The sequence below is a fragment of the Marmota monax genome, unplaced genomic scaffold, assembly GCF_021218885.2.
Source record: "Marmota monax isolate L192 unplaced genomic scaffold, Marmota_monax_Labrador192_F-V1.1 WCK01_AAM20220418_F8-fsc00049, whole genome shotgun sequence".
NCBI lineage: Eukaryota > Metazoa > Chordata > Mammalia > Rodentia > Sciuridae > Marmota > Marmota monax.
In genome coordinates this window covers 76,727-148,815 of record NW_026694221.1, presented here as the reverse complement: position 1 = coordinate 148,815, position 72,089 = coordinate 76,727, and positions in this window count along the sequence as shown.

Genomic DNA, 72,089 nt, shown 5'->3' with positions numbered 1-72,089 from the left:
GCATTCAGTACAACTTCAAATTTTTCCTTCTTCATTTTGAATCTAGATTTGTGAATATCTGGGAGAACATGAGTGAATCAAAGGAAATATTACCTTTATTTATAAGCAGAGATTAAGGGGGAAATGGAATTTTGTGCCAAATTTGATGTCTCCACAGCTAGCCAAGTTTCAAAGCAATGCCTTGATAGGGACCAGGTCCTGAAACCAGGCACCATTTGGCATCAGAAACTAATTAGTTCTATCCAGACTTTCTGTCACCTGTGTTAGTCAGTCTTTCTGCTGCAACAAAAATACCTGACAAGGACAACTTGGAGAAATATTTATTTGGGCACACAGTTTCCAAGGTTCAGTCCATGTTTGGTTAACTCCATTGCTCTGGGCCTAAGAGGAGGCAGAACATCACGGTAGAAGGGTGTGGCAGATACAAGCTGCTCAGCTCTTGGCAGCAGAGAAGCAGAGACAGCCAGCAAGAATCCAAGGACACAATGACCCAAGGTCATGTCCCCAGCGATACTTCATCCAATCACACCCCACCTTCTTGCAGTTACCACCCAATAATGCATTCAAATTATTAAGCCACCAAATGGATGAACCCACAGATTAGGTCACAGCTCCCATAATCTAAGCATTCGCTTCTGTGTGGCCACATGAGCTTTTCAGGGGATATCACATCATCTAAGATCTACCCAAATGTGGAAACCCCTCCCCCCACACACAAGCACCCATCTTTCCGACTCCCAATCCTACTCTGATGGGCTCTTCCTCCGTACTGTACTTATTGTACTTAAGCAATTCATTCACTGTTGCCTCTAGAAGTCTCCTACATCCTAAGCATCTTCTTTCAAAATAGTGCTTCAGCTTCTTTCATATGAAATTTGCCCAGGCCTTTGACTATGTGCAGTACCAACCTCTCTCTCTCTCTCTCTCTCTCTCTCTCTCTCTCTCTCTTTTTTTTTTTGGTATGGATTTATAGGCACTCAGTGATGGTCTTCAAACACACAGTCAGCTCACTATCTTCCCTTCCACTCTCTGTCTGTTATCATCTCGAGGAATTTCTAGATTCCTGTATAACAAAACTGATGCCATAGTCTCAGTACTTTTTGATCCTCCAAAGACCCTCAGTGCCACTCCTTGTGATCACATTTCTGAATCTGACCACAGGGGAAATGGCTCCATTTCTAAAATCTTGAACCCTTTTGTTTTCTGTGCAGTTTTAAAAATATTTCACTTAAAATTGGTATGACTTAAATATTATCAGATTGTTATAATGAATGACACAGAATATGATAAAAAGACAAGAAAATTGAATAAAAAAATTGAGGAGAAAATACAAGAAAGCTGAAAGAAAGATTAAGATTCAAGTTGCCAGTGGTGAGCTGTTTCCCAAAACAAAGAGGGAAATTTGATCACAGTTCCTGTAAGGAAACACAATTCCTGTAAGGGAAACAGTGTTATGTGATCTCCTTTATGTGTGATAAAAGTGAAAATGTCCTCAGTATCCCTGGGGTTGGTCCTGCTAATGACTGTTGTTTCTTATAATGATTTTTATTATGTTCCCAAGTGATGTCAGTGTCATTCTCCCTAGAAAATGCAATAAAAGCCAACACTATTATTCCAAAACAATGTGTTATAAATATGTAGCTGACCTGATCCCAGAATCAAATTTAGAATACCTAGAATAATCTGTGGATCACATATATTCCATCAATATTGTTTCTTAATGAATCCTTGAGAAGATTTGAACATCAGAGAGTTCAAGGTTAATATTGATTGACAAAAATATGAAACAGTAGACTGTGAAAATAATTTGTTGTAATTTTAAAGTGAAGTTATAAAGTTTGACACTTGACTAGCACTAGGTTACAAATATATTTTTAAAAACAAACTATACCACCTTTGCTTGGGAATGAACGAAAGAAGTGATGAGAATGGGTGGGATTTTTTCAAAAACCTTATTTTTGCCTGTTTCAGCAAACAGATAAACAATCCAGATGATTTCTGAGAGTTATCATTATTCCTATCCACCCCCAGTCATAAAATACCTCACAGACTATACCTATAACACTTATTCCATTTTAAACAATTTAACTCCTGGTGAACCTTCAAAATAGATTAATTGGTAAAATGTATCCATAGATAACTGAATGATTTGACCTGTAACAGACTTGTTGGATAGAAGCCAATAACTGCTAGAGGACATCTGCCAAAACTTATGATTTGAGTTTTGAATAGTTGAACTTACGCCATTATTTCTGACAATAATTAAAAAGCATGATCAATTATATGTTGAGGTCATTTCTAGTACATGATAATCAAACTATCTCATCAATATGGAAAAGAATACCCCCCCATTTTCAATATCAGGGTGGCATGTAGATAGATACCTTATCCCAAAACACCTTCAGATCACTAAAATATAAAGCATAGAATCTAAAACATCATTACATTCATTTCATTTTTTTTAAATATTAAGAAACTGTGTCATAAGCTTTGTTGATTTAGGAATTTAGATGGAAATTTTGTATGAATAACAATAAACAGTTTTTCTATCATGAACTCTGTAGCTTAATTTGTCCACTCACTTCAAGATCCAGAAAACTCCATAAAAGCTGCAAAACTTTTCAGGTCATCGCAGGTCTCTGCAGTCTAGGCTACAAAAATCTGCAGTTACCACTATTCTATGGTAATTCCAGTGTCTTGCAAGGCATCTGACACATTAGATGCTCAATCTTTCTTTGTTGAATTAAAAGGTGTGTGTGGGGGGGTGTCTGTGATAAATTGTGGAATATAAGGTCTGCAATTCATTTATTCTTATATAGAATATTATCTTGAGAACTCTAACTTTGTAATTTATCAAAGAGAGTCCTGAACAAAATTTTAAAGGAATTTAATGCAAGCTGTTTTTCTTAATTTTAGAAAAATAGCATGTGATTGTGCTTTAAAGCATTTCTGAGATTATACATTAGGACCACCTACATGAGATATTAGACACAAAGTAAAAGAGAGAGAGAGAGAGAGAGAGAGAGAGAGAGAGAGATGATAAAAAGTCAAGGATATATAGCCTAACAATGAAAATGTGCCTTAAATAATTCTAAAGGCAAGATGAATTTACAAAGAAATGGTTTGAACCTGAGTTTTTAAATCAGATGTCCTATATAAAGATTGTACTCAATTAAAAAATAACCTAAGTCTAAAAGATAAAGGAAATACATTTATATTATTAAGCCAACCAAAACAGAGATTTCCTTTCTGAGAATTCAATATATATTTAACTTCCTTAGTTACATTCTCTGGAGTTATGTCATAAGAACAAAATCCCAGAATCTGTGTTGTTCCTCATCTAAATGATCAAATCTAGTTTCTTTTGCAAGGATTTATTATATTTAAGATTTCTGGTAAAATCTGAAGGAATTTTTGGTACAACTTAAACTGTATTAAATTTTGATTGCCTTTAATGAATTATAAATTTGCTTTCACTTCCTTAAGCAGCCTCTAACTGCATTACGCTGAAGTCATGCAAAGATTCTCTAAAGGGTACCCAACTGCCCATTGCTTTAAGAGAGTCAATTTCCACATCCTCATCTTTTACACACAGCCCATTCTACAATTCATTTGCTTGAAAATATGCTGATAAGGGAGTATAGGTTTCTCTTTTCCATCTCTCCTTTTATCATTCCCTTCCATGAGCCTCAGAAAGGTGGGTGTAAGTCTCCCTGGTCTTATATCTTACTAGGGTGCATTGCTCTAGGGAATCATGCAAATGGATAATTGGAAACACAGAATTGTGTGAGCTTCCAGAAAGGAAATGCTTTAATGAATGCTAGAATAAAGGTTTTGCAACCCAGGTAGTTTCCAATTCTTGTCTTCCAACAAAATTAAAGGTAGATTTTTCTGGAATAGTCTGTATAAAAATCATTTGAACTACTTACTGATGATGGCCACTGTGTGATTTTCCATGTGCACGTGTGTGTATGTTGTGTGTGTGTGTGTGTGTGTACCTCAAGAGGATTTCAGAGAATTAAGAAGTAATTGCCAAAGTCAGCTTCTGAGATGCAAAAATGGTGCAGTAGCACAGGGCCCATGCTCAGAAGGGCCCCTTGCTTGGTTTAATGCTCCGTTATCACTTAATAATTTTATCTTTGCACTTGGGTTTTGTAAGTAAAGTCCAATAGGGTAGTGGAGCATGTAAATGAACAGAGAACATATGCACAGAATAGAAGTTCTTGTCCTTTCACTTTCACACATTTCATACCTTTTCATATAGTGTTTGCTGTTCCCCATCAGCACAAAATTGTGGCAGATCCACAATGCAGGGGAGTTTGGCAAGACTAAAATCAAGTGCAGGGTGGGTGTGCTATATAAACAACTGAGAAAATGGGAGCAGTGATGTCTCTAGGTAATTATACCTGCAGTTTGTACCAGAACTTTCCTCAAATGCAGAAAGTCTGAACAAAACTTTAACAAACATGAAGGCCTAAGGAAATCTATAATTCTTTCGTATACATGATAGTTTCCTCTGCTGGCAACCAATTTTTGCTGAAAATGGTAAGTTTGAATGAAATGAAAAGATAGTTCCTTTTCCTTTCTCTCCTTCCTTACTCATTAGTAAGCCAAAGGTAGTAAATGTGTTCAGAGCCAAACAAAAACAGTGAAACTAACATTGAGTTAGCATTGTAAAGCTTTTCTACTTTACTGATAAGATCAAAATGTGTACACAAGCTATAAAGTAAGTTGCATAATTTTGGTGACTCAGTATATGACTTAAATGATTCTATATTGTAGTTAAAACTGTCATGACTTAATATAAAGATGAATGACAAAATTCATGCTAATAATTTAAAATTTCAATTCATCTTTATTTAGTATGATATGAAATAGCAAAAGGGAAACATCAAAATAAGTTGAGAGAGACTTGAACAAATGAAAAGTTTTATGTTTTAATATCTTTAATATTACTTTTTCCTGCCTTTTGAACCAGGGGCCCACATTTGTATTTTGCACTGGGCCTGACAAATTATTTACCTGGTCTTGAACATTAGTATGATAAGACATTCTTTTCCATATGCATACACATGATATTTGAGATTCAGAATTATCATATGATTGATAAAACCTGAAGAATGTTTTAAATCTTTCAGATAATAATATTGGCCAGATTTTAATCTCACAACATACATATTTTTATATTAAGGTGCAGTACAGCATAGTTGTGTCTGAATCTATATAGTGATAGATACTTGAATACTAAGTCGTTTCTCTGTTTGTAAGAACGTCCCATCAAAAAAATTAAGAAACCAAATGCCCAGTGCCAATTATTTCTGTATAGATATTATAGCATGACCTGTAGCTGAATTCAAGGGGTGTGTGTGTGTGTGTGTGTAAATGGAAAGAGACAGAAAGTTCTTCCTGTCTTGGTAAAGATATCTACCTCCTACGAGGTAGGTAGCTACATATAGATATTTGAAGGTTTGTTGCTTCCCTCTATGTACAGATGTTCCATCAAAAAATAAGAAGCAGAGTACCCAATAATCATGAGGTGATTTCATTATGTATGTACCTGTGTCTGAACTGTTATGGTTTGGATGTGAGGTGTCCCCAAAAAACTCACATGTGAGACAATGCAAGAAAGTTTAGAGACAAAATGATCGTGTTAGGAAATCCTTAACCCAATCAGTGAATTAATCACCTGATGGGATTAATTGAGTGTGACTGAAGGCAGGTGGAGTGTGACTGGAGGAGGTGGGACATTGGGGGCGAGGCTTTCGGTATATATTTTGTATCTGAAGAGGGGAGTCTTTTTCTGTGCTTTCTGATCACCATGTGAGCCACTTTCCTCTACCACACTCTTCCACTATGATGTTATGCATCACCTCAAGCCCCGAGAAATGGAACCTGCTGTCTGTGGATTGAGACCTCTGAAACTGTGAGCCCCCGAATAAACTTTTCCTTTTCTACAGTTGTTCTGGTTGGGTCTTTTAGTTGTAGCAGCGAAAAGCTGATGAAAACGTGAACGAAGATATGATCTTCCCAATTCCATCACCCTGTCTTCCCTCCTCCCTTCCACATCTCTCCTTCTATCCTCTGCCTCTCCCACGCCACCAGCTTACATGTTGACCCCATTAGTACCACTCTGTACCGGTGGCATCTTTATTCTGAATGCCTGGCATGAGAGACAGAGAACAGGAAGTCTGGAGACTCTGCACCTCTAACAGGGCCTCTGTGCACTTTGGATTCTGCTCTCCCCGTTTCTTCACAGGCTTTTACTGTATCTGCCATCAAGTGGTGGGATCCAAAACTACAGCATAACAAGAAGTCACATTGGACATGTGCTTGACTGACACACGTGGAGTTCATGTGAGATGTACTTGATTCCCGATGAATGATAAATAAAGTGCAATCTGAATGCTGAAAGGATGGTGACAAAATACCAAATTTTGGCAGTTCCTAGAACAGTGCACTACATTCATGTTAGTGCTTCTATTCTTTTCTCTTCTTTGGGGGAGGTGGGTGCTGGGGATTAAACATAGAGGTGCTTAGTCAATCAGCCACACACCCACCTGTTTTTATTTCGAGACAGGTTCTCACTAAGTTGCTTAGGGCCTTGCTACATTGCTGAGGCTGACTTTGCATTTACAATCCTCCTGCCTCAGTTTCCTGAGGCAATGGTATTACAGACATGCCACCACACCCAGCCCTAATGCTTCTATTCTAAAAATATATTTTACATAAAGATTTCAGTTTCATGGGTCTGATATATCTTAGCTGGTGATTGGTCTCAATCAGGATTTTAAGTTTCCAAGAGCTATAATTTCAGGAGAGACCCTTAAAAAGGACTTACCTTTGAATTCAATTCAATTATTTTTATAATTATCCTTTCCTTTATATACTAGCTAACTTTGTAACTTTAGATAACATACAAGATAATAAACGTGTGTAAAAAGAATCCAAAAGAACAGTTAGTACAGAACCATACTGTATTTTTATCTAAAAAAGAATCATGTAGTTAAAATGAGGGGAAGTTCATTACCCAAAAGTTATAAAAGATTATTTTAGATTATGTATAATAAGACTGATTTCTCAAAATATCCTACCTATGCATATACTTGCCAAGATACTAAATTTTATCTAATCCTTTTTCCATATACACATATACCTCTATTTTGCTGGTAAAGGTCTATTTAATTGAATTTCATTTCAAGAAGTATAAGAAGGAGCAAAGTCATTTACTATAAAGTATGATACCATGACTGATCACTTGACCTTGTTTATAAATACAATTTATTTCTATTTTTAATTTTTTATTGCATTTAAAGTACACAGCCTGATGATTCGATGTACATAACATTGTTACATGATCACCACATTCAAGCTAATTAGCATATTCATCCCCTTACATAGTTACCTTTGTAAGTGTATGCATATGTGCGTGTGTATGTGTGCGTATGCACAATGAGAACACTTGAGATCTACCTTCTTAGTGAATTTCAAGTATACAACATGGCATTATCACCTTTTGATATATTAGATCTCCTGACCTTGCATAGCTCAAACTTTATACACTTTGAGAAGTGTCTCCCCATCCCTCCTACCCCCACACTGCCCCTAGTAACTACCGTTCTACTCTCTTCCTCTATTAATTCAACAAATAAATGCAATTTAAACAGGATACATCTTGTTCAAATTATTGCTTTTTAAGACTTTTCATCTACAGAAAGGCTAAGAGCTTTGATTGACATGAAGTTTCATTATAAAGAAAAAACAATACTACATTAAGAACCACAAACCCTTATTTCAAATTGTCACTTGCCAGCTCCACATCCCTGGTTAGCTTTGATTTAATCATCTGTAAAATGGGAATGATGCTTGCCTGGTTCCTGCAATCCTATGTAGTATTATGTGAACCCCTACTCTGCCTTGGACTACGTGTAGGCAGCACATGGATAAACATGGCAGGCATAGTCTCTTCCTCACCCAACCCTATCTGTTAGAGATCCAAATAACTAATCTGATGACTGCTGGATTGTGGTAAGAACAAAATGAGATAATGGGTACAAACACACTTCACAATCTTAGAGTATTACACAAATGGAAATGTTCAGCATTTGGGAATTAATTCTTTAAAAATAAAGAAAAAGAAAAAAATAATCCTAGCTAAGTACAAAGAAGGGAACTAGTTAATCCCAAAGGGAAGAATGCCTTCATGTCTCAAATCAAATTTATTGGATTGTTTCATATCAACCCATTTATGAGGATTATGCTGTCAATGTCCATACCCTAAGTGATTGTGTCCATCTTTCCCTTTATTCAATAAAACCTTCCAGAAAAGGACAATGAAAAAAAAATTTAAAAAAGGAAAAATTGGAAAACAGTCGGTTTTATCAAAGTGACTAAACTCTAAAGAAGCAGAAGAAATTGAGTCACAGCACTATACTTTATCATGCTTTATTTTTTCCTATGTTACCTGCTTCTCAGGCTCCAGAGCCATGTAGTTTGGAATTCAATTGCTCAGTAGAATTTTCTGGATACCCCTTTAAAATGTATTCTGCAGTCCTTTTTTTCTTTGCCATTTAACTCTTGCTGAGAAATAAAATTCCCAGGAACTCTCATAGTTTGTTAGACAAGGAAATCATGATCAGAAACCATGATACTAATGATCAGTAATAAACAGTGGCTTTTCATTGGTATGAAATAAAGTGTATACACAAAAAGTGTATTTGTGAATAGCAAAATGCTATGCAAATCTAAATCACTATCTGGAGACAGGTTTTCCTCTACCTGCTAACCTCTGACGACTCTCACCTAGCCAAAGCTCGTAGACCTTTCTATTCCCTTCACCCTCCCAAGGTCAAGTGCTCTGGACAGCATTCTTAGGACTAGAATTTATGCCCATGGTGTCAAACTTTGATGAGAAAGTTGAAGAAATAAGAAGGAAACTTAAAATTTTTACCACATTAACCACCTACCAGCATCTGTGCCCAAAGTTTCTGCCTTCCTGCTTGTTATACAAGCAAAACTACCTGTACTTCCATCTAAGGCTAGCTCTCAACTTGTGCCTAGATCCCACCTCTTCTCATATTATCTAGAACACTAAAGTAATCCTAGTCTCTCTTCTTCAGCATTAATATTTCATTTCCTACTTGGATCTTCCCATCAGCAAATGAATATCCTGAAGTGCTTTTCTTTATTCTAAAAATATTATGTACTCTTGATCTTCCCTGACCCAAGAGGCCATCCATTTGTTTCTCTTCCTTTCTGATGTAATACTCTGAAAAGAGTTGTGTGTTTTTATTTCCTCTAATCTCTCTCCTTCCATCCCCCATTAAACTTTCTCCAATCTGAATTCCATATAGTAAAATGATCTGCGGAAAGACCATGATGCTAAATCCAGTGGTCAATCCAGACAGTCACTTTATCCCTCTGAACTTGTCAGAGCATGGGGCAGCACTCCCTCTATGTGGATACATTTTCTCTTGTTGGCTTGTTATGGTTAAACCTTCGTCCCAGGGTTTCATAAACTGACTTCCAGACCACTCACGTATAATCGAATCAAGCCTTTATTGAAGCACACCGGTGGCGGCTGACCAGAACATAAAGCTGTTCCCCAGATCAGCCCTGAACAATTGCAAGGGCGCTCCTTATAAGCCTGAAAACAACAAAAGGGATGTTCGGGGGTCCAGCCAATGCAAGCAAGCCAGGTTACAGAAGCAGGACAGTGCAGTCAAGTGGAGGGAAGCCTAACCAATCACAGCCCAATCACCCCAGTTGCAGAAACAATACCCCATTAGGTAGTTCCGTGTTCTTACAGATTTCTATAACAAGAGGAAAAGAACATCTTGCCCCAGTCATGACCCTTCTACTTGGCATGGTTGTTTTACAGGATAAAGTCATAAAACAAAGTGGAGTCACATTTGCTTCTACTACCACAGGCTTTCTGCACACTAACTGGCTTTCTTTCCACTCTGTTGGTCTCTTACCTTTTTGAACTTCCTTTGCCGGTTCTTTTCCTTTCCCAGGCCCCTTAAGGGGAGAGCACAGGGATTTGCATTCATCTCTTTTTCATCTTCATATACTCTTTTATTACCTCTAGTCTATGGCTTCAAAAATCAGCTATATGCCCGACTTCCTAGTTTCTTTTTATATTCTATATCTCCCCAAACTGATAGATCTAAAGACTTTCTTGACATTTCCACTTCACCATATAATAGAAACTACAAGCTCCATAGGTCCAATTCTGAACTCCTGATCACTTCTTGCCCCAAATTTGTTCCTTCAGCAGTTGAATCCACCTCTGGTGATGGAAAGTCCATTCTTCTAGTTGTTCAGGCCTAAAACCTTGGAGTTATTCTTCCCTTAATGTTTTATTTCTAATGATTCAGAAAATTGTCTCTAATCTATTGTCAGAATATTCTAGAATTCAAGGACTTTTCACCTCCTCCACTTGCACTGTTGTGATTTGAGTCACCATCTCTCTTGCCAGATTTTCTGTGACAGTCTTCTACCTGTCTTTGTCATGCACTGAATTGTGTCCCTGTCAATATCATATCTTGAAACCCGAATTCCCAAAGTGAAACACTTCAGATGGGACCTTTAATGAGGTAAATGAAATTGAATGAGGTGATCAAGATGTCCATAATCCAGTAGGTCTGGTGTCCTTTTAAGAAGAATACCCCACAAGTGAACACAAACAGAACAGGCCATGAGAGGACACAGTGCAGGCAGATATCAGCTAGCCAAGAAGAGAGGCTTCACCAGAAACCAACCCTGCCAGAATTTGATCTTGGACTTCTAGTCCTTGAATATATAAGAATACAAATTTCTGATTTAAACCACCCACTCTGTGATCTATGTGTGGCAACTGAGCAGATTAATATACATTTGATTTCCAACAGCAAATTCCCAATATGGAAGACAGAGTGATCCTATCAAGCTACCTGAGATCATATCTATCCACATTTGAAAACACTAGTACCCATTTCTTACAAAAACCAAATTCCTTACAATGGTCTATAAGGCCATAAAAGATCAGGCATCCCAGCTCCCGGCAGAATTCTCCTCTGACTTCACTTACTCTGTTCCAGCCACATTGGCTTCCTTACAGTTCCTCGAATGTGTCAGCATCCCAATTTTGGAACCATTTTGCCAGCTGTTTTATTGCTCTAACCCAAATATCCAATAAGAACAACTTAGAGGAAGAAAAGTTTTATTTGGGAGCTCACAGCTTCAAAAGTCTTAGTCCATACACAGTCAACTCTCTGGCCCAAGAGGAGTCAGCACATTATGGGGGAAAGCACCAACAGAAAAACACTGTTCAGTTCAGGGCCAGGTCAGGGAGAGGGGTGGGGAGGTGTAGGTGGGGGTGGGGGTGGGGATAGGGAGGAAGATTCTGTAGGAAGAACAGCCCTTCCAGGTCATGGCCCCATAACCCACCTGACTACAGTTACCACCCAGTCAGTCCATTCAAACAGGGATAGACTGAATAGGTTTCAGTTCTTACAACCAATTATCTCACCTCTGAATATTCCTGTATTAACAGGAGTTTGGGGGGATACCTCATATTCAAACCATAATAGAAACATACTGGTTGCTTATCTTGCCCAGTTTACATTCCTTACAGTTATGACTAACTCTCACCTACTTCAATGTTTACTCAAATGCCCTTTTCAATGAGGTCTACCCTGATAACCACTCTTACCAACATCCATCCCCACCCACTTTATTTTACCCTAATTACATGCCATATTACATATTTACTTTGTGTGTGTGTGTGTGTGTGTGCTGAGGATCACTGAACCCAGGGGCACTTACCCACTGAGACATATCCCCAGAACTTTTTTTTTTTACATTTTATTTTATTTAAAGACAGGGTCTCACTAAGTTGCTTAGGGCCTCCCCAAGTGGCTAAGGCTGGTTTTGAACTTGTGATCCTCCTGCCTTGGTTGAGGAGGCATGTTTATTGTTTATAGACTGTGTCCCACTGTGAGAATGTAAGAATGATGCGAGGCAGGTTCTTTGTTTTATTTACTTCTGTATAGTGAAGCTCCTAGAATAGGGCCTGATGCAAAATAAGAAAACAATAAATATTTTTAAATGAAAGTGAAGGAAGGACAAATCTCTTATAACAGCACACCCTATATTTTAAATGAACTTTAGCAGTTGTTAATACATCAATTGTTAATTCCTTCAAAGACTAGGGTTTTCATCTCTACTTCCCCATGAGTAATGATGAAATAAAAAAAGAAAGGGAAGTGGATGTTGACTGCTAGGTACATAATTGTTCTTAATTTTATTCACTATTCAGTTGCTTCTAAAAGAGTTTAGAAATTATATTACACATTCTTGAAGGACCAAATTCACACACAGTCACATAACTACAGGACACATTTGTTAAGGCAAGAGAAATACAACACTGAAAATACTTGGGCATTTTTCATGCTTATAAGTCACTAGATTTATGTTTAAAATTTTTTCCATCAATATTAATAATACAATTCTATAGCTATAGATGAAATTTTACACAAGATAGTCATTAATTTTTACAGATATCATCTCATAATGACCTTGGAAAATTTGGTTTCCATTGTTATTGGACAAAATTTTATAATGCAGAAGTATTATGCTATATGTCAAGTTAGCTTTCGATTAAGGTTAATATTACTGAAATAACTACATCTGCTTTCCTCTCAATGTGATGTTTATCACCTAATAAAAATGCTAAAGTTACCAAGGAAAGATGTTTAATTTGTTCTCACTGCTCAGTTGTATGTTGCATCCTATTTTGTAGTAAATGGCATAATGTCCCAAGTGGGCTGCCATACTGTCAGATACATTATTTATACATAACATTACTGGTTAATCAATGAACAACAAATGCAGTAGCCTTTTCTTCTTCTCTTTATTTTTAAAGTGATAGCAAGATGAAATATGTAGGAAAACATTCTCATTTTCCTGATATTAAATAATTTTTGATGATGAAAAAAGTGTGCAAATGTGAACATTATAATTAAACTACATACCCTAGTGCATTCCAATGAAGAACAATTAACTAGTCAAATCTAAATACGGTTGCTTCTTTTTCTAGCAAACATGCAGAAAGCTCCTTTCATTAATAGGTTGCAAACTACTAAATAGATAAGATTTTCTCCAAAGATATGTGTAAAATTTGTGTTAGAAAAAATAAATTAAAAGCTTAGTAATAGTCCATTTATACTCTAAGTTTTGTCTCAAACTGTATAATATGGCAGCAAACAAAGGAATAATGGGTATACACAGATAAAATACCTCCTTTAAAATTTTACTGATAGTTTGACAGTGAATCAAAATGTGTTCAAGTTCATTTTATATGTGGACAAAACTTTTAACTCTTTCTGTGGTTCCTTTCATACTTGCATTGTGCAATAAGTAAAAGCACTATTGGGTTAAATTTGTGTTATGTTCAGACATTCTTCTCCTCTCTTCGAAATAGTATTATAAAGGTAAAGGTGCTTCGTGGGGGATATTATGATAGGTTGTTTAACTTTATATTTTAAAAATCCATTTTTGTGGAAGAATGACTATCACTTGAATAGCAAAAATTTAACTAAATAACGTAAGTAGTAACAGGAATGTATTTAAGTAGAAAGAATGACAATGGAGTGGTTGAGCTGTATAGAAGCAAACATATGGACAGATATCCAGCTAGGCTGTCACAGAACAAGTAACCTCCTCATTTGGTAAGTCTCGAATTGTCCAATTCATAAGGGAGAAGCCATATGCTATGCTAGCATTTTTGAAAAACAAAAAGGAAGAAAACAAAGAAATACAGACATTATCACTGATAATAAGTATTTATGGAGCCCCACTGTGTGCAGGGAATTGAAATCATATATGTACATTTATTTTAAAATGGATCTCAAATCCTCTTGATTTAACTAGGCACAATTCCCAAATATGTAAACATTATCTCCTATGAGAATTATAATAATATTCAGCAGCCCGTACTTTAAAAAAAGGAAAGCAGGAAGAAAGAAAGATGGTTTGTTTTTACTTGAGCTCATTCTGTTTTGTTTTTATTAATAGAAGTTTTAGATCAATACCAAATATTCTACTCAGTTCCAGTGATTGAATATGAATACATTATGTGCATACAAAAATAGTGATAATCTAAGTTGATACAATAGTTCATTTTGCATTAGTGTCCTAGATGGGACAATGTTAAGAAGCAATTTAAATGAAATTCATTTAAATGTCAGCTCTCATGCTTGCGATTTTTCTATAATTGGTTATTTAATTAAAATAATTCTCATAGTCATTAATTTAGACTAAAACTTGCTGTGCACTGACATGTTTTAATTACATGGTATTAACAAAATTGATATGCTTTAAAAAAGCATGGTTAAATTTTAAACAAGAATAAATTAGAAATCTCATAGATCATCCTACTTAGTGTATTTATGAGAAAGTCGGTCATTTTAAATGTTTATTACAAACAAGTCATAGCATTATTGTGCACACATTGCAGTTTATATCCCATATCCTTTAGAAAGATATAATGCAGGTACAGAGCTCCCATTCTTGAATGTCTTTAACAACATATGAAGTAAACTAAATATTAACAGAAAACCACAAAATGATCCATGGCATCCATGGAGAATTAATGCTTAAGTGATACAGAAGCTCATGGAGACTTTAGATAAGTAATGTGATTTTATACATAAGAAGATAATGACTAATTATATATTAAAAGATTTTAAAATGATTTTGTTATAACCATCTCCTAATCCTTCTTACAAAGACAAAAGAAATAGGTATATTGGTTCAGACTTTTGAAGAAATGAGTTTTCACATTACATTTGTGAGGTTACATTTGTGACCAGTCACATTCTCATTTCAATCTTTGTCAAAGGACTAGATAAATATTTTACCCTTTTCAAATTGCAATTACAATCTTTGTCAGGAGTATGAGAAATCAGAATTTTAGTGTTTTCTATGAATTAGAGGACTTCTATATTGCTTTGACCTTTTTAATATTCTGTAATTTAATTGGATGGACAGTCTACTTTTACCCAGGATTGCCAGTCTTCCTATTTAATAAACTTACTGACACAAAGTACCATTTTAAATGGCTGCTTCTCCTTTGTTCCCGGAGCAAAAGCTTTTGGGCTGGTTAAAACATTGCTTTTACCAACCAATATTTCTCCATTTTCTTTTTGTCAATAGAGATTTAAGTTTCTTATGTGGCCACCTGGGTTCTATTACTTCATTTGTGTTTTAGATGTATGATAGTTGTAGAATTAGGTTTCTAATCTAACTTCTTCATCCTTACTTGACTTTAAATTGGTCTAGCACCATGATCAGAGAAGCCCACTAAATGATACCCTACACTTGTTCTGAAGAGTTTTCTAGTGTGCAACATGAAAGAAAGAACCATTTGCTCATATTTCACATCAGGCTATGTCTGTACTTTCTAAATGATGACCCCAACAGGGTGTATCTGTTATTTTGGATCGTCTTCACTATCATATTGGTCATGGCATTGATGGTACTAAAAACATAAGAGGAAAGAAATTAGTGATTATTGACTATTTTTGTTTTTTGTAATGTCGGTTCTATTTAGAGGCATCTAAGTGCATGAAACCTTGTTTAGAAAAAATTCCAATTACCCTTTTCTCCTTCAAAAACTCATAAAACTATATAGTATAAATGAGTTGATTCAAACTAGAACATTTCCTTGAAATCATGAGTCCATGGTTTAGACTGTTTACCTGTGAGCAGGTATGGGTTGGTAAGAATGGAAAAAAAAAAAAAAAAGGATCATCCTGATTTTCATTACAGGCATTTTCAATATTAGACTGAGGGGAGTGGGAATATTTTTTGCTTCTTTATGTTTTCCTGCATTTATTGTGAAGTAAATTGATTCCCTTTTCAGCATGATGCAAAATACCAGGTTAACATGACATTAAAGAAAAACTATTAACTCATTGATGCCTCCTCAAATACTGCTTGACACATAGTAGTGGCACAATAAGTATCACTGAATGAAAATAATGAATGAATATAATGATAATAAATAAACAAAACCAATTTGGTCTTTCAACATAAATAGGACAATGTAATTACTTCTTAAACAGAACAATAAGCAGATGTGCAGAGGAGCTCACAATAATATAGTCTCTGTAGATTCATTTCCCCAGGAAATCTGATTCACAGTGGAGACGCTCTCACCCAGGTGTGCTAACTCACTGCTCAAACCTTTACGTTCCCAGGTCTTTTTGGTTCTATCACATCACTATTAACATGAAAACAAAATCCCCTAATTAATCTGTTTTGTAATTTGAGATTTTTAGCACATCTGGATCTCTCAAAGTTTGGCATACAAATTGTTTTAGCAGTTCCTTCCCCCAAAATTTCGCAATATGTTCATTTCAAGCAAAAATCAGAAATGAGATGAATTTTTATCTTCCCAAATTCTCTTAAGGACCAGAATTCATGAAAGGCCCTAAAACAGCAGAGATTTGACTTCTGGCTTGAATATCACTGTGTATCTGGGAACTTTAGCAAATTATTTTTTTTGTAAGCTTCTTCACCTTAAAATGTATTCTCTCTCTTAATACCTACATGATGGAATCAATAGCTGGTTACTATTATTATCCAGGTATCTTCTATTCTTTTCTTAAAATCTGCTTTGCAACCCCAATGATTTCCTATCTGCCTACCCCTGGGCCCTATGAGAGTGAACAAAGGAGTGGACCTAGCCTTCCAACCACATGCAGAGATCCAGGACACATCTAGGCATGCCGAGTGGGCCTGTCATGCTGATGTGAGACTCACCCAGGAGCACCATGATTAAACATCATCTGCAAAACTCCCTGCACATAAGACATATCTTATATCTTATTTTCAAACTAGAACATGTCCTTGAAGTCACGAGTCCATGGTTTAGACTGGTTACCTGTGAACAGGTATGAGGATATTGACAGAATGTTGAGAATCACTCAGGAGATTAGGCATTCATGATGAAATTTGAGTATCAGGATCATGGTATGTGGCATGTAAAAAGTGACTAGAAAACAATCAAGTGCATGAAAACTCAAGATAGTATCTGCATGAATATTTTAGGAGAAAAAAATAATGAAACAATTTTTTTTCTTAAGTCAAGGAATCCACACAGAAAAGAAACACAATTTAACTTGATGTTTAGAAATATTGTTGAAAGAACTGAAGAAAATGTACCTACCTTTGTCCAGTTTACTTCTGGTAAAAATATACCCTAACTTTGAAAATATATATAGTTAATTTTAATTCTACTTGTCATTACAAAATAGGTGTAGATTCAAATCCAGTAAATTCAATCTGATTGCAATTTTTCTGTGCACAAAACTCTCTACATTTGGAAGAATATAAATAATTCCTCTGAATTTGTTATATATATATATATATATATATATATATATATATATATATATATATATATATATTTGGATACCAGGGATTGAACCACTGAGCCACATCCACAGCCCTATTTTGTATTTTGTTTAGAGATAGGGTCTCACTGAGTTGCTTAGCATCTCACTTTTGCTGAGGCTGGCTTTGAACTTGGGATACTTCTGCCTCAGCCTCCCAAGCTACTGGGATTATAGGCATGCACCACTGCACGCAGCAATAAAATATTTTAACATATTTAATTTTCATAAAGTGTATCAGATGTTTGCATCTAGTGTTAGTTTATATCAAATAGGGCTGTGTTGTACTGTGGATGAGTAAAGAACTGTTATTATACCTATATCTACAAAGTCTTATGATTTTTGTCTTCCCATTTAGGTTTTCATGTATGCTTTTATTTACACTTGCTCTTCCATTTTACGAATGTGGCAGCAGAGAATAAAAGAGGCAATGAGAGTGATTAGAATAAGAGACTATAATTAACTCTAGCAGCCTTCTCCACAAGTTCTTGGTATGGTCACTTTATTAGAAGGATGTTAGAGTCAGCATCAACGACAAGATTCAGAGATTTTTGTCAAATGGTTTAAATTCAATATTCCCCATAACAATTTTCTAAAAATAACTGTGGATAACCATAAGACAAATTGTTTCTGGAAGTGGACACAAATGACAAAAATATAACTGAATAATGGACAAAAAATAAGAAAGATAATTCATAGAAAATATATACAAGTTACAATAAATATAGAAAAGATGCTTAATGTCATTAGTAATCTGAGAAATCAAAATTAAAATATTTAAATGACAGTGTCTGACCCTTCAGACTAGCAAAAAGTAAAAATGTAAGTAATACCCAATTTTGGTAAAGATATAGGAAAAAGCCCTCTCATACATTATCACCATTACAGATCAAAAATTTTAGATATGTACAAAATTTTATTTTATAATTTGATCTTAACAGATCTATTCAACAGAAATATATTCTCCTTTGTACATAGACATAAATGTATAAATCTAACCATTTTATAGCCTCACAAATACAGAAAGGAAATTATTTTTGAAAACCTATTATGTTTATATGACATTGTAAGATTGCATTTAAATTTTTTCTTGCTTAATAAAGATTCATTTTCTAACTCCCAGGTGGCAAAAATTATAGATTTTGAAATTATTTTTGGAACATCTGGAATTTTATATATACATTCTATAAATGTAGTTCTACTCATATATTTTATTTCTATGTTCTTCAGCTGTGACTACTAAAAACTATTCCAATCTTATAAGGGAACTCTCTCTACTGGTCAGAAAATGACATTTTCTTCCCTTTCTTGGGAAGATGAAAAGGAGTTAGTTTGAATCCATCCCTTTTATTGATTCTTGATTTTATTTCTTGTGCTATAGTAATCTTGTTTAGGAAGTAGGGGTCTAATCTGACATAATGAAGATTTGGGCCTACTTTTTCTTCTATTAGGCACAGGGTCTATGGTTTAATTCCTAGGTCCTTGGTCCACTTTGAGTTGAGTTTTGTGAATGGTGAGAGATAAGGGCTTAATTTCATTTTTCTGCATATGGATTTCCAGTTTTCCCAGAATCATTTTTGAAGAGGCTATCTTTTCTCCAATATATGTTTTTGAAGCCTTTGTCTACTTTGAGGTAACTGTATTTATTTGGGTTTGTCTCCGTGTCCTCTATTCTGTACCATTGGTCTATGAGTCTATTTTGGTGCCAATACCATAACACTTTTGTTACTATTGCTCTGTAGTATAGTTTAAGGTCTGGTATCTTCACAAATTTCCTGTCATACCAATAATGGATATTTTCCCCCTGAGGAACTATATGGCCAGATTACATTGGTAATAGGGAAAAGGAGTACAAATGGGCAGCTCAGTCATCATTTCTGGATTAAGTATCCATTGGCAGTCTGGGTGGCAGAAGACTCTCTGTAGAGACTGAGGATGGAGGAAGTCATACAACCACGAAAGGAGTGTAGAATCCTGAAGAAGTGCTGTCTCAAAACCAATTGGTGACTTGAAGTAACATTTGGTGGGCACTCTTCCTTGAGGAGGGGAACATTTGAGTGAATTTTTCAGTTACTCAAAATTAAGTAAAACATGTTTGAGGAAATGATGACTATGAGTTTTTGTCGTTCAGTCAAAGAATGATTTCTGGTTTAAGGATGCTCTTAAACTGAAAGCACAGACATACTTAACTTTTCTCAGTTAAACTGTTTCAGATTTAGTTGTTGTCTCCTTCACTTTAAAACTTGGCAGAGAGGACAGAGAGGGATACATATGCATTGTGGTGTCTTGTGTGTGTGTGTTTATGTGTGTGCATTCTTGAATTATGAGTTGACAGTCTGCTGTTTGGACTGGGAGGTCAAGAAATATTCTCCAGGCACTTCAGCAAAGACAGGGACAAGAGTTGTAGCCCATTATGTCAGGCTGTCTCAGGGAGTGGTCCAGAAGGTGGCTATGTAGGTGTCCCTGCAACAAAATAGAAGCTAATACAGTACATGACAACTAAATTACGCCATTTCTTTTATAAATTGGGGTCTACAAGTTTTACCTAACTTATCAGACAATTTGATAACTCAAAATGGAAGGTCTCATTTTAGTTGCCAGATTAGAAAAGAAAATATAGGACACCCAGGTAAATTTGAATTTTAAATAAAGAACAAATAATATCTTAGTATACTTGTGTTCAAAATATTGCAAGGGATATGATTGTACACTAAAAAAAGTATTTGTTGTTTATCTGAAATTCTAATTTAAATGCATGTCTTGTAAACCCACCCTCAGTCTTGATTTTTTTAAAATTCATGTCTCTCCAAAACATAATTTTTGTAGTATTATAGTAGACCTAGTCAACACTCATTTACAACCATCTTCTCCCATAACTTTCTGTTATTGGAGTTACAAAAGGTAACTACCTTTTTGCAGGAATAACCAAGGGATTGAATTATGGCCAAGGTATCAGGTGAAGAAGTCTTGGAGGCAGAGCTCCTTTCTAGAATAAAAACACAACACTTCCCAAGGAAAGAATTTTTGATCTTTCTATTCTTTTCCTGTCTGGTATCCAAAACTAGTGTCTGTAAGTGCTGTATCCTTCTTCTGAATAGAAGGTAACAAACACAGGGACAAAGTTATACATATTGAAAATATGGATCACAGATAATTACTGAGTCACTCTACCTGCTCTGTATCACCAATCTCCAGACTACTTGTTATTGCAGAGAAAATAATTCTCACCATTTTAAGCTATTATATTTGATTTTCCTATTGTAGGTAATTGAGATGTTTACTGATGTCTGTTGGGACTCCTACCCTATGGAGCTGTTTTAGCATTACATAACTAAAAACAAAGATCAAGTTTTAAAAAGAGAATGATATCACAGGTAAACCAATTTTCTTTTATGAAGATGCTTTGGGGCTGAGAAGAGAGTACTATAAAATAAATATGATGTTTCTATCAATTCTCAAAAGTCTATGTTTGAGACTCTATGATTAGAGGGATTAAGTCAGAAGTTTCTTAAGAGAAATTTGGTGATTTTAGTCAACTTTCCATGACTATATCAAATATCTGAGATAGCCAACTTATAAAGAGGTTTATTTTGGCTTACAGTTTTGGAGGTCTTTGTCCATGACAGGGTGGACTGATTGCTTTTAGGCTTCTTGTGGTAGGAAGGAGAAAGTATATTTTGGTGTGAGCATGTGATAGAACAAAACCACTATTCTCATGCACAGAAAGTAAGAGGGAAAATAGAAGGGGATGGGATCTACCATTCCTGCCAAGGGCACATTCCCAATGACCTGAAAATCCTCTGTGAAGTCCCACTTCTTAAAGATTCCATCACCTTCTACATAACACAGGAGGCTGGCTGTGGAGGCACCTGCCTATAATCCAGCAGCTCAGGAGGCTGAGGCAGGAGGATCACTAGTTCAAAGTCAGCCTCAGCAAAATGAGGTGCTAAGCAACTCAGTGAGACCCTGTCTCTAAATAAAATACAAAATAGGGGGTTGTGGCTCAGTGGTTGAGTGCCCCTGAGTTCAATCCCTGGTACTTGAAAGAAAGAAAGAACAAACATAGGAGCATTTGTAGGTCATTAGGATCTGAACTATAGCACTTGGTGAGATAGTAAGAAAAGATATGCAATGAAATTGTCTGAGAAACTTTGTAAAATTTTGGACACCAAAAGAGGTGTTTCTGGGCTAAGTGACAGAGTATGGACAGAGTTAGAGAAAACACTAAACTCAGCCACTTTCAAAAGAACACACCACTTCTCTGGCACTCAGGACCCGTAGTTTGGGGAATGTTCAGATGCAGCCTCTTTGGAATGAGTACCAGTCTTCTCACATGAGCACCAGTGTTCTCACATTGGGTGCCACAACAGGGCAGAAATGGGGCACAGATAAAAACATGCTGGAGTCAGAACAAAGAAACAGTAAGTAGTAAGTGAGGTTAAAAAGGCTGGCTTATGAGCACATGGGAAATGTCCCTTAAGCAACTCTTGCTAATTACTAGGGAACATTTTGAAGTGTGTTGTTGTTGCTAATACCCACCTTGAGGAATTCGATCACTTGCATTTGATAATGTAAGTTTATGGGTATTTTAGCATAGCTTTTTGGTAGGACAATATTCCCATTGACTCAGTATAAATGTCTCCTAACTGGTTTTTATGCTTCTTTCCTTCACCTTCTCAAATCCATGCAGCCCTTGATCATGTCAGGTCCATATTTTAAAATCTTTTAATTATTGTTTTGCCTACTCAGTTCAAATTAAATAACTTTCATAATGCATTCTTTGCTAACTTTACAACTTGATCTTCTAACTCTTCCCAAGTGTACCTTTGTAGTCCATCCATGTAAACAACTCTCTGAATACTTACATCCCTTCTTTCACTAGCACATTCTCTTCTGACTGAATGGAATATCATTTCTCCCTTCACCTGGTTCATGTTATCCTACTGATTCTTCAAACACATTCCCCAGACAGTTTGCTTTATTAAGTCCTCTCTGAGTCTCTCCATGGAGGATTAGTTATTATCCAATGATGTGGTTCCCATAATAGTGTGTGCATATTCCCATAATGAACTTGTTCTTAGTACTCGATTTACTTGATCCCATGTCTCTTCCATGATATCATGAGTTCCTTGAAGGCAGCTAATCTGATTTTAACCTCTTTTTAAAACAAGCATCTAAATAGTAAGGGTTTGAAATTTTTTCATTATATTTATGAATGATTCATACTTTGTAAAATAAATTCTTCAAGTCCTGTTATTTCTATAGACCAAGCAAGCATTTCTCAATGTGGTTGAGTTACCACCATCCCAACCACTAGCACCATAGATTTAGAACGTGGTCACCTAGCTTTAGAATTACTCCCGTGGCCAGTATTGTTTATCCATCTGAAGCATTTTTATAAGGGAAATTATTGGAGCATATTTGTGGCTTCAGACAAACAATCCTTGTGGCTATATAGAAATTGGACGGTAGCTGGTGAAAGGAGAAGAAAGCAAGCCAATCTGCTTTCCATGTAGATGCCAGAATAATTTTTCTGAAACCCATAATTCTGCTCACAGGACTTTCTTTATTTCAGAAAATTTTAATGAAAAACATTGAGCTGAGCATGTCCTTCAACATATTCTTTCTTTCCCAGTTTTCTGTTGAGGTTCCTAAATTCACATATAAAGGAAAATTTTATTTCACAAATGGAACCCAATGTGGAGTTTTAGCTGATTACTTCCATGTTTAACATTTTCACTGGGTCAGAAGAATGGCCCAGGTAGATCATAGTGGCCCCTTGCCTGCACTTAATCCCCTGTTGGAGACACCAGGAGAGGAAAACAGACTTCTTTGTTATTAGGTGCACTCAGATACATAGGCCATAGTTATTATTCTGGAACCTGTGATTAGGGCCACTAACACTTCAAAAATCAGTCTTGCTCAAGGAGGACCAGGCTCCTGAGCTGAATTGATCCAAACCAGTGCAGCTGAAAGAAGACCTAGCCCCACTATCCTGCCATGCCCAAGAAAAGCATGCAAACCATTGGATTCTCTTCAGCTGAAGACCCCAAGGCTGAGCTGATTCCACCTAGCACATCATCGGGACTTGAGACTTCTCTTGAAACTCTTCCCTAACAACAATTTACTTCAGTGTAGGAAAATAGGTTTTCTAATTCATTTAGCACCAACATCCCTGGAAGAATTATATTTATTTGCTACCTACTTGACAATGTCAAATAGTGAGAAATCCCTACAGTCAGATCTAACAACGCAGGGAATAGGGGACTACTAAGAACACCATTAAATATCACAAGAATTAGCATTATTTGAGTGCTTACTCTATATCAAGCACTGGATAATTGTTGTATATGTTTAATTATCGTGATGACTCCATGAATTTGGCACTATTAGTAATTTTATTTTATAAAGGAGAAAAGAGAGGTACATTATCCAGATATTAAGTAAAGATCTGCAGTTAAAACCCAGGAAGTCTTAACAAATGGGCTATACGACCCCTACAGTAATGCTTGGCAATATTTATCACTATAGTCACTCAATGAGGATGCATTGGATATATGATAGGAGTCAGAAACTACAAGGAGGGGAATGATCTGTGCAGATAGATCAACTGTGTCTCATTGACATTAAAATGGAGGACATAGAAGTTGAAATGTCTACTATTCAATCTCATTGACAATTGAAAGATAATGGCATTAAAAATTATATTGATTGGATCCAGGCTGCTATATAAGTGGACAAATCAAAACACAGAAAGAAAAGACTTTGAAGTATCAGAAACACAAAGTAATCCCCCAGCCCCAGAGAAATGAAGGGATAATGAATGGGTGTGGTCAAGATCAGAATTACTGATCTTAAAATCCAACTTCAGAAATTATACTAGAGCATAGAGTAAAAAGGTATTGATTTTCAAATTATGAGAGAAAAGATAAGGCATAGACAGTAGATGAAATATGAGAAAGAAAGACTTGAGTAGAAATTCATTTCTGGCACTGAAGGGACCATGTAAGACTTTAGATATAAAAGTCTCAATAATGGAGGCACAAAAATTTTTAAAGGCATATTTAAAAAAAATCTTCAAGGACATACTACAACCAAATGAAAACTATATCATGATAAAATTTTAAAATATAAGAAAGCTAATCATTAAGCTTATGAAACAGTAGAATATTTTAAATCCTGAGAAATAACTGATGCCATGGTAAATACACGTTATGAAAAGAACCTCGAAATAAACAAAGTTAGCAATAGTCTGCTTCTAACATTTTCAATACATCTTAGTGTAATACAAAAAGAATGTAGATTTACTACATTATTAAGGGAAGTGAAGTCTTGTGTATTAGTCAGGGCTTTTTAGAAGAACATAACCCAGAAAAAATATAGCTATAGTTGATATAGATAAAGATATTTGATAGATAGATAGATAGATAGATATGGGTGTACGTGTATAATTATATAAAAAAAAAGGATTTATTAGGTTGACTTACATGACTAAAACCAGGATACTTCCACAATGCCCATATGCAAACTGAAGAACTAAGGAAACCAGTAGTTGGTAAGTCTAAGCAACAGGAAGCCAGACTGAAGCTCTGGACGGTCCTTGGAGAATCACTGGTGAGTGTGTTCCAAGGCTGAAGAAACTGAAGTCTGGTGTCAATGGTAATCACAGAAGCAAAAAGCACATCATCTCAAGAATCCAGATTGCACAATTGTCTGGCTTCCTCTTTCTTCCACTTTTTGTTCCATGTGAGCCATCACCCTCTTGGATGGTGCTGCCCAAATTCAGAGGATGTATTTCCCCCCACAGTTCTCTGATCCATCATCTCTACAAACACCTTTGCTATGGTTTAGATGTGGTGTCCCCAAAAGCTAACATGTGAGACAATTCAAGAAGGTTTGGAGGAGAACTGATTGGGTTATATTCTTAGTATAATAGGTTAATTAAAACCTGATGGGATTAACTGAAGGAAGTAGTTCATTGAGGGTGTGGCTATGTGGTATATATTTTGTATCTGGTGAGTGGAATCGCTTTCTGATCATGATGTGAGCAGCTTCCCTCTGCCACACTCTCCTGCCATGGTGTTCTGCCTCACCTCAAGCCCCGAGGAATGGAGCCAGCCTTTTATGGACTAAGACCTCCAGAACTGTGAGCCCCTAAATAAACCTTTTCTTTTCTACAATTGTGCTGGTTGGGTCCTTTAGTCCCAGCAGCGAAAAAGCTGACTAAAACAACCCTCCTAGACAGTCAGAAGTATGCTCTATTAATTTCCTAAACTTCTCATTTCAGTTTAGTTGAGCATCAAGATTAACCATCACAACTTGGTCAATTAATTAATTAATTAATAAGAAAAATAAGTTCAAATACATTATTAATGTGTAGTATTTCCTTTGCTCAAAATGGTCCTGACAGACATTGCTGCATGGTCTACTGCCTCCTTTTTCAATCTGCTAGTACCTCTTCTTATAGGATAGATGTTTCTTGACCCTTCATCTAAAATAGCATTTCTCATTACCCTTTGTGATTAATTTTTGTAAAGTACTTCTATTATACACACATTTTTTTTCTTTCTTTATTGCCACCCCACATCCCATGTAAACTATCTGGAGTCAGGTTTTGTTCACCACCATGTTTTGTTCACCACCCTATCCCCCATGACTAGAAGAGTTTCTGGCACATATTAGAATCTCAATAAATATGAAAGAACAACATACAGAGGAGTGCTTCCATCCATCAGTGAAAACAACATCTACTCTGGAGACCCAAAATAAACAAGGCCATGAAATGGCCATTAAATCAATGCATAAAAATATGGTTACCTTCACTAGCAATCAAAATGGAGGAAATAAACCAGAGAAAAGATACTTTATAGTTCTGTTAAAATATTTTAAAAATTGATAATATTCTGCATTAACAAGATGGGAAGAATGTGATATATCTATTTTTAAGATGAATTTTTATGGTCTACTAGTATTTCTTTGGATTAGCTAATTCACTTGTAGTGACTTTTTCCTATTGAAATATTTTTACAATTCTCAAAAGATAGAGATTTAAATGTTGTGCCACATTTTCTCAAAAATGAAATGTAAATTTTGCTGAACCCATTCAGTACACAAAGATAAATTTGTTGTTTTTGTTGTTGTACAAAGAAAGAAACATGAACTTGCCTCTGTGCAGTCTCTGGTAGGCAGAATTACATAGTAATGTGTTTTCTAGTTTAGGTGTTTTTGGAATGTTTGAAATATGACAATAATATCTAATATTCTATAATCATTAAGAAGATAGAAGAGACGTGATTGTAATTTTTAAATGAATTTGTAAGCTAGTTTTCTCAGTTCTGAAATCTTCTCCACAGAGGGTCTATTAATCGTTTGGTCTTTTTCTAATACACTACTGAGTTTGATGTGCTGGTATCTCTTTCAGGTTGTTTCATCTATGCAATAAGCAGGATTGCTCCAAAGATTTTCTTCTTTTCTTGTGCTAGGGTACTCCAGTTTGACTTAACACAGCTACATTTGCCTTGGAAAATTAGCTCCCACCCATCCTATCATGCCCCGTGCTGTGCTCAACTTGTGATCCAATTGCTCCTACTTTTAATAAGAAGTGTCATCTTTTTCATGCTTTGTGTGCCTTTGTTCATGATCTTCTCTCTGCCTGGCAGGCCCTTTACTGTCTTCTTTCCTTTGTAAACTTCAAATTATTTCTTGAGACACAAGTTAACTGTCCTGTCTGGTATGAAGTCTCCTCTACCTCCCCTGGTGGGGGGGGGGATTCTTTTTTCTCTGATCCCCACATGCTTTATAATATTATCCTTCAGTAGCATTTATCATGTTGTAGTGTAATTAGTTTTCTGCATGTTTGTCTCCCTGATCTGACTACAGAGTATTTCTGGTGCAGTGTTTGATTCATGGAAGTTTCTCAATCTCAGTACATAAAATTTGAATTAGGCAAAGATACCCAGGACCACCTGAGAGTTTATGAGTTAAAAGTAAAAGTTCACCATTTCCTTGTTCTTCCCTTTGAATGATTATTTAATTTTCAGGATGATAAGGTCAGCAGTTACTGTATTACAGCAAAGAGTGAGGTGGGGTTTTAATGTCATCTCTCCTCATGCCTCTTGTGACTGCAGACTCAAAGAGGTTTTCCTGTCCCTACTGAGACCTGTTTAAAGTGTCCTTCACCTTCAGCTCTTCCTTATTACATTTGATCTGGCATTTCTGGCTGTTTATTTTTCGGAGTGCCCTTTTCCATAGGCAAGAACATTTTGTGACTCTCGGTTCCCAGGAGCAAACACATTGTGCCTGCTTCCAAACTGTTGTTCAAATGTAAAACCCTTAGATTCCACCAAGAGCCAATGAATATATACACCAAGATGAATATTGTGAAAAGTGACTAATGAATATGGCATCTGAGCAAGATCCTAGTTCTTCCTACTGAACAATTTTTGTTTCTCAACATCTTGATTGACTTCTTCTGATTGTCCTGTGAGTTTTTGTACAATTTTTCTCATTCTTGGCTTTCATACTTCCACATTTCAAACAATGAAGCTGAAATTCTAACTTGAACCTGGGCTGAAATTTACATGTTTTTTTTTTTTTTTGTTGTTGTTGTTGTTGTTTTTCTGGGAGGTTCAGAAATGCCTTTGCTTTTCATGTGTTCATTAAGTAAAAGTGAAGAGTGGTTACTCATCTAAGGAAAATTAAAGTGTTGTAGAAGAAAACATGATTAAATATTTTATTCCATGCCAAATTTAAGGATTAACCTGTAATCCTGTAGATTCTTCACCAAAGGGGGAAAAAATTTCATATGGATCTCCATGAGATAAGAGGGCAATATAAAAATCACTTTGTACCTGGAGCACCTCACTACATAGTATGGTGGCAGAGGCCTTTGAAACAGAGCCCCTCTTTGGCACCTCTGGGGTTAGTAGCATTGGGAGTGACAGGAAGCAGCACCTGTGGCACAAATGTGAGTCTGTCCAAGTATACTCCCCCCAAATCTAACTGGTTGTTTTATATCTTTAAATATTTTAAATTAACAAAAATGACTAGCACAGGCATTATGGAAAACAGTATGGAGGTTCCTTGGAAAAGTGGAAATAGAATGACCATATGATACATTAGTTCCCCTTTCTGTGTATATTTCCAAGAGAAGTAAAATCACTGTCTTAAAGAGATAGCTGTACACCCATGTTCACTGAAGCACATGCTCAACAGCCACGATAGGGAGACCAATGTCCATTGATGAATGAATGGATATAGAAAGTGTGGTTATGATATTCAGTGTAATATTTAAATTTTTTTTTTAGTTGTAAAAGAACAAAACACTTTTATTTTTGAATGGTGCTGAGGATTGAACCCAGTGACTTCCACATGCCAGGTGAGCACTCTACCACTGAGCTACAACCCCAGCCCCTATAGCGTAATATTATTCAGCCTGAAAAAGAAGGAAACCCTGCCATTTGCAATACCACAGATGAACCTGGAGGACAATGTGGAATAAGACAGATACACAAAGTAAGTGCTGCATGATCTCCCTTATATGTGGAATCTAAAAATGAAAAAAGTTGAACTCATAACAGAGAGTAGAATGGTAATTACCAAAAGCTGGATATTGGGGGAATAAGGAGATACTGGTCAGAGGGTACAAACCTTCAGGTGTAAGATGAATAAATGCTGAAGCTATAATGTCTGGCTTGATAACTATAGTTAATGTATATTATACTTGAATTTTGCTAAAGATCTAGTGTTCTTATCATGCACTCAAAATGGTAACTATGTAAAGCAGTAAATATATTAATTAGCTGGATTGAAGTAATCATTTCACAATGTAAACATATGTTAAAACATCACATTATACATTCTAAAATATGCAATTTTTATTTGTCAATCATTCTTTAATAATGCTGGAAAAAATTATGCCTATTTGTTGTGAAAATAATAGAAAATATAGGAAAAATATAATGAAGAGAATATAATAAAAAATAAGACCTTCACAATTCTGTGGCACAGATACCACTATAACTTATGTAATTATTTTTATTTTATGTAAATTTTGTATTTGCCTTTCCACTGAACAACATGAATGATGTTTTCAAGATTTACTGTGACTTCTCCATAAAATTTATTAGTACCTACTTTCTAGATTGGTTGCACCAATTTGCAGTCCCACCAGCAATGTAAGAATGTGCCCTTTTTTCCACATCCTTGCCAACACTTATTGTTGTTTGTATTCATAATTGCTGCCATTCTGACTGGAGTGATATGAAATCTTACAGTAGTTTTGATTTGCATTTCTGTAATTGCTAGAGATGTTGAGCATTTTTTTCTTATATTTATTGATTGATTGTATATCATCTTCTGAGAAGTGTCTGTTCAGTTTCTTGGCCCATTTATTGATTTGATGATGATGATGATGATGATCATCATCATCATCATCATCATCATTTGGTGTTAAGATTTTTGAGTTCTTTATAAACCCTAGAGATTAGTGTTCTATCTGATGTGCTTGTGGTAAAAATTTGTTTCCATTCTGTAGGCTTTCTATAGCAGCACAATTCACAATAGCTGAATTGTGGATCCAACCTAGATACCCTTCAGTAGATGAATGGATAAAGAAAATGTGGTATATATATACACACAATGGAAATTACTCAGCATTAAAAGAGAATAAAATCACGGCATTTGCAGGTAGATGGATGGAGTTGGAGAATATAATGCTAAGTTAAATAAGCCAATCCCAAAAAACCAAATGCAGAATGTCTTCTCTGATATAAGGATGTTGGTTCATAATGGGGGTGGTTGGGGGAGCACAGGAGGAATAAAAAAAAAAAAACTTTAGATAGGGCAAAGGGGAGGGAGGAGAAGGGAGAGAATGAGGGTAGGAAAGACATTGAAATGAGATGAACATCATTACTGTAAGTACATGTATGAAGACATGAATTGTATGACTCTACTTTGTGTTCAACCAGAGACATGAAAAATTATACTCTATTTGTGTAATATGAATTGAATTGCATTCTGCTGTCATATATAACTAATTAGAATAAATAATTTTTTTAAAAAATTTAAAATTTATATTAGCTACAGGATACTATATTAATAGTTGGATAACATTACATGGATGTAATCAATAATTATTCCCCATTTTTTTGGAATACTAATATCAAGTTATTTACTACAAATAATATTGACAGGATATGTTTTTGTGTTTAAATATACATCTTTCTACAGTTTCCTGATTGTAGAGTAAAAGAAGAGTTATTGCATTAAAAAGCATAAATGTTATCCACGAAAGTACTGCCTTTCCCAAAAGTCTATTATCAATGTAAAATACCCAGCAATGCATGAGCTGCAGTTTCACCTCATTCCTGCCAACACTGAGTTTCATATAGGCAAAGTATTTTTATATCTATGCACATTAATTTGATTATAATTTAATATATAACACATTTATATATGATATTTTAATTACACACACATATATAATAAGACAAATCATATCACTTTAAATTTTGTTGTTCAAGTACCATTGAAGACACCAAATTTTACCAATTAATGTTCATTTACAAATCATGTCAATTTTGAATTGGCAGCATCAAACAAAATCACAGTATGGGTGTATAGTAGTGTATATAAATCAGACTATAAAGAATATCATCAGGTTTCTGATATGTGCAAATACCAGCCCCATGACTAACAGACTGGACAAAGAGCAAAATACAGTTAAGTTATATATTGTGATCAAATCCTCAAGCTAGTCACTCCTTCCCTGCTTCTGGCTAGATGCTTGCCAGCTAGCTACAGGACACCACTGCCCTGACTTCTACTTCCATTCTGCGTTTGGCCTGTTTTGGTCGGTTTGGGTTTTTCAGATTCGCTGTGCTAAGTTATTGTGAATTGACAGTTCTTTAGAACTGAAGCTGTTTTTTCCCTTTGCTGTTTAGAGAAGATTCATTTTTTTTCTCTTACTGTTTGATTGCCAGGGTAAACTGTGGTATCTGGAAGAGCAATGGTTTTCATTGCATTTCATTTCACTTAGTGAAAATGAAACAATTTCCACATCATATTAGGCATTAGTCTTTTTCTTAAAAGCTGTGGATTGTCGTTAACTGACAAAATATTCTGCTGCCAAGATTTTGCAAGTATTGTATTTGCTGTTTGATGCCAAACATCCTCTTTAAATGCTAATGAACAGAGTATGGCATGCATTCTGTTCTTGATAGATTATGCCTTTACCTTCTGTGGTCAGCAGAAGGGGAATCCCCAGCCCATATGATCTCCATTCTGGCGCACTAGTTAGCACTTAAAAGAACTACTCCATCTTAATCCTGCATTGAAAACAACAGCCTCAGCTTAGCTTCCCCAACTATGCCCAAAGAAGCAATGCTGTGAGCCCCTTCCCCTTACATTCCCCCAGTCAGCTCTCCTCCCACTGAGGCAAATACAGTAACATTCAACTTCACAGCTCATCTCAACTTTCTTCCAAATCACAGTAGACCTTGAATATATTGCCAACTAGTTTGGCCTTTCCTGCATAGGCAATTGGAGTCATCAAAGAATTTGAGACAAGGTGGTGAGGTGCTTGGTGAAAGATTTTGCAGAAGGGAAGACAGTGAAAAGAGCATGATTAGGAGCCTGATTAGGAGGCTTTTGCAATAGTCCGAGCCTGTGCTAAGTCAGTGTGGTGCGGATACCTTAGGAAAGGGTTTGGGGAAGGCGCCAGAGGTAGAGTAGCCCATCAGCTTTGGGGCTTGTGTATTTTGAGTTCCAATCAGGGCTTCACCACATGTAGCTGTGTTGACATTTTAATTAAACCTTTTTTAAACCTCTGTTATTTTTTTTTATCAAGTTTATTCCTGTTAACTGGTTGTTACGACAGGAACTAAAATTCAAAATTGTTACAAAGGTTATGGAAGATAATGAACTAAAACTTGTAACATCGTACCTGGCATGTGGTATAGTTTTAAAATTTGTAGCAGTTTTCTGTTACTGAAAAACAAATTCCCACAATCCCAGCAGCTCCCAACCACACACTTTTTTGTTTATTTGTTTGTTTGTTTAAATCTCATAGTTTTTCTAACTCAAAAGTGTAGGGACAATTGAGCAGGACCTCAGCTGAAGGTCTTCCAGGGGATGCCATCAAGGTGTCAATCACGCTGCAATCCTTTCCAGAGCTCAGAGCCCACTTCCAATCTTGGAGAATTTAGTGTCTTGCATTATAAGACTGAACTCTAGGACTGGGGTTGTAGATTAGTGGCAGAGTGCTTGCCTAGTATGTGTAAGGCACTGGGTTCAATCCTCAGTACTGCATTAAAAAAATAAATGAATAAATAAAAAATAAAATACTTACAAAAAAAGACTGAACTCTCCAGTTTTTCAGTGAATATCAGTATAATCACTCAGCTGCTAGTGGTGGCTCACAGTTCCTTGCCAGTGAAGCCTGTAACTGCTCTCACCTCATGGCAGCTTACTTCTTCAGAGCCAGCAGGAGAACTTCTCTGCTCAGACTTGGAAGACAGAGTCTTTTATAATGTAAGGAATTAAGGAAGTGACTCTTTCATCACCTTGGCAGATTCAATTGGCTCAAATCAAGTTATAGGTTTAATTCCACATTCAAGAGGAGGGGATTGTATAAGGATATGTGTCATTATCAACCAAAAATGCCATGCGTCATTCCTACTTGGCTATGGCTCTCAGCAACTTACTACCGTATATATGTATACAAACACAAGTAACTATTTATGTGTAACTACCTATGTATATATATATTCGTGTATATTAACAGTTGTATCAGTCAAATCTGTTCATTATAAGGCAAAAACTTGCCTTGAAGTGGATTGAGTAAAGTAACATTTTCAAAGGGAAACTCATTAGAAATACTCTGAAATTGTTCACAGGATCCACAGGGCTGTGGGTATTGGGATAGTGTTAATGACTTTAGGAACCTGACCAGAGATCATAACATCTCAGGAGACATAATGTCTCAGCACATTAGGAAGCTGTTTCTACATGTACTGACCTTCTTTCTTTCTTGGATTTACCATTTCTGGCTTCTCAATGAAACTTGGGAATTTCCTGCATTAAAGTTTACAACTTGGAACTTCTCTCTGAGAGCACACCATTTCCCAAATCTCTAGAAGAAACATGCTTGGAAAGAACTCCAAGTGGTTTGTGGTAGATAATGTGAATCCTTAAGAGATCAGTGGGCAGGGGTTGTAGCTCAAGGGTTGAGCTCTTGCCTACCAAGTGTGAGACATGGTTCGATCCTCCAGCACCACATAAAAATAAATAAATCAAATAAAGGTACTGTGTCCATCTACAACTAAGAGAGAGAGAGAGAGAGAGAGAGAGAGATTAGTAACTGGGGTCAGGCCACCAGGATACCAGGATTGACCCATCCAAGTTTGAGTCCTCACTCAGAGTTAAAAGAAGTTTAATGGAAGACACGTGGGGCGGGAAATAGAGCTGGGCAGATGGAAGCCAGATAGAGTGATTATTGAAAAACCAGCCTCTACCTCAGAGCAAAGCCTGTCCAAGGAAGGGACATGACCTTTGTCCTTGGAAAAACCCACAGAGCACTCCTAGGCACATTCCCACCCTGCTAAGTTTTTTATCTACATATAACATGAGAGATCTGCTGCTCCAGGTGTCCCTGACTCCGTCAGGCTAGGTGGGGATCCATAGCAGCCCCCTAGCAGCCACCAATCAGCATGAGACAGGGAAATACCTGGGATGCCAGATGACCCTCCCAGTAGTTTATGGTGGTTGATAACATGTTGGGAAACCATGTAGTTCAGCACGTACACCCCTCTTGGCTTAAACCAATCAGTTCAAATGAATACCCCTTTTGTACTGACCAATCACCCCTACCCAACTTGTTCCCGCCAGTGAATGTGCTAATCAAGTTTTAGAGTTGTTATTTGATTTTCCCGCGGTGTGTGATGATTTGCTAAGAGATGCTATCATGTATGTGAAGTCCCTGCCCTCTCCAAAGAATGTATAAAACTGCTACAAACCCTGGGCTCGGGGCCTCTCAGCGTCACCAGTTGCTGTGTGTGTGTGTGCGCGGAGGACGGAGCTAGCTCGCAATAAATACCTCTTTGCTGCTTACATCGATCTTGGGTCTCTGGTGGTCTTTTGGGGGTCCCGAATTCGAGCATAACAATTATTGGTTCCCAATAAGATATTATGGATATTTATAAACATAAAGTAATTACCCTCATACATCTACTTCCTAAGCTTTATCATTGTTAACAGGTTATTATGTTTTCTTTAATGCATATCTATCAATCAATCAACTTTGGTTTTGGTTCATTTCAAATAAGTTGCAGATATCAGTGTACATCACCCTGACCACTTGAGTGTGGTTGTCACTAAAGTTTGGTAGATTGAGTTTGAAGTTAAAGGTCAAAACATGAACAGTCTACTAGTAACAGTCTACTAGTTAACCTAAAAGGATAAACTTTCACAGATAATTAATTTCTCATTAACTTGGCTACTATTTTCCTAAATCTAGTGCAAAAAGCAATGTTTATTTTTGGCACTTTATAAAAATGGAAAAATTGTTTGAATAGAGAAATATGTCTAAATAATATTAGGAGTAAAGGGAAAAATAATATGCAAGCCTCACTATTCATTGAATTGATCATAAAATCCATTTATTTGCCAAGGTAGAAACCTTGCAATCATAAACTTCTTCCTAACCCCTATTATTCATAGCTGCTAATCAGTTCTTTACAGTTCTCTATATACCCTCCTTCCTGACCTCCTCAGATGTTTTTCTGCTCTCCAACTCTACTACTTTCCAACTCTCACCTTTCAAAGTAACAAAAACTTCACAAATTGTCCCTCTGAATTGGGCAACTCTTTGTAATCTCTATAATGCCCATAGTTATCTTTCTAAATACAGACATGTTTTTTTCATACACTAAAACTTAGTACTTGTACTTTTCCTGAAGGAGGAAGTCCACCATCTTAATATCATGGGCAAAGTACAATAAATACCAGATGTTTTATAATGTCCTTGTCAATTTCCTAAATGACTGTCAAGAACATTTGCATCATCCATGTTTTGGCTATTATCAGTTGGTTGCCTTAAATGACTATTCTTATATCCTGAGTTGCACTAGTAGGTTCTGGTTCAGACTGACATTACCACACATCCTGGAGTGTTGTCACAAAATGATACTCCATGAGCAAGAACTAAAAATCTATTGTGCTAAGCCACTTCAACAGGGTGCATTTGTTACAGCAGTTAACAGTCTAAAAGTGGTACATGATACCAAAAAGCATTATAACTATTCTGCCAACAATATTTTCACAGAATGTACCTGACACCCACATTGGGATTGAAAAACTTCATAATAGCCCTGAACTACTTAATACAAAACAATGAAAATGACGATTGATCAATAAATGACAATACTAAATTTATCCCTGTTGAGAATGTGTTTCTCCCGAACATATATCTGGTAAATAGGCCTTCATAAAATACTATGCATAAGAAGTGAAAGATTTGTTTTCATAAGGTTTAATCCTATGCTTACTCACTAGAATGCCCTAATAGAAAACATGTCTGTTAAATTGCCACTATTTAATAGGTTTACATTTTATTTAGCTACAAATAAATGTATTAACTTCTAATCAAGTAATAGGCAAGCTGCACAAATTTAAAAAACACAAGTTCTGAATTTTGTATAGGATGGGAACTTGAAATTATGACATAATGCTTTTGGTTTTTATTAGTTTAAATGTTCTCATTTTAAAATATTTTTGGTTTTCATGAGTATTGGATTTAAAGCCTTATTTTTATGCAAAATTAACCAAATCTAAATGGTCAAAATTATTTACAAGATATCATGCACAATTCTTGGAGCATTTTAGTAGGAATTTTGGTCATTTGTAATGTCATTTAGATATTAGAAATAAACTATTTAGATATGATAGAAAAATGTTTATATGGCTCTGAAAAATCTGTTATTATAAGAGCTTTTCCATCTTTCTTAATACACTTCACAATGAAATTCAATTTTCATAATTTCAACAGGGAAAAAAACCCAGCACTTTATTAGTGGAATTGAAATGCATTGTGTGTTCACAAATGAGAGGGAAAAACTTATCAAAATGCATGCATAATTTTTAAGAAAATCAATTGATATGGATTTCTCTGACAATCAAAGGTGTAGTATGAATACTTTATTGTCTAAACTTGGAGACATTGCAACCATTGCCAAGGACATACCACTTTATCATAGAAACAGAAGGGGTTTTAATTCAGAAAAACTTGGTCTTGCAACTGTAGAATTCATGAACTTGGGCAAAATTTTTACTTCTTTTAAACTGTTTCTGTATTAAAGGCTGAGTCAATCATTCCTCTTGGATACAGCTATTAAGACGGAAAGTTCCATGTATCCAAAGTGCCTCCCACACTCATAAGCACACAAAAGGTCCACAAAAGAACCAGCTGTTGTCTCTTGGCTTCCTGAAAGGAAATTAAGGGCAGAAGTTATTTTTCTTTAACAAAGAGTAATGATTGGACATATCCCAAGGCAAAACATACAGGTTTAGAAATTGAAGCATGTTTAGTTTGTCCCCAACAAGCGTGACCCTGCAGAGAAGCCAGGATAACAAAAACACAGTTTTCAGACCTGCATCTCCACCAATCAGATTTGTGACTGAGAAAATGGGTGCATTTCACAGGATCTCAGCTTTTTCACCTCTAAAATGATAAAAGTGAGGTGTTAAGGGTCAGGGTCTTCTTTTAGCAATGAGAAAAATGAAAAAAAGGTTCTGGAAGATCTGAGTAACTGAAAAAGTTTGAATTCTTTTAAGAGGAATATAGGAGTATTATTTACCATTTAATTCCAATATGAATTAAATGGTAAATAATACTCCTGACCTCACAAATTCTCTCTACTCTTCGTTCTTCAGACTCTTTAGTTTTATCCTCAATATTTTGAAATCTTTAAAGAATTGCTTTCCAAAATACCCATACAAGATCACAGCAAAGCTGATATTTTCAAGGCAATGGTACAAATTCTGTATATTTCTTCAATTAATTACTTCCTCTAGAGCTTTTCCCTATCATCAGCTTTTTAATGTAGACCAAGTATAAACTTTGAAGACACAACTCCCCCACAGACCTTTACATATATATTGAATAAAGTCAAGTATTGGATGGTAATAAGTGCATTTATAAGCATTATTTCTATAGTGAAAAAAAGGTTAATTTGAAAGTCATTCCTCCATTCAAGAAGAACAATTTTCTCTAGTCTTCTGACTATTTATAGAAAGACCTTTACATGTGCAAACTAATTAATAAATGGGATCAATTTCAAGGTATTTTTTCTGGTTCATCACCACTTAATCATTCAATTTAAAAAACATTTTAAAGGCCAAGTCTAAAATAGATTTGCACCCACGCCCCCAGTGTGAATTTTTCATTCTTTACAACATGCAGTAGGTACTGTATAATGACCTTTTCTCTGTTTGGAACAGGGATTAGAATAATACATTTGACCCTTTACAGTCACCTGGGAGAGATGTTAGTCTCCATGTTCAATAAACTGAAATATGTCTCGAGTGTCCCAAGGTTAAGGCCATGACTTTAAACTATTTAGCACAGAGTATCATACTGATTCACTTAGACTCTTGGGCTTTTTAAAAAAATTATTAGACTGAATTATATATACTTTATCAGAACAATTTCTTTTCTTCATACAATTAAAGCAAATATTTTACATTGCAAATAAAGCAAGTTAACCTAGATGCATTGTGCATTATAATAAAATTTATAGCTGCATAAATAGCAGTGTAAACTTACAGAAAGACTAGTAATTATAGTGCCATTGATGGTCTTTGTTGCTTTAATTCTGAGGCAGCCAGAATGATTAAACTGAATCTTAATCGACTTCTCCATTAAAAATGCTGGCAGAGGAGCTCCTTTAACCTTTCCCATTGATTGAACACAACAATCACCATTCAATTATAATGCAAAAGGACATTTGTTATAATGTAGAAAAGATGCATGAGCCATTTCCTTTTACTCAAGACAATCAATGAGATGACTCCTACTTCTGCAAAGGTGAGAATGCTCTACCTGGGAGCCTGATAAAGTCAAAATCAAACGAAACCTCTCCAATGCACAGAGGAAAAGGAGCATACCCCAGAAACTAATAGAGAACAGATTCATTAAGAAGAAATGAATTTTCTATTACTATTTACAATAGCCACATCTATCCTTGATATATTGTTTTCTTCCTAAGGTTTCAAAGTACTTAAATTACCATGATCAAAGGTTTAATGAGGGTGGTTACTAGGCCTTTTATATGTGCTCTCAGTGCATGCTTAATAATACAAATCAAGCAATACTGGTAATTGGAGTAACTGAATTTTAGACTAGGAAGGAATCTTCAAGATTAACTGATTTATCTAAGGTCAGACAGCTAATTGTAACAAACCCAGTCTAGGATCCAGGTCAATCAATTCCCCATTCAACATCTGTTGCGTTTGTCACCTATAAGGTGTATTTCATTTTTAGTTAAGCATTTTTACTGGATCGTATACTTGAATGGAATGCTTAAGTTCTGTATTTAAATCATACACTGCACAACATATACCCAGCTATGCAGGTACAGTTGTGTTACTACAAAACATAGTGGTGGTAGGTCAATGATTACCCTGGATTCTTTGCCATTCCTCCCACTGAGAGGTGGAGTGTACTGCACTTCCTTTGAATCTAGGGCAACTTGGTATCTTGAGCATTAAAATGTGGTGGCAGTAACATGGTGGGACTTAAGATGATAAACCCTAATAAGCCCTGCAATTTTTGTCCATTCCTCCTTCCTGGGATGTTTGCTCTGGAAGAAGTTGACTGCCAAGTAAGAAATATGAGCATCCCAAGCCACCATATTATAAGAAAGTATTTAACAAAGCCACCCACATGAAGAGGCTGTGAGACAAGTGAAAACCGCATACACCTCCACTGTTCCAGACACAAGAAACCAGGAATCAGACATCCATCATCGGAAGAAGGCATCTTGGACATCCAGGACCAGCAGACTTGATATGGAGAAGAACCAATTAGAGCAGTTGGCATCCAGAACTAAGGTTCTATACACCTGACTCCAGTCAAATTATGACAACAGACTAAGGTTAGTAAAAAAAAAAATTGGATATGTCAAAGAAAATTGCACCCAACACAGTTAAATCGGCAAAGTAGACTTTTTTTCCAGATTGCTGCAATAGGAGGGAGAGAGACTGAAGGCTAGGAGAACCCCCTGCCTTTAAGTTCCCCTTAGTTAACTAATTTTTAGACAGATTTCTTTCTGACTATAAAACCCCTCACGCTCCTTTTCTTAGAGCATTTACTTTAGAAAATTTTCAATTGAAATTCTTGGTACCTTTGAAATGTAAATTTCCAGGTGCTGGCTAGTTTTATAACTCCCAAATGCCTTTTTTAAGGACATAGAATTCTATCCTCTGAAATGCCATCATCAAAAAAGACTGTGCCCCTATCTCCTACATTCCTATCTCCTGTGTTTTTTCAGAGGCTCAAAGTCTAACCTGGCAAATGCAGAAGGTCTGATCACATTGACCAACCACCATCCCAATGTCCTTCAATATTTTCCACTAGCTCATATCAGCACTTAAAAACTCTCCCAACTTTTGTTTCAATGGAGTTGAATTTAATCTCTCTCTCCTATTGCAGCAATCTGGAAAAAAGTCTACTTTGCTTAATTAACTGTGTTGGGTGCAATTTTTCTTTGACACATCCAACTCCACATCTAATATTTTAGTCATGTCTGCCCTAAATCCTGGTCCAAATATCATGTGCACAATTAAATCAATAAAATGGGTGCTGTTTTAAGCAAATAAAATTCTGGCATCGTTTATTATGCAGCAATAAATAACTGGACATTCTCCCCACCATCGTGCGCGCGCACATACACACACACACACACATAAATACACATAGAAAGTGTATACATACATACATAAAAACACATATATAAGTATATAGTTAGACATTATATTGATACAGATAGTTTTGTAACATCAAAGTTCATTAAGACTCTGCTGGGAGCCATTAGCCAAGTAGGTATGACAATTTCCTTGCCAGCGTACCCCATGTTGCAGTGACATTGAATGTACGTGACCTTGCTCAAGGACCAAGGCAGATTAGGGTGTTCCCAGTTTTAAGATAATCGTGTTTAGGGCGTTCCCAGTTTAGGTTCCAGGTTTAAGGTTTAAGATTATTCCTGCTGGGAATAGGGCGTATCCTGCTGCCTGAGTTCCCCTTGAGTTCTCACTGGATTCAGACACTATATTTTGGAGATAGAAGCCCAGTGGAGGTGGATTTGGGCAGAGAACGTGGATTTCCCCAGAACGTGATTGTAGATGGCTGGTGTGAGTTCGGGAATAAAGAGTTGCTGTTTGAATCTACAAGCTGTGTGGTGGCTCGTGATTGTGTGCCCAGCCAGACTGCGGCATTTGTGCCCAGCCAGACTGCGGCAAGACTCAGTTCCTTATTCCAATTCAGTAGGGGCTAGAAGTATAAATTTCATATTACTCAATTACTTCGGAGCATGCTCCAGAAGTTTGGAACATTTAGCTACTTAGGTAAACCTGTACATCTTTTTACCTTAAGTACTTTGAATATGTGTCTAATCATTAGAACTAAAAGATTATTAGAAGCATAATAATTATTTTGTATGTGTTTAAGCAACTGTTTATAGTTAGTCTGCTCCATATTCCCAGATCTCTCTTTTGAAAGTCAATTTGAAAGTACAACTGATAGCAATTAGCATGTTTTTAAAGTAAATAAGTTATAGTCTATTAAAATAATAAAAGAGCATGATAGTGTAAGGCAAACCAAAACAAAGCAATCTTTTCTCTGCAAAAGACCTGGACTTGAATTGTCAATCTTTTAAAATTCAGGGTGACAAAATACTAAATTCTAGGTTCAAAAAAGGAAACTTTTTTTTTAATTTGTAATGAAATTTCTGAGAAAAGCATAGAAACTATCTTACAGTACTTCCAAGTTAATGTAAATTTTTGCAAAAAGGATGTCATTTGCTAATGAAGTAAAAAACTTGAATATGTTTTAATATAAAACCAGCATGACAGGACTAGAGTGACCAGAAATCTGAGAAAGTTGTTATGCATGGAGTCAGCTTTAGTATTCATGTTTGTCAACCATGCTCTTGCACAGAGTGTATCTGGGGTTTTTTGTTTGTTTGTTTTTTGTCTGGCTCCATTATTTTAATTGCAAGGAAGGAAAACAACCTTTCACGATCCATAATTTTGAGTATGAAGGTAAAGCATTTCTTCTCAGGACATTTTGGTTAACTCTGCTTGCTTGTTATTAAACATTATAACAGTCTATGTATAAACCTCTGAAGTGTGACTTCAAATGATTTACTTATATTTCATATAGTTTATATGTTTATATTATACCTTATTAATAATTTTCCACATCATAAATTAAAGGCTGCCTGTTCATGATGCTTTCTGAACATACACTGACTGTAGCATTTGCAGGTTCCACTTGTCTCTTTGGGAAGGGCAAGCGTCACAAAAGGAGTATCCTGGATCCTCGTGGCCTGATAGGTCACAGCTCCAAAATGGCTAGGAACATGAGACCAGCGCTGGTAGGAGGGAAAACTTCACTTTTAGCTGGAATGTGCAAGACAGATTATGTACTTTGACAGACTCAGGGTGGGTTTGGGCACAGGGACTTCAAGGCAGTTCTTTCTGGAGAGTAGGAGGTGAACTGATAAATTCTTTTCCGTAGGTGGACAGATTTGCCCCCAAGCTTAGGAAAAGAGCAAGCTGTGTCTCGTGTAATAGGTTCTGATTGTATCACTTGTGAAACAGAAAACTTTAATAGTTGATTGCTCCAAGAATTAAAGCCCTTCCAAAATCAACCTACTTGCATCACTTTCCACTGAGGATCATTGTGAAGTTACTGATGGGCCATTTAGTGACAGTGTTCTGCCAACTCACCTCATCCCCTTCTTTAACTGATGGGTGACAGAGTCAAAAGGGTGGAACTTAGTCTTAAAACACTTTTTATTTATCAAGAAAAGGATTGCTCTCTCTCTCTCTCTCTATATATATATATATATGTATATATGTATATGTATATTTACATATCTTTTTCTGAAAGGATTTTGTCTAGTTTAACTCATTCCTACTGGAGTTTCAGTGGCTCAGAGAAGAGTTATTTCATCATTTGCCACAGACACATAAAAATACATCTCAGCCGGACAAAAGACAAAGTGTTCCTGGATTCACGGGGTTAACCTGGTCACCAGGAAGCTGATCCTTAGTATTTATTGACAACTTTAAGACAATATTTTTAGAAAGTGCTTTATATTTCAAGTGTATTTCAGAAGTTATTTTGTTTTGGCATTTTGTTTGACTTGGCTAATATAGTCATTTTCTTTGAATCCAAACTTCCTTATATGTAGGTCAAATTTCTCAATCATTAGTTATATTTGGATGCTGTGAAGTCTAGGATCTAAGAAGGTATAATGAAGTTGCTTCATGCATGTACACATTCACTATGAAACTAACACTTATTATGTCAGAAAGGGCTAAGTCTGCAAATAGCATTGAATCACCAGCTAAAAGGAAGTAGGCTACAAAAGAAATATATCACATGGAGAAGAAAATAAAAGAAAAACCTACCTTAGACATCAGGAAAGCTTCTTAGGGGAAACGTGACTTCGGAAGTGAGTAGGCGATTCATGAGAATGAAGTGTGGGAGTCTGAGAAGTGATTTGCTCGATTTGGGGGTGGAGTAGAGAGGTCCTTTCAGGAATAAAAAAAGGAAGAAAACCAAAAAAGCCCTATTTTGTAAAACGAAATAAGAAGACTTGCATATTTTTCTATTCTGTAAGAGTTTATACACATAGGAATTAGATTTCTCTTAAAAATTTCAAAGAATTTGCCTCTAAGATTCATCTGAGCTCAAAAATGTGGGGAAAAAAATCCAAACAGACAAAAAGAACAAGTGGCCAGACTTGCCAGAGCAGGATTTTTTGAGAGAAAGTCAGCCAGACAGAAGAGAGTAGTGTTTAGGCCCACTGACCGCTGCCTTCTAGGGCAGCATCAGAAATTAATCCAAATCAGAGCCAGGCTTGGACAATGAGGTCCTCATAAGACTTGGTTAAGGAATTTGTGCCCTACCACTCCCCTGGAATGATCTGGAAATGAAGTATTAAAATAAGACATATAGGAACCTGAGCTGGATCCCCATTCTGCCTAAAAGCATTTGAATTTGGGGGAAAGTCTATCCCCTTCCTCTGCTTGGTGTGGTGTTGGGATTCTAACCTATATCTGTGGCTGTAGGAAGAAGAAAACTATTAACAAGAGTCATGTCTTTGTTTGCGATTGTAAGGAGCAGCCCCTCTGTGTCATGGTGGGAGTTGAGAGATGGATTCTAACTATTAAGATTGACTCTTTTTCTCCCTCAGCATAATTCACTGATGACACATATAGAATGTCACATTCAGGATGTAACATATATCAATAATTTATTATTTTATATTGCTGAATAGTATTCTATGATATGATATGGGTAGGGCACAGTTTATTTAAATATTTACTTAGTGTAGGGCATGTGAGTTGTTTCTAGTCACTAGTTGTTATGAGTAAAGCTGCTATAAACATTTGTATACAGTAGCCCAGCACAGTGGTGCACATTTATAATCTCAGCAGCTTGGAGGCTGATTCAGGAGGATCAGCCAGCCTTAGCAATTTAGTGAGACCCTGTCTCAAAATGCAAAATAAAAAGGGCTGGTAATGGGGCTCAGTGGTTAAACAGCCCTGGGTTCAATCCTGGTACCAAAAAAAAATTGCTTTGTGAGAATATAGGTCTTCATTTCTCTGGGATAAACGCCCAGGAGTATAATCGCTGGACAGTACGTTATTTGTATGTATAGTTTTTAAAAACAAACAGCAAACTTTTTTTCAAAGTGGAGGTTCAATTTTATATTCTGCCAATAAGGAGTAAATGACCCAGTTGCTATGTATCCTCGTTAGCATTTGGCGGTGTTAATACTTTATATTTTAGCCATTTTAATAGATGTGTAGTAATATTTCATTGTAGTTTTAATTTGCATTTCCCTAATGGCTTATGATGTTGAATATATTTTAAGGTACATATTAATCAGGTGTGTATATCTTTCTCAGAGAAAGGCCTTTTCATGTCTTTTCCCCATGTTCTTATTGGATTATTTTTTTAATTGTTGAGTTTCAGACTAATATTCTAAATATTAGTCCTCTGTTGCATGTGCTTTGAAATATTTCCTCCTACTCTGTAACTTGTTTTATAATTCTCTTATGGGACCTTTTATAGTAATGTTTTCAATTCTGATGAAGCCAAATTCATTGACTTTTCATGTTATGATTATGATTTTGATATTAAATATAAAAATTTGTGTCTAGTCTATATCCCAAAGATTTTCTCCTGCTTTTCAGGGGTGCTTAAACATTGAGCAACACTCTCAGACCTTTTTATTTTTTATTTTGAGATGCAGTCTCCCCAAATTGCCTAGTACCTCACTAAGTTGCTGAGGCTGGCTTTGAATTTGTGTACCTCCTGCCTCAAACTCCCAAAATGCTGGGATTATAGGAGTGCACCACTGCACCTAGATTCTCCTGCTTTTTCTAAAAGCCTTATTTTTTATATTTTATACTTAAATCCATAATCTGTTTTATGTTCATGTTTAATTTTTTATAAGGTATAAGTTAGGTCAGGGGTGTTGTTATTATTTTAGGGGTTTTTTTGTTATTATTTCATTTTGTCCCATTGCTCCAGCAATATTTGTTGAAAACTGTATTGTTCTTGCACCTTTATCAAAAATCAGTTTGGCATATACATATGGGTCTGTTTCTGGGGTTTTATTGTATTCTATTTATATATGTGTTTATCTCCTCACCACGCAATTTGATTCATTATCCATATAATTGGTTTTGACAGTCGGTTGGGTGATTCCTCTCAGTTTATTTTTCTTATTCAAAATTATTTTAGATATTCTAGTTCCTTTGACTTTCCATATATGTTTTAGATAAATCTTGTCAATATTTACAAAAATTTTCTATTGGGATTTCGAAAGAAACGGAATCAAGTCTTTATGTAAATTTGAAGGAGAACTAACATCCCTATTATGTTTAGTCTTTGATCTGTGGAAAAAAATAGGTTTACTTTAGGGTTACTCTAGTTTATTTCATCAGCAATGTATTTTTCAATATACAAGTTCTGCAAATATTTTATTAAGTTCATGTTGAAGAATTACCTTTTTGAGGACTCTCAAGAACATTATATTTTTGTGTTCACTGTCCAAGTGTTTGTTGTTATTAGTTAATGAAAATATCATTGATTTTTGTCTGGTTCTCTTATAAGTTTCTAGCTCACTTATCAATTCTAAAAGATTTTTGGAGTTTCCCTGGGAATTTCAAAATGCCAGGTGCAAATAGAAACTTTTATTTCTTGCTTTCTTCTTTGCATGAGTTTCCCCCTTTCTTGCCTTGTTCCATGGGCTAGAAAATCTGCAATATATTGACAACATTTCTGAGAGTGGACATTCTTGCATTACTGTCATTTATTTCAATCATCAAGCATAATTTAGAAACCCGAGAGAGAAGCCAAGAATATTCATCCATATTTTTGCTGGATAATTTTTTCCTTCCTAATGTTCTAAGATTCCTTTCTTGGTTATTTTCTTTTATTTAGGTGATTTTTTTTGCCATTCTAATGACAAATTATTTAAGAAGTTCTTGATTTTTTCTCTTCATTGCTAAAAGCTAGATTTTATCAGATACAGGAAGTTGGGCCACAGTTATTTTTCAAAGTTAAAAGATACTGTGCCATTTTCTTTTGGCATCCCTGGATTCAGATGAGAAATCTGTTGTCACCCTAATTGTTTATCCCCATTCAACAAGGTGTCTCTTCTCTCTTGGTGCTTTTGATATTTTTTTATTTGTCTTTATATTTCAAAAGCTTAATTATGATGGTGAATTTCTGGAAAAGAAGAAATCAAATTATAAATTATCTCTGACTACTGATGATATATTCCAAACTTAGAAGACCCAATGAACTCCAGTAGAAAACATCCAGGGTTGATAAACAAATTTGGCAGAGTAGCAAAATACAAGATCAACATAGAAAAATCAATAGCTTTCTTATACTCCAATAATGATCTGCTGAGGAAAAAAATTAGAAAAACAATGCCATTTGCAATCACTTAGAAAAGTACTTGGGGATAAATCTAACCAAGTAGGTGAAAAACCTCCACAATAAAAATTATAGAACCCTGAAAAAATAAAATAAAGAATTTAGAAGATGGAAAAATCTCCTATGTTCTTGGATGGGAAGAATTAAACTTGTCAAAATGGCCATGTTACCAAAAGTGATCTACTGAGTTAATGCAGTTCCCATCAAAATACCAGTGACATTTCTTCCACAGAACTAGAAAAAAAACAGTCCTAAAATTCATATGGAAGAATAAAAGACCCAGAATAGCCAAAGAAATACTGAGTCGGAAAGTGCAGGCTGGAGGCATCAAAATTCCTGATCTCAACTGTTCTATAGAGCTACAGTAACAAAAACAGTCCAGTACTGGCATAAAAACAGACAAGAAGACCAATGGGAGAGAATAGAAGACATAGATACAAATCCACATAGATACCTTGATCTGATTCTCGACAAAGTTTCCAAAAACATGCATTAGAGAAAAAAAAAATAGCCTTTTTAGCAAATCATGCTGGGGAAACTGGATATCCATATGTAGAAGAATGAAACTATATCTCTTTCTCACCTTGCACAAAAATCATCTCAAAGTGGATGAAAGACCTAGGAATTAAACCAGAAACACTGTAACTCTTAAAAGAATAAATAGGCTGAAGTCTCCAACATATTGGTTAAGGTATAATTACTTAATAAGACTCTAAGAAATAAAACCAAGTATCAATAAATGGAATGGCAGGCTGGGGTTGTGGCTCAATGGTAGAGCGCTTGCCGAGCATGTGTGAGGCCCTGGGTTTGATCCTCAGCACCACATTAAAAAAATAAAATAAACAAAATAAAGGTATTATGTACAACAAGTGGAATGGCATCAAATTTGAAATCTTCTGCACAACATAAGAAACAATTTATAACATGAAAGAGAGAGCCTACAGAATGAGAAAAAAATCTTTGCTTAGCTACTCTTCTGACAGGGATATAGTATCAAGAATATATAAAAACTCAAAACAACACCAAAAAAGAAAAAAAAATTAACCCAATTAATAATGGGCTAATGAACTAAATAGATATATCTCAAAAGAAGAACTACAAAAAATTTGAAAAAAAAAGATATGTATGAAAGAATGTTCAATATCCTTAACAATCAGTGAAGTAGAAATCCCAACTAAGATTTCATCTTGCTCCAGTTAGAATGGCAATCATCAAGAATACAAATAACAATAAATTCTGATGAGGATGTGGAGGAAATCATACACTTTTACATTATTGGTAGGACTAAAAATTAGTACAACCACTTTGGAAAGCAGTATGGAGATTCCTCAAAAGAGCAGTAACAGAACTACCACATGACCCAGCTTTCCACTCCTTGGTATTTATCCAAAAGAGCTATCAACATATTAAATTAATATCTGTACACCAATATTTATAGCAGTGCAATTCACAATAGCTAAGTTATGGAACCAGGCTAGTTGCCTGTCAACAGACAAAAGGATAAAGAAAATGTGGTGTATATATACACAAGGTAATTTTATTCAGCCATAAAGAATAAACCTATATTGTTTTCTGGTGAAAGGATGGAATTTGAGAACATCCTGCTAAATGAAATAATCCAGACAACAAGTGCTTTCTCTCATATGGGGAAGCTAGAAAGCTGGGGGTGGGGATGGGTGTGGTTTAAAAAGGGCAGCATCTCACAAAAATAGGAGATCAATAGAGTAGCAGAAATAGATTGAGAAGGCGGGAAGAAAGGAGGGCATGGGAAAGTACGGGGGAATTAAATCTATCAAACTGTGCTATGGCCATGTACAAATATCCCACAAGAATCCTGCTTATATATGTAATTCTAGTGCACTAATTGGGGTAACACTAATACTAATAATCATAGAAGGGAGATTAGTAGAGCATAGAACAATCAGATCAGGTGAAGAGGAGGGGAGGGAAGTGGGAGGTACTGGGGAATGATATTAATCAAATTATGCTATGTGTATGTACAGATATGGCGTAGTGAACCCCTCTATTATGTATAATTATATTGCACAAATAAAAATTAAAAAAAATAAAGTGAAATTGAAGAGAAAATTTATTTAAGTTTATCCTCCTTGGGGTTCACTCAGCATCCAAAATATGTAGGTTTGTCTTTTGCCAAACCTAGAAATTTTGTAGCCATTATTTCTTTAAGAACATTTCAGTCCTGCCTTTCCCCCTTCTCCTAGTATATTTCTAAAAATACAAATGTTAGATTTTTTTGTAGTCCTACAAATCTTGGAATCTCTATTCAGTGTTTAATCAATTTTCTCTTTTGTTAAGACTGGGTAATGTTTTCTTTAATTATTTTACTCGAAGTAATGGAAGAAATCAGAAGGGCAAACACTGTTTTAATACTTCTATTGCTAACTATTATATTTTAAAAACCAATAGAACTCAGTAGGGAAAAATCCCTAAAAGAAGAATACTAAAGAAGAATACTAATTATTTGGATAATTAAGAAGAAAATGTCCATGGATATCTCATCCCTCCTCAGTGGTTAGGGTTGCATTGTTATTTCTGAACAATATTTTTAATATTTAATTTTTTTAATCTATGATTAGTGTCACTTTGTGAATCACACAACAAAATATAAGCCAATAAATTATATGATGTCTGAACAAACATAAGTCATGGCAGAAAAAAAAAGAAAAATTGAGTCAGTCTAAGGGACAAAGAAAATCCTAGGGAAGTAGATGAAACATTGTACAATCTCACAATTACATAAGTATAAACAGAAAGGTGGCAGATAAGCAAAGACTTAAAGGAAGCAAAAGAACAAGTCATAGGATATCCAGGAAAAGAACATTCTAATGCCAGTAAATAGCTATGACAGAAATGTTAAGGTGGGACTATCTGGCATATTCAAGAGACCGCAAGAGGCCATCATGGCTAGAATGTCCTGAATGAAGAATTAGTGGAGATGACGTAAGAGAAGTTGGGAGTCAGGTGTTGGAAAGACTCATGGAACAATGTCATTGTAGATGGAATCTTTTCAGGACTTTGAGCAAAAATATGGCATGATTTGTCTTATGTTTTAGCAGACACATTCTGTCTATTGTGTTACAATGGGAAGAATCTTTTGTAGAAGTACAGACACATGGAGTCAAATAATGGTGACATGCCATTTTGTATCAGAAATTGTGTTTAGTTGTAAGGGGGAAACCAAAAAACAGTTGTTCAAGCATACTTATATTTATTCTTTTATATTTATAAAACTCTGCATTATGCCACTTAAGCTGTGTCATGGTGGTTCCATGTCCATCAGGGAACCTGACTGTTTTCCTTACCTTTTATTCTACCATTATGATCCAAGATTTACCTACAAGACTACAATAAAGAGGAAAGAAGAACAAAGGGCTTACACCTACTCTCTAGGAAGGAAGCTTTCCTAATATTCTTTTAAGAGGGACAATGACCATTTCATTTATCAAACCTAAATCTAAGGAAGCCTAAAAAACAATCCTTTAGCTGTACAATTTGCCTCTGTTTTCATTTCTTGGAGAAAAGGAAATAGATATTAGGAGGCAACTAGTTTCTTCTACCACACATTCTGTTTTATCATTGTGTTTACACTATCTTTTATAAATTTTACATTGATTGGGTTTCAAGTTTCCAGTTCTGTAACAGATGAATTCCTAAAAGGTTATTCTAACAGGGATGCTTTCAGAAACTCCTTGAAATTTTTTCACATTTTGGTAGATTGAAAATTTGTACCAGTTTTTTAACTTGTCCTGTACTAACATCATTTGCCATTTAACTTGAAAATACAACTTTATAGCGGTCTTCCGCTCACTCTCTGATCAAGGCTTTGCCAATGGCCCAGGATCCAGAGCTTTTGTGTCTGCTTCTCCTCTTTGATCTTGCTGTCATCTTGAGAACATGCTTTTGCTGAAAAAGGTTAGAAACATGTACCAAGCAGAGTCACTTTAGCCTCCTGAACTGAGGAAGTGCATACAGGCAAATGGCCAGTGGATCTCCAAAGGGATGAACAGGCCAGTCAAGATCAGAAGTGCCTAACATTCCCAGCTGATCTCAGATACCTGTGTATAGCCCTTGCTTTTACATATCACTGTCATTTGGGTTTTTGTTGTTGTTGTTGTTACTTCTAAAGCATTATTGGGACAATTGATGATTAATAAATCTGTGATTAGTATCCCTTCTTTTTCTTTTTAATCTTTGGAATGTTTCATAACTTTTATTTGAAATATTTATGGAGATGATATTAGATTTACAGACTTATAAGAAACAATGCAGACAGAGTTCAAGTGCTCTTCATCCAGTTTTTTCCAATGATATCATTTTACAAAACTACTATCACAACCGGGATATTGGCATTGGTAAAAACCCACTGATCTTATGAGTAAATTCCAGCTTTACTTATGTTTTCATGTATGTGCCTGTGTGTATGTGTGTATTTAATCCTAGGTAACTTTATCACATGTTTAGGTTCACATATCTACCACCATTGTCAAGATATTGGCAATGGTTCCAAGGACCCTTGATGTTATAACGTCTGCCTCCCTTACCTCTTCTCATTCCCATCCCTGACTCCTGGAATACACTAATCTGTTCCCCATTTCTAAAAATTTTGTCATTTCAAAAATGATATCCCTTATTTTCAATAGTGAAGCAAAAATATCCCTTGTAAAGTATTTATGTGGTTAAATCAATTGATAAAGTTGATACTTTTGTTCACATTTTGATCTCATTCATTCACTTTTAAAAATTCTCAAATTATTCCTATAAACACATCAGTGGATGCATCCTGCTTGTGACATATAATGAAAAAGAAAAAAAAATATTTTTACATAGTTGGTTAAATATTGGTTCTGTTGTTTGTGCAAATACCCACAGGTTGTCAGTTTTTCTTCCTAGTAGCCTTTTGTGTGCTTCCTAAAAGGATATTTTTCCCCTTTCTGCATCCACAAAGATAACAAATTGCATGCCATTAAAACAAGAAAAATAAAAAGGATGCAAGACATATTTCATATTGAGAATTTAAAAACATATAATGTAATTTAATAGTCAAAAAATGAGAGATTGAAAACTCAATATAATACCACTACTACCTCAAAGATCAAATTGCATACATTTGCATAGAAACAACATAAATTCCTGAAGGGTTTTATGAAAAAAATTGAGGGCGGCTCTTTAACAAAACCTGCCTATAATATGTAAAATGATAAGCAGCTTTCTTCTTTAGAGTTTTGAAACTCTTCCTTTTTGCTTTTGGGTTCAACAGATTAAAAGGCAGTTTGGTCATTAAATATCTTTGAAGATAGTTATCTGCAGATTTGACTTTGGGGTACAAATATAAGGGAACAATTTGTAACCTGGGAAGATGGTGGTATTGAAGAGTAATATTTGAACAAGAATTGCTGGAGGAGAGATTTCCTACTCCAGACAGGCATCAATAGCAGATGGTGAGACCTACTGGGAAATAAGTACAAGTATTGGGAAAGGGAATACTGTATCATGGCAAATATAAGATCTGATGCAGCAGAAATCTCTCTCTGGAAGCTGAAGTTAAATTGCCCATTAATGTTTTATAAACACATTTTTATGGAAGAGCTAAAAATTTATCAGAAAAGAAGGCATTTTGGATAGCAAGATTTGTGCACAAATTTCTCAAGATCTGCTGGGCAATAGGGTAGTTCTCTTTATTGTATAAAATGTGCAAGTTTGGGGGGAGTTTAAGTTGTTTGAATGCAGCATTGAGTAAAATGTTTGAATGTTATACTGAAAAAAAAGACAACACGTTTTCAAAGGAATAGGTTTACTTTTCCTAATCTATACTTTCTAAATGTATTATATGTCATAATTTATTGTAAATATACAGAAATAAACTTGTTCCAATCGATATTTTTGTTGTACATATAAAATAATTTTTAAATAAGATAAAAACATGATAATTAATTTTTCAACAAGAACTTAAAAGTCCAAGCACCTTCATATAGTCACACACAAACACAGAAAAATACATATACACAAATACACTTCCAAGTATAACTGTTCTGTTTAATATCTTAAATATATTCAGATAGGTTTTAGAATTGAAGGGAGTTATCCATGATTTTATTTTAAAAACCCACTATTTATTAAGTGTCACATGAGCTAGCTGGTACCAATGAACCAAAATATGTATGATTGGCTAGCATTAAATTTTTGATAGATTGATTAGAACATTTGGGCTAAACACTAAAAAGTAAAATTAAATATAAAAATATTTAAAATAAATCAAGAAGCATGTGTGAAATACAAATATAATCTAACAAGTATTTCAAGCATTTGTTATATATATAAAATGGATTTTCTATGAAACCAAGAAGAATTCAATATGCCATGTTTACTGAAACATGAGATATACCAGAACTATGAGTGATACAAAAAAAAACCTTACAAATAAGTCTATACACAAAATTAATATACACCTTAAATACTGTTGTGGGCTAAATTGTGTGCCCCAAATTCACATATTTAGAGTCATCACTGCAGAACCTCTGAATGTGACTATATTCGAAGATAAGGTCTTTAAATAAGTAATTAAGGTTAAATGGTGGGAATTAGAGTTGTTTTTAATCTGATATGGCCAGTGTCCTCATGAGAAGAGAAGATGAGAGAGAAAAGGGAAATAAAGGTGGCCTTTTGTAGCCTAGAAGGGCCTCAGAAGAAATAATGCCTGCAGACACCTTGATCTTGGAATTCTAGTCTCCAAAATTGTGAAAAAATAAATTTCTGTTGTTTAAAACACCTAGTCTATGGTGCTTTGTTATGGTTGTGCTCACAAACTAATACAAATATCATAGAAAAAAATTAAATAATTTTAATATAAGAAAGCCAATTCTTTGTTACTGTCATAATGTATACCTTAGGAAAAAAATCTTTCTTTTATATAATATTATAACCAGTGTTTTGTTTAGGCACAACCACCTCTTCTATGAAATTTGTGTGCATATAAGTTATTCCTCTTACATCCTCTTCTCACCCAGCCCCATTCTGTGCCTCATAGGTAGCAGCAAGATATGTCATTATCAAAAAGAATAGCACAATAAGTCTAAACCAAAGTAAGTTCATGGATTTAATAGACTTAAAAATCTTTCCATGATTTCTAAAACTCCCTTGGAGGGACTTTCTCCTTTCTTAATGAGCCAGTTGTTTTCATTAACCACTAATTACTTTTTCTAAGCATAGGGGTATATGTGACAAAGATGATGAAATTACATGGGAAAATATTATACTGATAATTGGAAAATATTATACCAGCCCAAAATAGCAAGCATTCAGGAGATTATAACTTTAAGTTTGTAGAAAATTAACGCATTAGTCTTGAGGTATCATTATTATACTATGAAGACTGAAGACAACTTTCAAACACATTATTTTAAAAGGCAGGTCACCAAATGCCACTGTATCAGATCTCTACTAAAGCATAATTTAAACTTCATTGATTATCAAGGTTTACTAAAAATAAATTTACCACACTCTATTTGTCAAGCATCAGAGTGTCACTGTGTTAATTTATTTATTCAGTACGTACTGGGCTTTTGACCATCATCCTCTCTGATAGGTACAAAGTCAATTTCGTGATATGTATCTCAGACTGTATGAGATAAATGATTATTCAAAACATTTCCCAAAGCATGGCACACTTTAGATGAAAGAGGAAACCTGGAAGCTACTATTTGGCTGAATTTTCAATCCTCCAGAAAACTTTTCCACCTGTGAGGTTGTAAGAGTCATAAAATTTCTAGCGACAGGCATTTAGGAAGTTCAGGTTGCTGATGACTGTACTCTGGAAGTGTTCACATAAACACAAAAGACATGTAAATTGTAGCCATTTTAAAGAGTCAGCACAATGGTAAATACTTCAAATTAACCTGAAGATAGATCTATCTGCACTAAGGGAATCTGATAGCAATCAAAGATCTTCATTGATGATTCAGAGCTAAAAGTTCCTAGATTCTGCTTTCTCAGCAGTATATTCTCAAACCAGTAGACTAATAAAAGTGGATCAGGAAAACACTCGTTTATTTGCAAAGCTAGAAGACTGGAAAATGCATTTCTATGTCCTCAAATTCTAGCTCGAGTCAGATATTGGTTTAACCTTTAGACTTCTTATATTGTTTTTTTAGAACTCACTATGTCAAGGCATTCTGAAGAGAATTAAAAACGAACTTGGTGAATGTTCTAAAATAGCATTTGAAAAAAGAAAACAAGGAGAGAGATTTAAAAAGACAGAAACAAATACATGTATAGAAACCAGTCTGTTGAAAAAAAGTAAACTGTTGAGTTAATAATGCCATCCGTTTAGTTCAGGGAATGTTAATAAATCAGTTTCTTGATTTCACATAGAAAAAACTAATGGTTTGTTACTGACTCAAAACGTGTTGCTTTGGCTCTCAGCTGTCCATTTGCACACATGCAGGATCAGATCTTCGTTGACAGTGAGGACTCCTGATTCAGGGTATATAGATTCAAATCCCAGCATGGCTGGCTATCTACCTTTGGAAATTTAGCTTAAGGCTCAGTTGCCTCATCTGCTAAAGGAGAAATTATTAACTCCTCATAGCCTTGCTGCAGAATTACATAATTTGCTTCACAGAAAGTCTGATATAAGTAAACACTAAATAAATGGTAGCCATTATTATTTAACAATCCAACCCACAGCCAATTCATACATGAAGTAAATAATGACAAAAATCCCCTAACAAAACAAAACCTTACAGTGTAGAGATGTTTAGGCTTAAGATATATATGTGACACTGCAAAATGGCTTAAATGGATCTAGGATTTTTTAAATGTACCCTTAATAATAAAATATCCTAATGAAATGGCTTGATTAAGAAATAAGGGAGTGGTTTTACACCAAGGAAGGCAGTATAGAAACATCTCCTATAACACAACTCTTGGAAGAAATTATTTCTATGGGTGATGAGATTATATATATCATCCCCAAGTTCTAAAATTGTATCTTAGCCTATATGAATTCTGAATCCTTTCTTTGAGTTTCAATTTTAGTGATTATACATTTTATTTTATAATAAGTAATTCACTCTTTTTCAGCTTTTTGGATCTCCCCCAATTGGTCCTTTTCCTTTACTACAGATGTTATCTGATGATTTTACTCCCTCTTTCTAGAATATTTGAAATAAATAAGAAAGGAAAACAAAAACAAATTAAGAGCTCTCTTTTCAAATTGGCTATCAACTCTTAATACAAACCTGGTGTGTGTGTATAAGAAGTCTAAAGGTTAAACCAATATCTGTTTGTGTGTATGTGTGTGTATGTGTGTGTGTGTCTCTGTGTGTGTGTGTGTGTGTGTGAGAGAGAGAGAGAGAGAGAGAGAGAGAGAGAGAGAGAGAGAGAGAGAGAGAGATGGTATTTAATGATTTTTTAAAAGCACTGGGAGAACTATTCAATGTTTTTGCTTCAAGAAAAATTTAGGGCAGCTGTGGAGGCTGGAACCCAGGGAGAATGAGGTAAGATTCCAGGTGCTCTCTTTGGCTGCCAATTCTGTAAAACAGTATTGTATTAAAATAAATAAATAGATAGATGAATAAACACCGCTCTTCTAGTTACCAAGGAGGCAGGTTTTGGAAAAGATGTGCAAAGCCACATATGAGTACCCATGCAACTCAGTTTTTAATTTCCTGTCTTGTGCCTGTCAGTCTGATGGGTGTCTGCAAAATGACTGCCAAGTTGTCCTGGGCGTAATTGGAGCAGGAGAATCTGAAGAACATTGAACTGGTATCGCTTTACTCATTCTTTCTTGTCCTTATTGTCCTTCAAGTCTTAAGAGCACTTTTTGAAACTCTTGACAGCAAAGTTGCTACTTTAGATTAGGCAACAGATGAGTAAACATCTCACCAAGAGGAATCTTTCAAAATGAACTACATTACCAGAAAGATAGCAGATATCGTATTACTGTTGCTTTCTAGGGAGACCAATAGAGTAGAGGAAGGAGATTGAGAAGGATGGGTGAGAGGAGGGCATGGGGAATTATTGGGGAACTAAATCTACCCAATCATGTCATGTCCACTTATGAATATATCACAATAAATTCTATTGATATACCTTCTATTATTATTATTATTTCATCAATGCACTAGTTGAAATGAAAGTAATGATAATACTAAAAGGGAGATGAGCAGAGTAGAGCAATTGGATCATGGAGTGGGGGAGGGAAGGAAAAGGGAAGATACTGGGAAATGAGGTTGATCAAATCATGTTATGTGCATGTATGAATATGGCATAATGAATCCATCCTATTATTATAGGTAATTATAATGCACCAGTTTAAAAAAGATGCCCTTCTGTCCATATTTAACTTTAAGATTCATTACTTTTCAATATGGGAAATTCTGACACCCTAGATCCAAAAAGATAAGATCTTGGGATTTGAGGTAGAAAGGATACAAATATGAGAGCAATAAAGCATGGGTACCTCTGTATTAATTTCCTAAGGCTGTCATAAAAAGTACCACCCACTGGGGGATCTAACACAACAAAATTGTATTCTCTTGCAATTCTGGAGACCAGAAGCCTCAAATCATGGGTCAGCTTAGCATTGTACCCCTGTTCTGGGTTGGTCAGCTTTTCATTACTGTGACAAATACTTGAGTAAAACAACTTAGAGAAGGAAAGACTTATTATGGCTCACAGTTTCAAAGGTTTGTCTTTTGTCAAAGGACTCCACTTCTTAGAGCCAGAGGTGAGACAACCTCATGGCAGAAGGTTGTGGTGGAGGAAACTTCTCAGCTCATGGAAGGTGGGGAGGACAGAGGCAAGATATATGCCTCAAGGACACCCCCACCAAGGAACCACTCCCTCCAACTAGGTTCTAATTCCTACAGTCCTCTAGCTTCAACTAATAACATCAAAATATTAATCTGTTAATGGATTAATTATTGGATGAGGTCAGAACCTTCATGATCCAGTCATTTTCCAAAAGCCCCACCACTGAACATTGTTACATTGGGGACCAAGCCTTCAATACATAATCCTTTGGAGAAAATTTCAGATCCAAACCATAATAGAGACTCTCAGCCTCTTCTTAACCTTCTTGTGGAGGTCATGAATCCTTGGTTTTCCTGGTCTTGTATCTGCATTCCTGCAATCTCTGCCTTTGCCATCACATGGGCTGTCCCTGTGGGTCTCTGTGTCTGTTTCCAGATATTCCTCTCTTTACAGGAAGAGCAGTCATATTGTATTAATGAGCCTCTTGTATGTTATACCTACAATGACCTTCTTTCCAAATAAGGTCACATTCTGAGGTGCTGGGGGCTAGGATGTCACCATTCGTTTTTGGACAACACAATTCAGTTTATAACAGCACGTTAGGAGGGAACCTTAGAGGTCAGGCTGGGGAGCCAGGATAGGGAATTGACAAGCCAGAGGGTGCCAGCCCCTGTGGTAGTTCCCAGATAACAGAACATCACCAACCAACACCTGAAGTTTGTAAATGAGAATTGCCACCAAGCAATAGCATGCAGAAAATAGGATTGCTAGAGGAATATCATAACCAAATCTAAAATTGGAATAAAAAAAAGGGAGATAAAGTTGCAGACATTAACTGGAACAGGCTTGTTTTATTAATTTTGGGAAATACATCAACCTTAGATAATTGAATGTCAGGATATACACATTGGGAATTTAGTCAGTTTGGGTATCGATGAATAGATTGGTATTTGCTTATTGTTAATATTTTGTTGTTAGGTAAGTGGCCTGGCATGATGTTGAGAACAAGATGTAGACTCAGTTGTTTGGGATGAAAAACTGCTCTATCCCCTCTTAGCTATGAATCCTTACAGAATCTATAAAAAACCTTCTTGTGTCTCATTTTCCTTATCCATAAAATGAGTACCTGACACTATTGTTATGAAAATTAAATGATTTCACCTGTGGAGTGTGTTCATATAAATCAATTATTTTTTGTTTATTTTAATTTAAGGAGTAGCTCATTTTTGTAAATAAAACTATTGAATTATATTGAATTAAATATAACTACAATGACTGTAAATTATTGAGTTCTATTTCAACTTAAAAATTCTCTTTTTTGGGGGGGGAGAGGAGTACTGGAGATTTAATCCAGCAGTGCTTAACCAAATCCCCAGCCCTTTATATTTTTTATTCTGAGACAGGATCTTGCTAAGTTGCTTAGAGCTTTGCTAAATTGCTGAGGTTGGCGATCCTCCTGCCTCAGGCTCCAGAGCCACTGGGATTACACACACATGCCACCACACCGATAATTTCTTTCATTTTTTAAGGGAGGTTTATTTTTTTTTAAGAAAATAGCTTTTTTTGCATAGTTTCAAATTACTAAAGTATTTTATTATAAAGTTTCTTCATCAGAAACCAGAATATAGGAATTATTAAAATATAATTATGAATTATATTGTATTTATAACATTTATTTAAATATAACTTTTAAAATATTTTTGGATGTTTAAGGACTTTTATTTTATTCATTTATTTACACGCAGTGCTGAGAATCAAACCCAGTGCCTCATACATGCTAGGCAAGTCCTCTACCACTAAGCCACACCCCCCAGCCCCTAAATATAATTCTTTCTTTCTTTTTTTGTCATTCCAAGGATTGAACTCAGGAGCACTCAAACACTGAGCCACATCCTCAACCCAATTTGTATTTTAGAGACAGGGTCTCACTGAGTTGCTTAGTGCCTCGCCGTTGCTGAGTCTGGCTTTAAAATCTCCATCCTCCTGCCTCAGCCTCCCAAGCCGCTGGGATTACAGGCATGCACCACTGAACACAGCTAATTACATATTGTTGATCACTTACTAGGTGCTGATCTAGCAAGGAGAGTATGCATATTTTCTCACTAGATAAACATTGCCACTAAGTAGACATAATATTATTTATTTCTCTCTAAGTGAGATCATTGAAGCACAGAGTGTTTAGGTAATTTGCCCAGGGTCTCACAGTTAGTAAATGGTTTAGTGAGAGTGCAAACCAGTTTTGTCTGATAGTAAAATCTGTGTTCTTAATCTATTTGCTTTCCCATAAGGGTAGATTTTCGTCCCTATTATATAGAGATTTTTTTTAAGATGAAAATATGGTAATAAAAATTATTTTTAAAAATATATCCTTTTTGTAGTTCATTAGTCAGATAATCAATCAGAGGGCTAAAATATGCTTTGTCGACAATTTACTTCTAATATTTCTAGTAATAACATTAAATGTAATTAATTATTTCCCAGTAAAAGACTGTTCAGTTTTTTGAAAAAATTCTTTTCTTTCAGAAACATTTTTAGAAACATATTTGACAGTGATAAACTCTATTTCTATTCTCTTACAAAGTAAAGCCTTGAACTATTAAAAAAAAAATTCAGCCAAAACCCCAGAAACACTGTTTTCTTGTTTTCACTTTGACAGTGTTTATTTTTCCTCCACAAACCTGGAAGCTGTATCCTTGTACCCCTTTGTCACCTCCTCACTCCTATAGATTTGTTTAGAATGGCTCCCTACCTCTGTGTCCAAGCCTATGCTGATTAAAATGCTTTAATTAAAATTATGACTACTACGGAAAAATTATTGAGCAATTCTTCAGGATGAAAATGCTTAGCATTGGAAGCCTAATTCTGCTGTTCATGTTCATACTGAGCAATATTTTTTAAAAGGTTCACCTTTGTGTTGTGTAATATTGGATTCAGTCCCAACAGCTAGAAGGTATTGTTTTTAAAACAAGGCCAAGCAAGCAGAAAAGTTTGTACGATGATACAGATTTGATTAACTCCTAAGCAAAACAAGTTCAGCCAGGCTGGTCTGTGCAGTTATTCTAGATTGTATCCATAACTTTCTTCCAGTGCTCTATCCTTCTGAGAGAGAAAGGCTTCTGTTGTGTTCTAAAACCATTTTTGAAAGAAAGAGGCAACATGATCCTGTGGGTCAGAGGGTCTGGCAGCCTGCATTCAGAAAAACTGTAGAGACGCTGGGAAAGGAGCCAAGTTACTTAGAATCGTAGTAAGCTTGCAAGAGCTGAAAAGGAGTTTTACTTAGGAACCAGTATTTCTGTTTCTTCGAAAGAATGGGGTCCTGTTTCCTTGTTGAGGGAACTCTCCACCAAGCACCACGAACATAGAAAATGTCACTGCTCCCTGTGGGAAGACTCCCCTCATTGCCTGCTTTTGCATTCCTCCCAGTCGCTATTGGCAGTGCAAACACTTGGAATGACCATCTTGGGCCAACCTGGGGAATTAATTAATGTTGATGCTGCTAATCAAAGAGCAAGCTTTAACCCAGCCAGACATCCATAGGACCTACAAGTGGCCCATTTAAAACCTGCTCCTTTAATTCACAACAGCAGAAGGACAGAAAATTAATTTAGCCTGGTGCTTTTCAAACTTTAATGTGTGTATGAATCACCTTGGGATCTTTTTAAAATGCAGATTGTGATTCAGGAGGTCTGTGATTGAAGTCCAAGGTACTGAACTTCTGCTAAGCACCTAGGTGAGGTAAATGTTTGGTCAACGGACTCAGCTGGGTGTTAGTCTCTTTCCTTCTCTTTTCCAGGCAAGACCACAACTTTGCCACACTGGTCAGATGAAAACCCCTCACAGCCAGGCATGGTGGCGTATGCTTGTAATCCCAGAGGCTCAGAAGGCTGAGGCAGGAGGATAGCAAGTTCAAGGACAGCCTCAACAACTTAGATGCTGTCTCAAAATAAAAAATAAATAAAAAGGACTGTGGATGTGGCTCTGCGGTAGAACAAACAGCCTCGGGCTCAATCTCTAGTACCATTAAAAAAAAAATTGAAACCATGATTCCAAAGATATTGTTAATAGATTGGACCTCTTTTTACTAACAATTCAAGTCAAATTCAACAAACATTTATTGAGAATTAAATTTATTCTTTTAGTTAAACTGCATCTTACGTGAAATAATTTATTGCCATTTTCCCTGTCACAAAATGGCTTTGTATGGTTCAATATGACTGCTTTTGGTCTTCTACAATCCCTTGTTTTATTTGTAATATTTTTGAGCTCTGGAGGCCATACTCATATGTAGTCAAGTGAAGAAGCTTCATGTTAGATGTTCTATGCTAGGTTCAAGGTTATCTTAAACAATTGTAAAGGTGGTCTCTGCCCATGAGCAAGTAGAATTTGACCAAACTCAGATTTTTTTGGTATGTTTGGGACTTCTTCTATAGGATGGAGGTTCTCAACCTGGAAAGAGAAAGATAGAACAGCCTCGGGAACTTTATCCAAATATACTATATACACACGCACACACATGCATTCGCCCCTGTTTACCCCACCTCTCAACAAATTCTGATGGACAATGGGCTTTCTCCAAAATTTTACACTCCCTTAATGCATCACCCTGCTACCACTGAGAACTGCAGTTTTAGAGTCATGCACTCAGGCTACCATCTCCTTAACAGTGTAGTGGCTCCAATGATGGCTCCCACATGATGTGTCCACCCAGAACCTGTCAATGTGAGCTTATTTGGGAAACCATGCCTTTGTAGATATAATTATGTTAAGGATATCAAGATGAGATCATCCAGGATTATCTGAGTGGGACCTAAATCCAATGTCAAAATCTCCTCATAAGAGACAGAAAAGGAGAAGACTCAGATATAGAGGAGAGGGAAGATGAAGTCAGAGGAAGGAGCCATGGTGACAAGGAATGCCACAACCCATCAGGAGTTGGAAGGGACAAGGAAGGGTCCCCCTTGGAACCTCTAGAGGGAGAGTATGGTGCTGCTGATGCCTTGAATTTAGATTTCTGGCCTCTTGATCTGTAAGAGTTTCTGTTGTTCAAAGTCACCACATTTATAGTAATTTGTTATGGTAACTATAGGAAAGTAATACCATAGTAATTGAGACAGAGCCTTAATTATTATTTTCTTTTTGGCCAAAGGATGATAGATATATGATTCTAGATTAAGGAGAGTGAAAGTCCTCAAGAAACATAGTTTCTTAGTGTCTGTGTGACACTAGAAAGGTCACTGAACCACTTTTACTCTTTGCTCTTATGAATTCCAAATGACATTGTAATCTACTAAATTTAAATACTTACCATGTGATGCTAAATATTCTCTAAGAATGCAGTCAAATGGAGTAACAGACACTAATGAAAATCATTCAGTATAGTTAAAGTTATGATTAGTAACCTAAAGGAAGTCTATGCTCTTGTGAAAGCCAGAAGAAATAGCAAAGATAGCTTAGATAGAGGTCAGGAAAGGTGACATTTGGACTGAATGTGCCAATTGCTGAAGGGATGGAAGTAGAGGGAAGAACATTCCTTCGTGAGAAATAACATGGACATCAAAAGGCAGAGGGAGAAGGACACTTGGTACATTTGAGTCAAGTCTATTATGGGGTAGGTAAGAAAGCAAGAGGGACAGTGATGAATCACAGGTCAGAGTGACACAACACATGTGAAGACCTGGGTGTTTTGTTGTGTGGCCGTTTTAGTTTCTCTCTGTTTTGTTTTGTTTTGAAGTGGGATCTCACATTTTTGTCAAGGCTGACCTAGAACTTCTGAGCTCAAGTGATCTCCTGTCATCTCCCGGAGAGGCCTCCTACAAGGTAACATTGGTGAACTATCAGGTGCAGCTCAATAGACTGAGAAGAAATATAGGCAAGAGCAAAGAGTTTGGTGGAAATCATGAAAAATATAGAAATGAAGCAAACCAATAATCAGCCTGTTAGCTGGAGAATTAGCTCTAGAGAGAAACTGTATGGAATATTTATCTACTCTGAATTATGATATTGCTATACTGGGAGAATGGAAAGGTTGTAAAGTTGCTTTTATGAGGCTGGAGGGGGAAAGTCAAGAAATAATGACTGTAACTGAAAAATCAACAGAAATATAAGAATATTATTTAGTGACACTTTGTTGAAGATATAAAATAACCAGTTTGAAAAGTGAAAATGTTTACTTTTGGGATGAGGAAAATGGAGATGGGGAAAGAGTTTGGAAGATTTCTCTCTCTCTCTCTCTCTCTCTCTCTCTCTCTCTCTCTCACACACACACACACACACACACACACACACACACACACTTTATAACAAATCTGCAGATCTTTTAGGATTCTTTAAATCTTTAAGAAGTGAAAAATTAACTGAGTTCCGTGTCACATGCCTGTAATCCCAGCGGCTCAGGAAGCTGAGCAGGAGGATCACAAGTTCAAAGCCAGCCTCAACAAAAGCAAGGTGCTAAGCAACTCAGTGAGACCTTGTCTCTAAATAAAATACAAAATAGGGCTGGGAATGTGGCTCAGTGGTCAAGAGCCTCTGAGTTCCATCCCCAGTACCAAAAAAAGAAAAAGAAAAATAAATGAAAAAGAAATGAATGAAGGAAGGAAGGGAGGAAGAAGAGAAAATAGTAGAGAAAGAAGGAAAAAGTGTCCATTGAATTTTCAAAGTGATGTCTTTTCTTTAAACTGAGGCACCAAACTGCTTAAAGATGAGCCTGGTGGGTACTGTGCCCACATTATATCTTTTGATATCAGTCTCTGGTGAGAGGCAGAGCCTTGTTCCTCTAAGTGTGGCAACTGGTCACTTGTTTCAGAATTGGCTAGTGTTAGTATTTAGGTCCTGAGTGCTTTCCTTGTAATGAATCTGAATATTTAGGAGATCCAAACTTTAAACGAACTCCCCAGATAATTCTTCAATCCACTAAAGTTTCAGAACAGCCTTACCCAAGTAACTAAAGAGTATTTTTAAGATATCCAGCCCCTCTCCTGACACACATGCCTGTTCCAATTCAGTAGGTCAAGTCAGGGTTGAATACATTCCCTTGTAAAAGTTCACCGGATGCTTCTAATAAGGTCTGTTGCTGAGGAATTCCAGGGCTGTCAGCCTCGTCCTATTACCGCATCTGTTTTGGAGACTAGACAGTTGTGTAAAGAGATGTGGCTGTGTCTTTGAAAATCTGGAGCAGACAATTCTCTCCTCTGTGGCAGAAACACAATCAGCCTCTTTGTCTCTGAGCCTTGGCTTATGTTGGCAGACTTGTACCAACTATTTTAACATGGCTCTTCATTCACTTATTGTCACTTCATTAAGAACCCTAATGTCCACAAATACCTTTTAAGTTATATCTGGATAATATGTTCCAATAAGTGTTGGAACTATTTAAAGGATTATTTTGTAGCTCTTAGATGTTTTATTGTAAAACTTAAAAAAAAACAAAAAAACCTTAAAACTTATATTCTCTCCCAGCCTAGAGTTTTGAGTACATTATCACTTAGTACAAATTAGTATCTTTTAGTTTTGAAAAATGCCAATCAAATGAAGAAATAATTAAAATGCTCTTTCTTGGCTAGGCATGGTAGTGTATGTCTGTAATCCCAGCAATTCAGGAGGCTGAGGCAGGAGGATTATAACTGTGAAGCCAGCCTTAGCAAATTAGGGAAGCTCTAAACAACTTCGTGAGATCCTGTATCAAAATCAAAAATAAAAATAACTGAATTCAATTCCCAGTACCCCCACCAAAAGAAAATTGCTTTCTCATTTTAAGTAATATAAATGTGAGTTTGAGCTTCTGTAAACAAGGCGTTATTGTTATTGTGATAATGTAATAAGATTGTTGTAATAAAAATGATATCCATGATAGCCATGGATCTCAAATTTTTTTTTACCAAAAGTGCAATTTATGATGAAAACCTTAAATAACTAACATTCCCAAATAATTAATATAATAAAATATCATCTCTAAGACTCATGCTTCTAATCTGAAGTAATGTAGTTCACAAAAATCCCACTTAGCAAATATGCTAATGAGTGATTAAGAGATCCTCTATTAACTAAGAATTCCATTTAGAAGAGGAGGTTGAGTAGCTTGAGAATATCCATGTTCCACTGAGGCCTCAAGCTCACAAGGGAAGCACCCTACATAGCCCCTTTCATCCACTGGGGCTTATCCTAGAGGATCATTGGTAGTTCTAATATGTTGTGAGAGGAAGACAGGAGACAAATCCCATCAGGTAGGATCAGCTTACATTATTCAAAGCTTAATATTTATAATAAATTCATAGGACCCTGATATTATTGACTTTGGGGGAATAAGATTTTCATAATTTAAGGAGTTGTGCAGGCTTTCTGTATTAAATGTAGCCTTACAAGTGGTTTTGCAGGAGAAGTTAAAAAGTACCAATTAACAGAGGTGGTAAAAGAAGACATGTCCATGTTCTCATAATACATGCCTGAAGGGAATCATCGTATATGCATCTTTTAAGGTTAAAAGTAGCACTTCTATGCCTAAGCTAAAACAAAGTTTTCACATTTGGTATAGAATTAAGAAAAATGTCACATAATCTTTATATACTCGTATATACAACAGTATGTAGTTAGAGAATTTGAAAAACAACATTATCTGTTCTCTCCTGCCCCTGAAGTAGGACCTCTGGGTAGTCAATATCCCTTAACTGTAAACCCAGTTTCTCTGGGTCGCTCTAGTCTGGGTGTTATCACAGAAAAATTCATTGTGGAAAATGAACTCTGTCACCACTATATAGCTGCCCTGAGTATTTCAGGAAACCTCTAGGTTGCCAGGCATTATTGTCCTCTGCCAGACCTCATGAATTGTGCTTTTATTCTGCCCTGTTCCACCAGATCATTAAGCAGTGCAAAAGCGGTGAACATACAAGCATCCTCCTTGTATGAATCTCTGTCACACAAGGTCACTCAAGGACCTGTACAACATGGCCTATGCGTTTTTTCTTCTTCTCCTCTTTCTCCTTCTCCTTCTCCTCTCTCTCTCTTTCTTTCTTTCTTTCTTTCTTTCTTTCTTTCTTTCTTTCTTTCTTTCTTTCCTTCCTTCCTTCCTTCTCCTCTTTTTTCCTTTTCATTGCAGTATTGGGGATCAAACCCAGGGCCTCAAACATGCTAGGTAAGCACTGTGCCACTGAGCTATATCCTCCACCTTTTTAATTTTGACTTTGAGATAGGGCTCACTTATTTGCCCAGACTGGCCTCACACTTGCTCTCTTCCTTTCTTTACCGGGATTATGGGTGTGTACCACAATGCCTGCTGAACTTCTGAGCAATATGAAAATAACCCCTCAGATTGTGCCTGGTGGACAGAGTCTAGCACTTGGGGCCCTGCTTCCTTAATCACTGGTAGACCTCAACCCCTAAGGGATTGTTAGGACCCCTGGGACTCTGGCAAATGCCTCTAGAGTCACCTCTCTCCTTCAGCCCACAGGACAAATAATCGTATATGCTAAGAATTACAAAAAGGGGAGACAGAGATGGCAGAGTAGTGGAATGCTATACTTTCTAGTTTCTCCACAGCTCAGACAGACACAGTGAACATACTGCCTCTCAGGTGGGAGACAGAGGGAATTCACTGAAATTCAATATTGGACTGTCAGAGACTCAGGGGAAACCCAGAAATTCTGGTGTTTCAAACAGATAACAAGAAAGAGTATATCAGAGCCAAGCCATGGCACTGGCAGCTTCACTGCCGAGGGGAGGGGTAATACAAAGGGAAAAAGAGTGAAATACAGTAAATTTGACACAGAAACATCTGTAGAGTAGAAAAGCAGTCTGAAGTTGGCTGGTTCAGAGGCTGCACACTGAGAGCTGGCGTTTGAAAAATGCTGTGTTTCTCAACGACTGAGCAGAGAGCTCAGGTTGGGAGCCATCATATAGAGGTCACACCTGAGCTTGCTGCTGCAGGAACCCCAGAGATCATAGCAAATATTGCCACCCTGTCATGGCCAGTGCCTACCATATGGCCCAGGGTGCACCTGGAGAAGCAGTATTTGAACAGATGCAGTGAAGATTACATCTGATTCCAGTCAGAGATATGGTGAAGAGCACAACTCGCTATCCCTTTGACAGCAAGACTCCCTTTGAGTCTGGTGGCACATGCCACCAGCTAAAGAGGGTCATGAAATTGAAGAGGCAGACAGGATTAGATTTGGGGACTGAGCCTTGGAAGGCCATAGTCATGGGTGGTAAAATGTGCACAATCTACCAAGGGCAGTGCTTACCTTACTCTATAAGTAGAATTCTCAGGAGGCACTAGAGATCCAGATGCCCAGCAGACATTGATATCTGCCCAGCCCTAACTGGTGAGTTGATCTAATCTCTCTGAAGTAAACTCCACCCAACAAAGTTCTGATCAGAGCCAGGCCCCATTTACCAGAACTTCGCATTTAGAACTCCACATCAGCCCCACCCTGAGAGTATACTAATTACATCTGTTTGGACAAACTCTGATAGATGGTGGTTCCCACTCCATCCTACCTTGTATGAGTTAGCAGAGAAATTGAGAGCATTTCAATTAGCCTCCATCCCCAGCCACTCCGCTGGCAGCCTGGTGAGCAACATAAAGGCAGAAAGGTTTAACAACCCCCAGCTCTTGTTCTCACTAAGGGCTGTATAGTCCAAGAAGAAATGAAGAGAAAGGAATTGAATATGTATCCTTGTCCACAGTTTTGACATCCTGTAAAGATAACATTTTTTTTTTGGTAAAACTTTTTATTGTTGTTCTTGTTGTATTTGTTTGGTTCATGTATATATTTGAACACACATTTAATTTTAATTATTTTATTTTATTATACCTTTATTATTATTATTATTATTATTATTATTATTATTATTATTATTTTTACTTTGATTTTCAGGGTTATTTTCTTGTTGCTGCTGTTACTCTTTCTACATTTTTTGTCTCCCTCTAATAGTCAAATGCTCTTGTGTTCTCTCTCTACACATTTTTTTTTCTCCTTTTTTATGGACTTAACTTTTACTACTCTTCCTTCTCTTCTCACATTTTGAATATGCTAGCTTTTATTTCCTATTTTTATTTCTCTTAATAAACTATATTTTCCTATAGTTTAAAACTACTTAGTTTATGTAATTTCTGCCCAGATTATTCATGTTTTTGCATTTATTACTATAGTGAATATCATAGTTGTCAGGGTATTTACATTAAAGCTACATCCAGTTCATAATTTCTGACCACATCATTCTCATTTTTATGGTTACTGGTGTTGCAGATGTCATAGTTGGAACTTGATATTTAGTTTAATGTTGGATATTGTTCATTGATGTTGCTGTTGTTTATTTTCCCATTTTCTGTGAGGTGCTGGAGATCCAGTGTGATTCTTTGAATTTGTGGGGTAGACACTCTGCTGCTGAGCTACCACATTGTTTCACACACAACCTAATCCCACTCAAACTTCAATAATACTTTAACACAAAGAATACTGATGAGAATCTCCTCACACAGATGACTAGGCCCCAGATAGGAATAGCTAAAGGGTGAGGAGTGAGTAGATTATGACTCACTCAGGGACATCTGTTCCTATAGCAACATCATAGAGAAATACCATAGTGACTATGGACACCACAGCTAAGAGAAGGCTCAATGGAAATATTAATTTAATACATTTTAGGAGATAAAGTATTGTCAGTCTAGAAGAGCAATCAGAGAGGATATACCCTATGTATCCTTCCATATACAACACAATTACCTGACCTAGAAGGACCACACTCTTGTGAGATCTTCAGAGAAAGTGAGATCCATAAAATTTAACATAATACATGCTGTGTCATAGTTATCACCAAAACTAACAGGAAAACTATACTATGAAACTCTCTTGGAAATATATTGAACAAATCACAATAATCATATGTCTCAAGATATAATATATTATACTATATTCTAAAAAGTCCTCCCCCACACTCATAAAATTAGAAGAGTCATCAATTCTAACAAAATGTACAAATCTCAACATAGATATAGAAAAAATGATAAAACAAGGTAGCATGATACCTCTTAACATTCATGAATATAAAGAAAACATGAATTCCTAGAAAACAACTAAACAAGTTAAGAAAGTCAGTAGAGGATATGAAAGAGAAGCTCAATAAATAGATAGAGATATTGAAAAATAACAACAGAAATATTGGAAATGAAAAAAACAAAAATCAAATTTAAAATTCAGTTGAAAGTTTCTCCAATAGACAGATCAAACAAAAGAAAGAATCTCAAAACTTGAAGATAAGGTGGCTGGCCTTGAATATTCAGACAGTTTTAGAGAAAAGAAAAGGAAAAAAGAAGAAGAAGAAAAGAAACTATGATCAGAATATACAAGAAATCAGGAACAATGTTAAAAGGCTCATAGTCATTTTAAAAAGAGCAGAAATACAGGCTAATAACATTTTTAACCTATTCAGTGAAATAATAGCAGAAAAATTTCCAAATCTTAGTACCAAGATGGACAGCCTCTTCAAAGCATATTATAATTAAAATGCAAAAATTATGGGTCCAAGAAAGAATTTTAAAAGCTACAAAAAGAGATATGTTAGGTAACTTTTAGAGGAAAGCCAATCAGAATAGCATCAGGTATTTTATCAGAAACCCAACAGTCCAGTGGGGATTGCAACAACATATTTTAAACCTAAAAGAAAATAATCACCAACTAAGATTTCTATATCTGTCAAAAGTGTCCTTCAGAATGGAAGAAGAAATAAAAACTTCCGAGATAAGCATAAACTAAAGAAATTCATGACTACTAAGCGAGCATAGCAGAAGATACATAAAGGAATCCTACACAGAAGAAGATACAAAAACAATCAAAAAGAAAAAAAAAACTTTGGCTAATAATAATATCATTAGAAGAGAAGGTTAGCAAATGAGAATTAGGATCAAAGCAAATATTAGACACAGGAAGTAACATAAACCCTTCTACAATAATATTGAATGTAAATGGTCTTAATTCTCCAATTAGAAGACAAATACCGACAGACTGAATATTTTTAAAAACCCCGCTATATGTTGCTTTCTAGAAATATACCTCAGAGGCAAAAATATTCACATTCTGAAAGTTAAAGGATTGAAAATGATTTTTCATGCAAAGGAAACCTGAAAGCAAGCAGGAATAGCTACTTCCATATCCAACAAAGCTGACTTCAAGACAAAATTAATTAGAAAAGACAAAGACTGTCATTACATATTGCTAAATGGAATAATCCCAACAAGACGATAGAACAATAACAAATATTTTTGCTTCAAACATCAATGCACCTAATTGAAAAAAATACTAATTGATAAAAAGGCTCAATTACACCCCAATGCAATTCCACATGATTTAGATATACTCTTCTTACTAATGCATATGTCATCCAGACATAAAAAGAACAAAGATACTACAGAGTTAAATCATACAGTAAATCAAATGGACTTAAAAACATAAAATAGACCAATATACTTAATTAGCAGATGCAAAAATACTCAATAAAATATTATGAAATCAACAACACATATCTCATTAAGTCACAAGTTTTCAATTATATAAATAGGTTGAAGTTGATACAGATACACTAAAATAAGTTGAAAAATATATATTTATATAAAATGTACATTTAAAAATACTCTATGACTTCACCTATTAATTTTCTCAAAGGAATATAATTCTAAACTCTTATTATTTATTTTAAAATTTACTATAAGTGGTTTATTTGTGCTTAATTTATGTTTTTATATATGTTCCACTCATGGAGCAATGAGAATTAATGGATTAAAAAGATTGTACATTATGATCAAGTTGGTTTTATTCTGAGATTGTGTTTTATTCCACTTTTTTGTCACTGTGACCAAATTACAAGACAAAAAAATTTTGGAGAAGGGAATGTTTATTTGGTGCTCACGGTTTCAGAGGTGTCAGTCCATAGATGGCTAGCTCCATTGCTCTGGGCCCACGGTGAAACACAGCACTATGGCAGAAGGATGTGGAGAAGGACAGAAGCTCAATACCTGGACATTAGGAATCAGAGTGAGAGGTCTGCTCACCAGGAACAAAATATATACTCCAAAGCCATGTCTCCAGTGACCTACCTCCTACAGCCACACCCTACCTGCCTACAATTACAACCCAGTTAATCCATTCAAGTGGATTAATACACTGATTAGGTTAAGGTTCTCAACCCCAATCGCTTCAGCTCTAAACGTCCTTGCATTGTCTCACACATGAGCTTTTGAGGGACACTTCATATCTAAACTGTAACAGATTGCAAGGGTGGATCAACATACACAAATCAATAAATGTAATATGACATTTGAATAAAATAAAAAACAAAATCACATGATAATCTGAATATATGTAGTAGAAGCCTTTGTTCACATTCAACACCCATTATTGATAAAAATCCTGAGGAAAATAGAGATAGAAGGAACTTACCTTAACTGAAAGTTATCATCATACTGAGTAGAAACAAACTGAAAACATTTCTTCTAAAATCAGGAACAAGACAAAAGTGTATACTTTTACCATTGCTGTTCAATAAAATCCTTGAAACTTTAACCAGAGCAATTAGGTAAAATAAAGAAAAGAAAAGGAATACAAAGAGGAAAGGAAGAATTCAAATTGTTCCTATTCATAAATGAATCT